The 72089-nt window shown below is 32.7% G+C and overlaps 1 pseudogene; it reads right to left on the reverse strand.

The window, feature by feature from the left end:
- Nucleotides 1–21226: 21226 nt before the first annotated feature.
- LOC149548314 (peptidyl-prolyl cis-trans isomerase FKBP42-like) lies at nucleotides 21227–43491 on the reverse strand (annotated as a pseudogene).
- Between the last annotated feature and the right edge of the window lie 28598 nt (nucleotides 43492–72089).

The raw sequence follows: 72089 nt of genomic DNA on the forward strand, positions 1-72089 counted from the left end.
AATTTATGCCAAATGGCATATTCTAAAATGTATTCATAACCCTTAACCTAATTTAGGGTACTTAAGGTCATTTCTAGCATTATAAAAGTAGTTCTTCAATGGAGTTTGGGAGAACCTAAGGAGTTTTTTTTCTCTAGAATCAAACAACATTATAAGCCCATAGGGCACGTCATTAACTCTATTTTCATTGTATTGAATGTATATCACTTCTAATAATAGTATTACCCTTTTCCTATTGTGCTAATTTTTTCTTGGGTTGTGCTCTCATCATATATATTGATCTATTGTTATCATATAATGTTTACAAGATTTTTAGTTATATTTCACTAACAATATAAAGATAAATGTGTGTGAACAATGACACTGATCTATATTGAAATATAACTCTACAACTTTAGTTGAAGTACCATAGTTAACTTCTTTCTTTATAAGTTCATAGTTTTTGATAGGTTTCTTGTCACTTAATCAAATTGTCACTTAGCTTGTACAAAGTATTTAGAGTTATATGGAAGATGTTATGTGATAAATTTAATATGATACACTATTTCTCAAATGATATAATATCAAAGTGAATTTCTTTATCTAGTAACTTATGAAGATTTCGATCACTTCTAACTAGAAAGTGTATAGAGGATAGTTGGTTTGTTGTTAGAGGAAGATGACATGGATGATCTCCCTCTAATAGTTGAAAACCACCAATGTCTTGACCATACATAAACACTTTTTATTACTAGTGTCATATTCTAAAATCTATAAAATTATATGTTTTGATTTGTATTCTTATTTATTTTCAATTTTCTTATATAACTAGTTGAATAATTAAATTGAAACTGAGAGAATGTATGAGACACTATACACCCATTCATTAGTAAGTTGTCTTAATATAAAGCCATACAAAAATGATCAATTTGTATAGATGCCACAATACATGTCTACACACATTGAGCTAACATTATGTCATTAGAAGAGTCTCAAGTCTTCTATTTCATCCTATATTCCTCTACATCATCTCTTTCTTCAACTAGCTTATTCTCTTATTTATAATTGGATTCGTCAAATGGTAGGATATTGATAATCACGATCTATGATCCTTTGTTCTTAACCCTTCTCTATATATCTATTATATATGACAATCCAAGAATTATTTATAATTTATTATGAAATCTTGAAAGAGGTCACATTAAGCACCACAAAGTGTCACAATTTCCTCCAAGAGGAAATGTAATCAAGATATTTCATTGAGATGTGTACATTGAAATCCTAAATTCTAATATTACCAAATCTAAGAGAAAATATCTAATCTCAATAATATATGATGAATACTACAACTTATTGGAAAGATTGTGTCTCCTAGAACAATTCATGCTATAAGAAGGTACTTCTACAACAAGATCCATAATTATGTAAAATTCTAAGATATTTCAAAGCAACAAGTAGAAAAATAAAAGAAAAATATTTTTGGATATTAGATTATCCAACCCAAAAAATACTCTACCATTAATAAATATTTTTAATAAATATTTTATGTTATTTATTAACATTTTATTTTACTTTAACATTAAATAAATATCAAATTTTGCATTAAATTTATTATCTTTCAATCTATAACTGGTGTATAATTAAGACAATTTTTTTAAAACATACCTTAATAGATACAAAAGGGTGCCTTTATTCACGAAATAATTTATAAAATAACTTCAAATAATTTACAAAATAACCTTATACATAATAAATATATAAAAATTATTTGAAATAAAAATTTTATAACACACAAAATAAAATGTCCCTAAGTGGAACTAAGATCCTAATACAATATTAAACATGCATCAAGTTTCCCCCATGATGTTTAGGAAATCCATAATAGTTTCTCATCTTGAGCCTAATAACCTATAGTTAGTACTTTCATAATGAACCATTTGGCCAAGGAACCTCATAAGTTAGATAAAATTTCTAAAAAATAAAACTCAAAACTCTATAAAAGGTAGTCATCATCCTTAATAGATAGCATAAATCCTTAAAAGCTAGAGATCAGTATGAGAAATCTAAAAATATTACATCTTAATGATGAAAAATGACCTCTATTTTTGTGTGTGATATAATAAATAGGCAAGATAATTCACTAGGTTATCATTTGATAAAACATATAAAGTCATACAATAAAACACATAAAGGTGATATAAGATTGTAATGGGCATAATAAAGTAGTGAACTATGTGTGATAAAGTAAATTTAACTATTTTTCTATAAACCTTGAGTAATTCTATCACATGCAACTCTATGTTGTGTCACATGAAAATTTGTACCTATGCATCAAAAACAAAATAGAAAACATGAAAATGTAAAGCTATAAACTAGTTTTCGCTCCATGGTGCATGCCAAAAATGTTATAATAAAATTATGAATTACATTGTACTTTTTTATATCAATAAATCTAGGATTAAACTACTTAAGTCCCAAGAAATTTACATAGAACCTCCTATCTAAAGTGTGTGAAAACTATGCTTGTTATCTCTTAGAATCTAGCAATGATACTTCACAAGGTGCACTATAGAATGTAGGATTTAGATGCTCAAATAATGCAATAGGCATACAAAAACCCTAAAGATATTAAAACTATAAAATGAAAATTAATTTAAAATGAGAGAGAAAGGTATGAAATGAGATTTATTTTTAGATGTTGTGATTAATCTAGATGTGATTTAAGCTATGCTTTAAATTAACTAGATCAAATCAATCTAAATACTAGATGCTAGAATTCTCAAAATCCAAAGTAACAATACAATGATAATATGAAGACAAAGATTCTTTGAACTAAGGAATATGTTTCATTATATAGAATTCAAAAAATTAGACATATGGTTGAGACACAAAGCTTAGCAATGGTGGAGATGTTTCCATTCTTGATCTATGTGCTCGCAATTTTAGAAGTTTCTAAAAGGTATGTGCACTTTGAGTGTAGTTCCTTTTTTTATTTTTCAATATATAAAATTCAAGTTATTTGTACACAATAAAATTAGAACTTTATTTAATAAAAAAAGGTGGGTTTCTTTATAATAAAAAGAGATATAAACTTAGATCATCAAACTTAAGATATAATATAATTTTAGATTGAGAAATGATTTAACTATGCAGAGTGGGTTTTATGCATAATTGGGTATATCATTAATGTAATTTAATTATTTCATAACAATGGCACATAGTTTACTAGAAAAAATTTAGATGAATACAACTCCCACACCAATGCTTCCACTAGATTAGGTTTTAGCAAAAGAGTTGGGACAAAACCCACTATTTTAACCATACATTTAGAAAGAAAGACCAAACATCTCTAGAAAAGGTACATCCAAATAGAATATGGAAGGCATCCTCAACATAATTCATGTAAAAATATGATTAAATAAAATCCTAGGGTAGCTATAATTCCTATATGTTGGAGTGCATTTTACCTTGGAGTGGGTGTACTCAATTGAAAGATGGTGATGCTCTATTATTATTGTAGTAGTTCTAGGTTGTAGTTTAACCTGAGACACTTGATGAATGAAGGGCTTGGTGGTGCAAAGAACCTCCATTTTTGGTTTAATCTTTGGTTAGATGGTATTTAGGTTTGTTAAGAGTCTTTATGTGAGTAAAATAAGGTCTAATGGTCATTGGTTCCAAATTGGTCCTAATATGCTTGTAAGGGCAAAATTTGCTCATAGGGACAAAATATTGTCAAGAATGTTGTCAAGTGGGTAAAAATTTGTTAATTTTGAGAAAATATCATACATGGTATCCTATGGGGTTCTAAATAAGGTCCTAGGATAGATCTAGGAGCACCCACTTGCCTAAAACATTCAAAATGCAAGAAATGCTCAAAAGTTGCTCAAGCAAATTTTGCAACTTTTGCAAGAAGTTGCAAATGAAAGAATGGATGGTTGTAACCACCCATGCTTGGTAATTTGAGCATGTGATTAATATTTTTGGAGGTTTAAATGAACTATAGTTGCATACCACATGTGTGAACAATCATACAAATGTTTTCTTGAGTTTTTCCTTGCATTCACAGTGTTTTTGCACTCTTGTATGCTTGTGTATAGATTGGATTGCATAATATGAATTCATAAAAATGTAGAGTCTTGGTTTAGTTTTATTTTTCATATTCAAGTTAGTTTCCAAGTTGAGGGATTGAAGATATTTATTGTATTTTAGGAGATTATGCCTGCAACTTCCATTTACAAAGTTGTATGAACTAATATGGCACTAGCTAGATCATCCATGGTTGAAAATGCATGAAACCCTATGGAATAATAGATTAGGACTTGTACATATTTATTTTTTCTGTTTTTCTTTTTTTATTGCAACTAAAATCCTAATTTTGGAGTGATGACTACTTGGAGTAGGTGGGCCTGGATAGTGTGCAGAACTTATTGGAGAGCATACCCATGATTTGGTACGACCAACTCAATGGTATGGATGGAAGCCCTAGAGTTTTCTCTTGAAGTAACAAATGGTTGTAGGGGTGAGTATCAAACTTTAAGGCATATGAGATTCCTTTTTTTGTGTTTGGTCCAAAGGCCTAAGTGATTTCCTAGGGCTATGGGCAACCTGAAGCTTTGAAAATTTGGGTTCTTGAAGTTATATCTTTTAGAATCACATCATCTTCCATAGGTTCTTGGAAGTGAAGTTTGGTAGAGAGGAGATAGAAGTAAGGAACCAATTGATGGTTCAAAGGATGAACCCTAACTAGGAGAAGATAAGCACTAGAATCCTACACCCTCTATATTAGAGTGGTATGATAGCCTTAACTAAAGTAAGTTTAGTGTATATCAAAAGAGGAGGAGAGCCAAGAGGTTGACAACATGCTACCCAAGGAAATGAGATATGGTTCCATAGTGGACATGGTCCAAGACCTAATGGAAAAGGCCAATTTGGTAGAATGTAAGAGCAAGAGGAGAGTCACTAAATGGTGAGATGAAGTGAGGAAGACTATGAAAGTAAAATAGGAGATACATCTGGCAAAAGAAAAGAAGTGGAGATGGTAAAGCAATAGAAAGTTTTCTTGGATGCCTTCAAATCTATTAATAAAGATAGTTTGGAATACATTCCTTACTATAGTGGAAGTTTGATTGGAGAAGATTTGCTAGATTAGCTAGAGGCTAGAGATAATCAATTTGATTATAAAAAGGTGCCACAGGAGAAGAGAGTCAGTTATGTAAAGGCTAGGCTCAAGGGGTCAACATAGATTTGGTGGAATATGATGCAATATGATAGGGTAATAGCTAGGAAGAAGAAAATAGTTTCTTGGGATAGGATGAAAATTAGATTGAGGGCATAATTTTTGCCCACTAATTATGAGATACAAGTGTATCAAAATTTACAAAACCTAAGGAAAAGGGAGCTGATAGTAAGTGGATATACTAAGGATTTCAACAACATGAGTCTAAGGGCAAGGTGACAAGAGGAGGAAGTAGAAAGGGTAGCAAGGTATCTCAGTGGATTAAGGAAAAGAATCAAAGACGAGATTAGTATGATGGCCCCTAATAGCATGCACATATTCTTTCAATTAGAATTAAGAGTAGAGGAGAAGGCTAGGAGGAAACATGATTCCCAACAAAAAGGGAGAGGCGATAGGGTATTCAGAGGCAAGAGTAACTTAGGAAGAGGGCAAATTCCAAATAGGCCAAAGGAAGATCATTCTATGGATAACAATGGAGGAAATTAGAGTAAATATTTACTTAAGAGGGGGGGATATAGAGTAAGAGGACAAATTAGGGGTAGGTTTCAGTCACCAGGTGGGGGTAATTCATAGGTAGATAATATAATTGCAACCAAGTAGGCCATACCATGGGTAGATGTCCTCAAAACGGTGGGACCTCATCCATGGGAGAAAGGAGAAACTAGTTAGTACAAGAAGAGGACACACAAAGTATCACCTCACCAATCTCCAAGAAAGGGCCAAAATTAGATGGAGAAAATTTTATGTTGAGAAGGAAATTATTGAAAATTCCTAGCGTTGCAAAACCACCCCAAAGGAAGAGTTTTTCCAAAACTACTTTTAGGTCACATGGGAAGATCTATAGAATAATATTGGATTCTAGTTCTATAGAGAACATAGTTACAAAATAGATGGTGGAAAAATTAAAGCTTAGAAGGATAGCCTGCACCACACACTATAAGGCGTCATGGCTAAGAAAGGTTCAATAAATAGTGGTGGATGAAAAAACTTTAGTGGAGTTTGAAATAGGAGAGTACAAAGACAACATGTTATGTGACATAATGCTTATGGATGCCTATGACCTCCTATTAGAATTTCCATGGCAATATGATGTAAAGGCCATTCATGATGGGGAAAAGAGAAATTATGTAATCACCAAGAAAGATAAGAAGTTTCAAATGGATCCTTTGACAGAACCTAATGAAGAGAAGTATGTGGGATCTAGTGTGATGCTTTAGAGTGGAAAGGAGTTCCTTAAAGTCATGAAGAAGGAAATAGGGGTTTGTTGTGCAATGACAGTGAAGCAAAGAGAAGAGGCAATGAAGAAAGTAAATATGCCTCAAGAAGTGAAATAATTATTGGAGAAGTATCATGAGATAGTAGATAATGGATTGCTTAGTGCTTTGCTACGTATGAGGGATGTGATTCATCAGATAGACCAAATACCAGGGGCTAATTTGTCCAACAAGGCAACATATAAAATGACTCCATGTCAAAATACAAAAATTGCTAAATAGATACAGGACTTGCTAGAGAAAGGGCTTATAAGGAAGAGCTTAAGTACTTGTGTTGTGAACATTTTCATTGCACCTAAGAAGGATGAAAAATGGAGGATGTGTACTAATTCTAGGGATATTAACAAGATAACAATCAGGTACAAAATTATTATGCCCCGGATTGAGGATTTGTTGGAAAACTTGGGGGTTTCTTGTTATTTCTCCAAGGTGGACTTGAAATTAGGGTACCATAAAATCAAAGTTAGGACTAGTGATGAATGGAAGACAACCTTCAAGACAAATGAAGGGCTTTATGAGTGGCTTGTAATGCCCTTTTCCTTGACAAATTCACCTAGCACATTCATGAGGCTCATGAAGTGCTAGCAGACTTTATAGGTAAATTTGTAATTGTTTATCTGGAAGACATTTTTTTTAGCATTTCTAAGGAGGAGCACATGAAGCATTTGGAGATGTTCTTAAGAAGACTACACCAAGAAAATTTGATGATCAACCAAGAAAAATGTGAGTTTTTTAAAAATGAACTAGTATATATTTGATTTTTCTTTTATTAATGGATGCATAAAGATGGATCGTGATATGGTGAAGACTATATTAGAATGGCCAACACTTAAATCCTTAGGGGATGTTAAGAGATTTCATGGATTGGCCTCTTACTATAGGAATTTTGTGATAAATTTTAGTCATGTATGTGCACCAATCCTAAACATCATTAAAGGGGGAACTAAATTTTTGTTTGAGTGGATAGAAGCAATAGGTAAAAGCTTTGAAATATTAAAGAAAAAAATAGAAGAACTATTTACTCTTATATTCCTTAACTTTAATTAGTTATTTTTGATGGAGTGTGATGCTAGTAAGTTATCCATTGGGGTAGTGTTAAGTCAAGAGAGACACCCTATGGAATTCTTCTTGAAGAAGTTGAATGAAGCCAAGAGAAATTACTCCACCTATGATTAGGATTTGTATGCAATGGTACATGCACTCAAAAAGTGGAGACATTATCTCCTACCAAGGGAATTCATAGTTTACATAGATAATCATGCCCTTAGCTTCTTGAATGGGCAAGATAAGTTGACCTAAAGACACCTAAAGTTGGTAGAATACTTGAAAGCATATACCTTTTTCATAAAACACAATAAAGCTATTAGAAACAAATTTTAAGATACTCTAAGAAGGGGAGTGTTATCTATTCAGGAAATATGATTACAAAGTGTGGGAATGAGTGATGTTAAAGATCTCTACAAGGAAGACAAATGTTTCAAAGATGTTTATAAAGCATGTGAGAAGCTCAAATAGGGCTTTAGAGTGGAGTTTACTAATTATATTTTGTAGGAATGACTATTGTTTAAGGGAAACTTGTTTTGTATACCTTGAAGCTTAAGGAGGGAGAACATGATCAAAGAAAAATACCAAGGAAGTTTGTGATGACACTTTGGAGTGGACAAGACACTAGAGCAAGTGACCACAAATTATTATTGGCCTAAATTATAGTCAAATGTTAGGATATTTGTGGAGCACTATTAGATTTTCCAAAGAGCCAAGGGACATGGTAGAAACATTGGATTGTACTAGCCTCTATCCATACCATAGAAACCTTGGGAGTGCCTAAGCATGGTTTTTGTTTTGGGATTACCTAAAACATGAAGAGCACATGGCAATGTTTTTGTAGTGGTGGATTGGTTTAGCAAGATGACACACTTCATTCCCTATAGAAAAATCAATGATGCTTCACACATTGCATGCTTTTCTTCAAAGATGTAGTAAGAATCTGTGGATTTCCACTCAACATAACAAGTGATAGGGATGATAATTTTTTGGGCCACTTCTAGAGAACCCTTTTGAAAATGTTAGGAACAAACTTATCTTTCTCTTTATCCTATTGCCCTCAATCAGATGGAAAAACTAAGGTAGTAAATAGATCTCTATGTAACCTATTAAGATGCTTGACCAAACAACATGGACAATCATGGGATCACACTACAGCATAGGAAGAATATTCCTATGATGACTCCATCAATAGGAGCACTAACAAGAGCCCATTTGAAATAGTTTATGGGGTTACTATTAGAGAAAAAGTTTAATTTCATTTCATTAATTAAATTACATTTTCTCCCTTCTTAAGACTTTTCTTTATGCATTTTTTTATTTCGCTATTTAATAATTAATTAGTAATTATTAAATAGCTTTTCCCCTTTAAGTTACCCTTTGCAACTTTTTAGGTTACCCTTTAGGGTTTTGGTCTCCTTTTATAAGGATTGATCTCTTTGTATTTTAATCATCTTTTCTTTATCTAAGAATATAATTTTGCACGTTTTCAGAGAAAACTCTTGCTACCTCTTGTATTTTTCTTCTTTATGAAAGGTTTTCTACATCCATGTATTCAAGGGCTTTGTGGATTTGATTTGTGTATTTTCTCAAATCCTTCATGGTATTAGAGCTAGATTTTTTGTAGCTTGTTTGGTATTTGGAGAAAATGGGAGAACAAGGGTTTAATAGATTAGATTTGGAGTTTTTTGGGTATTTCCTAAAAAAGGGGGTCACTAATTTTTGGAGTAGCTTGAGGCCAAACAAACCTCACAGATGGATTTAGAAGGTGCCAAAATCTCTATTTCCATATAAAGTTCATCTATTTTAGACAACATTTATCCAACAGGCAAAAAAAAATTCCATGTAGGGCTGTACGACCTCTACATGCACTTTGATGCAATATTTTTTTAAAAAAATTGCAAAAAAAATCATTTTTGTAGATTAAACACCTACTGTGATTAACTAACTATAGTGGCACTACTATAGTTACCACTGCAGTCATCGCTAGTAGTCACTGCTTAGCAACCCACTTAGCGGTTCCACTAGCAGCTCTGCAGTGGCTCCAACCGACCTTAAATCCGCCATCGTGGTCCCACTCCATAGTAGACCTACCTCCCACTATTGCCACTATGGCTCCACCACCCATTGTTGGCTGGATTTTTTTTAAGTTATTATTATTATTTTTATTAAAAAATAATTTTTTTAATGCATTTCTAGGGGTCCTGTTGGTTTTTTCACTATAACTTGAGAACAAAGATAGTGGTGCAAGTGTTTTCTAGTTTTGATATGGCATGGATTCATGTTTGGGTAGTCAAAACTGGGTGTTCAATTTTTCACTCCAGAGGGAATATCTTAGGCATCCCAACTTTGTTTTTAAAAAACATTATATTTTTTGAAAGTTGGTTTAGTTCTCTTTTTAGAAACGCTAGTTTTTTTCCAAATTCTACTCCATGATCTTTCTATCATGTTTTTTACTTTATTACACTATGGTGGATATCTTAGATGTTTCAAGTCTAAGGATCATTTTTGTGGCATGAGATCTCTTCTTTTGGATTGTACTATATATTGAATTAGCTCTTTTCCCTTTTTGATCATTGTTGATATAATTTGTAAGCATTTTTATGCAAATGCACTAAGATAAAGTGCCACTCCTTGCATTTTTGGGATCTTTTTCATCATTGTGACTTACTGTACTCACACTGGGTAAAAGTACAGATCTATGTCACTGTTTATGATACCAAAACTTATTTTGGTCAAATCTCATTTCTCTATCAAAACTCAATTTTTTTCAAAAACTAAAAATACCCTTTTATAGATCTAAGATTCAATATCATCATTATATAATTTTTTGAGTGTTTTGATTAGTTATAATATGTTATAATTTCAAAATATTATAAGTTGATATTTCAACATTTTAGAAGATGCTCCTTCAAAAAAGGAAAAAAATAGTAAATCATATCAGAAAAAAATAAAATTTATATTTATCTCTAGAGGAGAGAATCCTCTTCATGAATATGTAAATTTTTTTCGAGAAAGTATAGATTTGATAGGGAAGTTTTGACGGAAGGAAAACATTGTTGGATTCTAATAAGGTCGAATTTGAGTACTTATAACAAAAGAAAATATACATCAAAAATAATTATTTCTTTTTTTGTTCACTAGCTATACATGTCATCTATAAGATATTTTCAAATTAGAACAAAATAAGATGATTTTCATAGACTTGTTTGATGGGAACTACACCCTATATTTTTTACAATTAAAAAAGGGACTTCAAAATAAAATAAAATGAATAAATTCTTACTAAAAAAAATTATAAAAATTATAGCCATAAAATTCATCCAATTCTACACATTTCATTAGTTTACATCATCTTCATATTTTAAACACAAATTCCATCTTTTTGTCATTAACATTGAATTGTCACATTCTGATATCTCATTTCTTTATAAAAGGTGACACAAGTTTGTGGTTTTACCTCACTACATTATAAAGTGCCATGAGGGGATAGTTTACATTTTAGAGCCCTTTTCCTTTATCAAGTGAGTGTCCCTTTCATGACACTAGCCCCATGACATGTCAATGATACTTGCCTTTATAAGTGTTTATACCTCTTCCTCACTCTCAATGATCTTGGTTCTTTCTATTTTGGAGGAGATATTGGCCCACTTTCTTAGTTTCCTATCACCTAGCCCTTGTCTATAGTAGGGGGGTTCTTCTATTGTTTCCCACGATTCCTTGGTTTGATGGAGTGAGCTATGTATTTAGTATTTGATCATATGTACTAGGTGATTGCAGTGGTTGGATACTTATTCATTTTGGTTCAAGATGGATCATTTACCATATAGACACTCTTCTTTTCATTCCTACTTTGGTTGTAGCCTTCCTTGGTTTGATTGATCAACTCTTTAGGCTTTGGTGTTTTATCTTGTCTATATTTTCAAGTTCAATTGTTTGTCTTTTTCTGCCTCCTAATTCAATGCAGATTGCAGTCTACTTGACCTAGTCAAGTTCTATTTCAGAGAAGGTTCTATAGATCAACATTTTTTTTTTTGGCAAAGTTTGTAGCTTCTACATGCTTCAATGGTTTTCTTCATGATCACTCTTTGTTCCTATTTTTTGGAACATTTCTCCAATTGGAGGCTTTTGTAGTCCTTCATTAAGCTTTCAACTATCTCTTTTTGGAGTAGATTTTTTACCATTGGGTTTTCTCCATTTTATATAGATTTTTTTGTGATTGGGTACCTCATTTAGCCTTTTTGTTAGGACCCAAGTTTTCTTTTAGCATTGCATTGTTGTAGTGCCTGCCCTAGTTCGCATTTTTGTTATCATTGTCAAACTCTTTTAGGGCTAGTTTTATGTTGATGGTTAGTAGTATTGTTTTGAGACTATCAAATATTGTGCTAAGGATTCAATTGATATGTGATGAGATCACTTAGACTTTACATTTCATGTATGCATGATGATTATTTTTCAGTGATTTCAGCTATTGATGATAATTAGTTAGATGGTTTATTATCACATGTGTTTTCTTATGGATACTTACCCCATACTTGCATGTGTATGGTGTGCATTTTTGTTCTTATGTATGGCGTGTCTGATGTGGTTAAGGAAGGGAGTCATGTTGGATACAATTGATAATTGCATGATTGTCTTTGATGTTACACAAATGTCATATCAGTCATCAGACAGAGTCTACCGAGCTCAGAAGGTAAGTACAGCTATTGACAGTGTTTACCGAGCTCACTCGGTAAACAAAGGATATGAGATAGGTTGTCAGTATTTACCGAGTTGACTCGGTCATCGAAGAAAAAAAGCAGACAGTGTTAACCGAGATCACTCGGTCATCGAAGAAAAGAAGCAGACAGTGTTAACCAAGATCACTCGGTCATCGAAGAAAAGAAGCAGACAGTGTTAACCGAGCTCACTCGGTCATCAAAGGAAAGTCGGAGAAATCGATGTTTACCGAGTTCACTCGGTGACTGAAGGATTTCATGAAATTCTCTATATTAACCGAGCTCAGTCGGTTAACACAGGAATTATTTTCTGTGCAGTATTTACCGAGTTAAGTCGGCCAGCGAAGGATTTCTCGAAGGTTAAGTAATTAAAGATTAATTACTTTATGTAATGTATAAAGCCGACTCATAGCACAATTATTTATAATTGTAACTTGTACTTGAGCCGACTCAATAATCTGAAAGGTATATATGAAGGATCAAGTTGCAAATTCAAAATGTATGAATATGAAAAAGCGAGCAGATATGATTGAATATCTAATATGCGAATTATAAGGAAGGTCAGAGCAAGTTTTTGAAGGATCAGAGATGCAGAGTTGCATTTGATCAGAGAGGAACAGAATAGAGATCTGTATCAGCAAAAGATAAGTTGTATTTATTTCAGATCACTCATTGTTACTTTCTAACAATTGTAACAGTGTTTTCAAATCTCTTAACAGAGTGGGTTTAACAGCCTTTTATAAAATCCTCTAACAAGGTGGCAATTCAGTTGAATTGATCTAAAGACCTCTAGCAAGGCCACTCCTAGCAGGGTGATTAAATCCTCTAACAAGGTCGCACCTAATAGTGTGTTTTGTAACCTTTAACAAGGTTGGCTCCTAACAGGGCTCACTTCAGAAGAGTGAAAAACAGTAACTAGTTACATTGGTGGTTTTTCTCATATTGGGTTTCCATGTTAAAACTGGTGTCTCTTGTCTCTTGTTTCTTGTGTTTTCAGTTTGATTATATGAGTATCAGCAATGAGTATTTCCTTTGACATCTTAAGGGACTTGTGGGAAAAGTTTTTGTAGTAACTGATTCACCCCTCCCCTCTCAGTTACTCCATTCTCATTTCCAACAATTGGTATCAGAGCTTATTGGTGCTTGCAGGAAAAGATTTCAAGGATCTAAGCCAAAGATCAAGATGTCTTACAAGAGAGAAATTCCAAGACTCAACAAAAATAACTTCTTTGCATGGCAAGGATTGATGAAACTTCATTTGGCTACTATTGGTGATACAGGACTGAAATATCTTGATGAAAAATACAAAGAACCTTCCGGCACATTATCTGTCAATGATATTGCTGAAAAGAAGACTCATAACAATATGATGATAGACATTGCATCTGCACTAAGCTATGAAGAATTTGATGATATCAAGGATTGCCAAACCGCTTTTGACATGTGGAACAAGCTAAAAGAAATCTATGGAGGAGATGACAATGTGAAAAGAGCAAAAGCAGAAAGTCTAAGAGGACAATTTGACCAAATGAGAATGAGAGAGGATGAAAACATTGCCAAATATGTTGATAGAATCAAAGCATGTGTCAGTGCAATCAGGGCATCTGGAGGTGATATCAAAGAAGAGACGGTTATAAGCAAAGTTCTCAGAACCTTGCTTCCCATCTATGCAATCAGAGTTTCTGCAATTCAAGAAAGAAGGTGTGAAGCAAATCATAATATCAATTTGGAGGCTATAGTTGGAAGACTAACCACATTTGAACTAGACAATTTTGACAACTATGTTCTAGCTTCCAAAAACACTGAATCAGCATTTGAGGCAAAACTTTCATTCAAAGATAAAGGCAAAAAGAAATCAGAGTCAGAAAGTGATGATGAATCAAACCAAAGTTCAGACAGTGATCTTGAAGTAATTGAAGCTCTACTGGCAAAGAAATACTCCAAAGGCAGAGGAAAATATAAAGGTAAAGTTCCTCTAATCTATTTTTCATGTGAAGAAATTGGTCATATTGCAGCTAGGTGCCCAAACAAGCAGAACAATGATGAAAAGAAGGGTCATAAATGGAATAGAAAGAAAGATTACAAATCATTCAAGAACAAAGGTAAGAAATCATGTTTCATGGCTGAAAATTCTAAGGATTCTGATAATAGTGAAGATGAAATTGTTTATATTGCTGTGAAAGATGATTCTGATAGTGATGAGGAAGATAAAATGGCTCTTATCTCTCATATAAGTATGAATGATACATGGATTATTGACAGTGGTTGCTCTCATCATATGACTGGTGATAAAACTAAGTTTGATCAGTTTGAAGATTATGATGGTGGCAGTGTAAGGTTTGGTAATAATGAACCTCGTTTCATAAAAGGAAGAGGAAGAATCTCTCTAACCAAAGAACTTATATGCAACAATGCCTATTGGGTTGAAGGTCTTAAACATAACTTGCTAAGTGTGGCACAGTTACTCAATACTGGATTTAAGGTAGAATTCATGCATGGAAAGGCAAGACTGTTAAATGAGCAAGGAAAGCTGATAGGATCTGGCACACAAACTAAAGGTAACTTGTTCTACCTAGAACTTGGTGAATGTTCATGTTTTATTGCTCAAATTGAAGAAAGTTGGTTATGGCATAAGAGGTTGTGTCATGTCAATTTTGATAATCTGGTGAAGATAAGCAAATTCAAAAAGGTAAGAGGCATTCTTAATATAAAGAAACCTGAGGTCGGTTTATGCAAGAATTGTCAGATTGGTAAAATGGGAAAGACTAGTTTTAAAAGTAAAAGCTATCAGCCTGAAAATATATTAGAAATTGTGCATACTGATTTATGTGGACCCATTGGAATTGAAAGTTATACTGGAGAAAAGTTCTTCATTCTTTTTGTTGATGATTACTCAAGAATGATGACTGTTATGTATCTAAGGAATAAATCAGAAGCTTTTGAGAAATTTAAATGGTACTTGGCAAGAGTAGAAAAAGAAACAGGGAAAAGATTGAAATGCTTAAGGTCAGACAGAGGTGGTGAATTCATTTCACATGAGTTCAATAACTTCTGCATTGAAAGAGGAATTAAAAGACAAGTTTCAGCACCAGGAACTCCAGAACAAAATGGGATAGCTGAAAGAAGAAATAGATCCATTATGGATTGTGCAAGGACCCTAATGATTGAAAAGAACATTGCTATCAAATACTGGAAGGAAGCTATCAGCACTGCAGTTCATACCTTGAACCGAGTACAACTGAAAAAGGACTCATTCAAAACTCCCTATGAATTATGGTATGGCTACAAACCCAATGTAAGTTATCTGAAAGTATTTGGAAGCAAATGTTATATTCTGAAAGAATCTAGAAAAGGTAAATTTGATGTAAAAGGAGATGAAGGAATATTTCTAGGTTACTCTTGTAAAAGCAAAGCATATAGATGTTTAAATCTATCTACTCACAAGGTCATAGAAAGTGCACATGTGAAAGTTGATGAGTTTGCAGAGAAATCAGAAGAAGAAAGCAAGAAGGTTCCTGAAGACTACAGAAGATTTATTTACATTGAACCTGATACTATACCAAGTACTCCAGTTAATCAGGAATCCTCAACTCCCGAGTCATCAATGACCGAGTTGCAGGAAGTTCAAACTGAGATACAGGATGTTTTTACCGAGCTAAAAGAATCCGAGTCACTTTCAGACTCTACCAAGCAAGTATCTACCGAGTCTGAATCTACCGAGCCAGAACAGCAAGAATCTGAAGTACAAAGGGACAACAATGAAACTCATTCAAGAAGTAAAGAACCTGTGTTAGCTAAATATGTCAGAAGGCATCATGCTCCAGATCAGATCATTGGAGACAAATCTGAAGGAACTCTGACAAGAAGTAAGTTAAAAGGCACTTGTTTACTTGCTGATTTTGAACCTAGAAATATCAAAGATGCATTGGCAAATGATAGTTGGATTGAGGCTATGAATGAAGAAATAGAATAGATAGAGAAAAACAAAACATGGACTCTTGTATCTAGACCCAAAGATAAGAATGTGATTGGAACAAAATGGGTATTCAGAAATAAACTAAATGAAGATGGCAAGGTATCAAGAAACAAAGCTAGACTAGTATGCAAAAGATATGCTCAAGAAGAAGGTATAGACTATGGAGAAACCTTTGCTCCTGTTGCAAGATTGGAAGGTGTAAGAACCTTACTTGCATATGCTGCTCACAAAGGATTCAAAGTTTATCAGATGGATGTCAAGTCAGCATTTCTCAATGGAATACTGGATGAAGAAGTTTACATTGAACAACCTGAAGGTTTTATTGATCCAGATAAGAAGAACATGGTCTGCAAATTACACAAGGTGTTGTATGGTCTAAAACAAGCTCCTAGAGCATGGTATGAAAGATTGCATAACTATCTTATTCAGATTGGTTTTCAAAGGACTAATGTTAACAGTAGCTTGTATATAAAAGAAGGTCCAGATAATAAGATTGTTTTGGCAGAAATATTTGTAGATGACACTGTTTTCACAGGCAATGATGATCTATGCAAAGAATTTTCAGAAAAAATGAACAAGGAGTTTGAGATGTCTATGTTTGGTGAGATTAAATTCTTTATAGGTCTTCAAATCCAACAAAGTAAGAATGGCATCTTCATCACACAGTCAAAATACATCAAGGATATATTAAAAAATTTTGGTATGGAGGATTGTAAACCAGTTGGAACCCCTATGTGTACTGGATTGAAACTTACCAAGGAAGATGAATCCAAAGAAGTGGATCAAACACTGTATAGATCTATGATTGGAAAGTTGCAGTATGTAGTACATACTAGGCCAGATATTGCCCTTGCAGTCGGTATTGTAGCAAGATTTTCAGCAAAACCAAGAGAAACTCATATAATGGCAATCAAAAGAATAATGAGATATTTGAAAGGAACTGAAGATTATGGGCTATGGTATAAATTTGGAGGTAATTTGGATTTGAAAGTATTTACTAATGCTGATTGGGCAAGAAACCTTGATGATAGGAAAAGCACAAGTGGAGGAGCATTCTTTCTTGGAAAGAGATTGGTTTCTTGGACAAGCAAAAAGCAGAATTGTACATCCCAATCTACAGCAGAGGCCGAGTATGTTGCTGCAGCAGTAAATTGCTCAAATATTGTTTGGTTTAAGCAGTTATTGCAAGGAATGAGGATGGAAATCAAAGAACCAGTTGTTATGTTCTGTGACAATACTAGTGCAATCAATATATCAAAGAATCCAGTGATGCACTCTAAGACCAAGCATATTGCAATCAAATATCATTTTGTCAGAGAATTAGTACAAGACAAGGAGATCAGATTGGAATATGTCAATTCAAAGGAACAAATTGCTGACATATTCACAAAGCCACTACCTAAGGATGCATTCTTGTATCTCAGAGGTAAGTTAGGGGTTACACCCCTATCCGAAATTCACTAAAAACAAGTTTTAGTGGTGCATCAACGCATACCAAAATGAAAATCTATCTGTTGATGCAATCAAATCTGAAAGCTTTGCATATGAATCAGTACTAAAGGTACATTACAATTCATTTTAGTTCTATTGTCTTTGGCATTTGTTGTCAAAGAGGGAGAGATTTACTTTACTGTCATATCTTTCTGAAATTTGTGTGAAAAAGAAAGTTCTTATGTAATTCCTTCACAGAGGGAGATTACTGAAAGAGGGAGAGTCTATCATCTTAGAGGGAGAATTGTTTTGATGACACATTATGTTGATAAGGACTTGTTTTCAAATTTCATTTTGCTATGACATGTTGTGTTGCCATCAATGCCAAAGAGGGAGATTGTTGGATACAATTGATAATTGCATGATTGTCTTTGATGTTACACAAATGTCATATTAGTCATCAGACAGAGTCTACCGAGCTCAGAAGGTAAGTACAGCTATTGACAGTGTTTACCGAGCTCACTCGATAAACAAAGGATATGAGATAGGTTGTCAGTATTTACCGAGTTGACTCGGTCATCGAAGAAAAGAAGCAGACAGTGTTAACCGAGATCACTCGATCATCGAAGAAAAGAAGCAGACAGTGTTAACCGAGATCACTCGGTCATCGAAGAAAAGAAGCAAACAGTGTTAACCGAGCTCACTCGGTCATCAAAGGAAAGTCGGAGAAATCGGTGTTTACCGAGTTCACTCGGCGACTGAAGGATTTCACGAAATTCTCTGTATTAACCGAGCTCAGTCGGTTAACACAGAAATTATTTTTTGTGCAGTATTTACCGAGTTAAGTCGGCCAGCGAAGGATTTCTTGAAGGTTAAGTAATTAAAGATTAATTACTTTATGTAATGTATAAAGCCGACTCATAGCACAATTATTTATAATTGTAACTTGTACTTGAGCCGACTCAATAATCTGAAAGGTATATATGAAGGATCAAGTTGCGAAATCAAAATGTATGAATATGAAAAAGCGAGCAGATATGATTGAATATCTAATATGCGAATTATAAGGAAGGTCAGAGAAAGTTTTTGAAGGATCAGAGATGCAGAGTTGCATTTGATCAGAGAGGAACAGAACAGAGATCTGTATCAGCAAAAGATAAGTTGTATTTATTTCAGATCACTCATTGTTACCTTCTAACAATTGTAACAGTGTTTTCAAATCTCTTAACAGAGTGGGTTTAACAGCCTTTTATAAAATCCTCTAACAAGGTGGAAATTCAGTTGAATTGATCTAAAGACCTCTAGCAAGGCCACTCCTAGCAGGGTGATTAAATCCTCTAACAAGGTCGCACCTAACAGTGTGTTTTGTAACCTTTAACAGGGTTGGCTCCTAATAGGGCTCACTTCAGAAGAGTGAAAAATAGTAACTAGTTACATTGGTGGTTTTTCCCATATTGGGTTTCCACGTTAAAACTGGTGTCTCTTGTCTCTTGTTTCTTGTGTTTTCAGTTTAATTATATGAGTATCAGCAATGAGTATTTCCTTTGACATCTTAAGGGACTTGTGGGAAAAGTTTTTGTAGTAACTAATTCACCCCTCCCCTCTCAGTTACTCCATTCTAATTTCCAACAAGTCGTAGTCACCTGCTAGTCGAGATCTACACAATGCACCACTTCCTGCCATTGCCTGTTTAGTTTAGTATATATTGTGCTTGTACATGCATCATTTTTATGCAGGTTGCAGGTACTGGGTATCGACTTCCCTGAATTTCCAGGATGAGCGTACCCTATCACATTATCTCAATGGTAAGAGAGGGGAGATAAATTCTCAAGTCCAAATCCCAACCCTTTAAGCCATTTGTCCCAATAAAAAATTAAGACAAGTATCTGAGTTGAGTACCCTTCGAATAGGGCGGATGACGTAATTCGTGATATTAACCCTTTTGGTTTGATTTTGTATGTATTTTGGCTATGATGGGTTTCCGTGTTTTATTTTATGAGTCTTTGATGTATTTTCTATTAATTAAGCTTAAATTAAAAGATTTAATTAATGGTTTAATTTAATGGAAAATAAAAATGATATTTTAATATTTATGTTATTTAATTAATTGGAAAATTAATTAAATAAAATAATTAAATTTGAAGATAAAAGTTATAATTTTAGAAAGTTGGAATGTGATAATATTTATTTAAATTAATAAATATTTTATCAATTAAGTTTCAAAAATGAATTTAAAAGTGGAAAATGTATTAAAATTATTAAAAAATTAAAGGTTGCATGATGTGTGCACATGATTAAAATATAAATATATTAAGATAAGAATAAGTGGAATTATTAAAGTTAGTGCATAAGATTAAATAATAAATAAATTAAATTGAAAAGAGTAAAGTAAATATTATATTAATGATTGTGCATTATTTTAATATTTTCTCACTTAGGAGTTTGAAAATTCTCGAGAGTTGTCATGTAGACAACATAGAAGTTTGCACTCTAAGAATACATAAGTTGTCTACACTTAGGAGTTAGCATTTTATTTGAGCACATGGAATCTACAACCTTATGACTCATCTAGAAGGTTGGAGAAGATTCATGCTTAGTTGTCATGTTTATCTTCTAGTTGTTTCTAGAGACATTCTAGATGCATCTTAGAGGCCTTTAAATAGAGGCTCTCCTAGTGTGTTTGAACAAGCTTCAAAAGCTTACATGCATTTGAGAAGCTCATATGCCTCTACATTCTCATATGTTTCTACATGCTCTTATGCTTCTATAAGCATTTCTAGTCACGTGGAAATTTCGGTTGGCTTGGATCTTGGAGGAATTGCGAATGTTAGAGAAGGAAGGGATTTTCTATGGACTTCTGAGGCATGGCAAATTAGCATTAGTGTCCAGGTGCACTCGTGATAATCACATAATTTATTTGCACTCTTTCTTTTTCTGTCTTCATTGTGTCTATTATATGTGTCTGAATATTCTCTATGATTAAATCTACAATTTGAATTGGAATCTAGATATGTAAGTTATTTGGTTGCACAGAAAATAATAGAAAAACCCTAAATCCAATTAAGAAAAAAATTAAATCTAAATCGGGTTTGGGTTCGAATTAGAATCAAATTGAAATAGATTTGAAAATAGTTTCAAAAATTATAGCCAAATCCATTAGAGGAATTATTGGATAAATTTAGAGAACAAATATTTTATAAGAAATTATTAAAGTTTTGAAGTCTTTTTGTGTATATGTTCCTTATGGAAAACATACATGTTTATATATTTTCAAACCTCCATACATATATATATATATGTTTATACGGTAGTATAAAACTCTGTGCACACACACACACACACACACACACACACACACACACACACCCACAGATATATATACATATATACATTTATATATATACATACATATGTATATATATATATATATGCATATATATTTAATTGAAAAGTCATATGTTATAATGCAGGGAAGAGATTGTTTATTAAAAATTCAAATCGCGCATGAGAAAGCGTTTTATGAAAAATATTTTAAAAAATAATAATATGTATTGGGAGGGGCGGGCAGTCACATCCCACCCCATGCCCCGGAGGTCACTGTCCATGATAGTGGACGCCCCGACAGTCCTTTGTGACTGTCTGGCAGCCACTGTCGTGGCAGTGCCGTGGTAGCCCTCTCGTACGGGACAACGCTGCAACCACGACAGTCTGCGGTTTATTTTAATCATAGTGATATATTCGCTTGTGTATGTTTAAAAATGTTATAATGATATTATTATTATTGGCATATTTGTTGGTTGAAATTGGATTTGTAATTGGATTTTTATATTATGAAGTTATCAAATATTATTATTTGTATATATATATGTGTATAAATGTATGCATATATATATATATATATATATATATATATATATATATATATATATATATATATATATATATATATATATATATATATATATATATATATATATATATAATTTTATTTAAGTAATTAATCAAGTCAATTAAATTTTCAAATAAGTGATATAGCTAGAATTTAATGAGTTTAAATGCTATAAGTTATTCTCATATAAGATTTTGTTGATTATTGTTAATCAAAAAGAAATTTTTGAATTATTAATTTGTATATTGAGGGATTAGAGAATAGATGACTTCTTATATTAATTATTTAATGTATATTAAATATTATTTAATATATATTAAATAATTAGAAGATGGTAATTTTATATTACAATAATATTGGTTGTTTAATGCAGATGATTTTAAATTAAGAGTCATTGTTACATTATAACATTGTTATAACATAGCCACGATTTCAATTATTAATACATTATGTATTATTGATATACCTTAATGGTATTAAGAGTTAGCTAATGAAGCTTATGTAAAAGTCTCTCTAAATCAATTATTTATAGATGGGTTTATTATTTATTAATGTTTGTTGGGTCTAACAAATTATTAATAAATAATGGTATAAATGGTTTAAATAGTTATTAATTAACAGGATTAAAGTTAATGATTGAAGTTCTATAAATGATATTAATCAATTTGAATTGGTTAATAATTTAGAGGAGTATTAATTAATTGAATTTTTAAATCAACATACATAGGAAAAAACTATTTGAGGATATTAATATTGGGGTTTTTATTACAACTTGTTATTATTAAAGTATTAATGGGAACATTGTTGAAGAGTGATGAATTTGATTATTATAGAATTATTAATAAGATTTCCAATATAGCTTGTTATTAAATTATGAATATGAATATTTGTGTATTGGATTATGGCTGACTTTTAACGTACAAATTATAGTTAGTTATTAGTCAATTGATAGTAATTGGAACATTGCCATGGATATGTAATTATTAATTAAATTAATTAGAGTTAATTATATTTAATTAATAATTAAGTTATGTAATAAATTTTTAAATGGTATGCTAATATCGATTCCTCTAGCAAAGTTGTGAAGTATGTATATCGAAGTTGACAAGTCGTACTCTCATGACTTGAATAAAGACCTTAGATATTTTAATAGTGAGACTTAGTAATATTTAATTGAGAACTATTAGAATGTTAATAGGTCATGGATGGTGTACCTATGTTAATTGATTGATTAAATTGATCATTTTTAATAAAGTAATAATCTTCTTAATCGAAGACTAGTAATTAGCTCTCTTATAATATAATGAATAATGATACTTGATTTATGTTGAAAGTTGAAGTAACATTAAAGAAGAGTTAATCAATTAGAATATGGATCATAGTTAAATAAAGAGAACAAGTTAATTTAAGGTCAATAATGATCAGTTTAAGGAGTAAAGTATTTACCCTTAAGTTATTTTAAATTAATGGAAGGATAATGCTATCGGGGAACAAACGAGTTGACTTGTAGGTCAAATGATAAAATACACTTGATGTATACTGGTAAACTAAAACTGAAACTTCTACACTTAATTCAACTATGTAATTTTAGTAAAGAAAAACATGTGTTTGCATTGTGTATTCTCTATGCTTCTTGTTTTGGGTTTTTGGGTTGACTAGTGTTGACCAGTCTTAGGTTGTTACCAAAGGCTCGGGGGCTATGAGATGTGATGGCATGTTGATCTTATTTGGTCTTGATCTTTATAAACCCAATCATGGTTATGTGATGGAATGCTCTATGAGATGTTTTTAATTGCTGATTGTTATTGTTCAACAATCTTCTTGAGTGAAGCTGAATTATATGTATCTGAGACGCTTGACTTAACCATTTTTGAGTCATTGATTAGTTATCCTTGGATTACTTTCTAGTCACCATGATGGGACTGAAATGTTGATTTATATCTTGATGATGTCATGTTGTGACATGTTTGACTCAACCATTTTGGAGTCTTCGATCAGTATGATTTTGAGATATTCTTGGTTGCTTGTTGAGAACCAATGGATATTGTGATTTATTTTGAGATATATTTTGGTTATTGAGAACCAATGGATATTGTAATTTATTTTGAGATATATTTTGGTTATTGAGAACCAGTGGATACTTATGATTATCAGTGATGCTTTCAGTTGCTAATAAAGAGTTGTTGTGGTCATGATTTTCTATGGATGCTTTTCAGATGCTCATGGTGATTTGATGATTCTTATCATGGATATTTGATTCTTTTATCATGGATATTTGATGATTCTTTTTATGGATTATCTTTTGGATTTTCTTTCCAGTCGCTTGTATAGGACTGGGGTGATTTTATGATTCCATGAGCTTAGGGTAGGTTATCTACTTGTAGTGTCAGGAAGTGGCTTGCAATGGGGGTCGGGGCCCTAAGTGGTTGCCAGGGTAACTCATTGTAAGTTTGGTCAATAAGTGATAACATTTACACACTAAATGGGGATTAAATGAACCTAAAAAGATTATTTTTTTGGTTCTCGCCCATGCCTCGAGTGCTTGTATAGACTAGGATGGGAGTAGAGAGAACGCATGGTTGTGACCTTGCATTCAATAGTATGCCTCATTAGTATGAGAGGATACTACTGGCCACATAAGGATCAATATGGACCCATGGAGTTTAGCTAACTGCCAAGATAACTTGTACATGATATATGCAATGACACTTTCCCGCTTGCATAGTAGGTTTCCTACATGTCATTGTGTGCCTCTGGGAATTAGATGTCAGTTTTGTGATTGGAACCTTTGAGTTAGTATACTTTTAGGATTTCTGGACTTAGAGAGTATCTTTACTATGTGATTTTGATAGCCTGTTTGGGACTTGAGATTAAATCCTCAACACGGTGGGAGTGAACCACTTAGGTTCCACGCGGTTGGGTGGTAGTGTTTTTCCACTCTTATCATTTGAGATCTGTCCAAGACACCGTGGCTAGAGAATTCTTGGTTGATATTTATCTTCATTCTGTTATTGGATCATTATGATAGATAATATACCTTATGATGGATGTATTTACTGGTATGTTTCTTATGTAGGTGTTTAGCATATATTAGATGATGTTATCTTATGCTTTGCTTGACATGATTAGATTTCATATGTACATGCTATAGCATATTAGATTACTTTATGCATGTGATGTAGTATGATTTAGGTGTGACATTCCTACTATGTTAATACCGATGATCTCTTCAATGCTTTGGAATGTTATGCACAAAGGGATGGCTAGTATCCACGATGGTATAATGATGGTTGGGAGGAATCATGCACTTAGTTATTTATGTTTGTAATATATGGTTATCCTTTGTGATGATGTATCATGTATGACATGTGGTTTCATTTACCTTAATTGCATCATGGATTAATATTAGATGATGATGTACTTTATTTACACAGATGTTTATTCTTTTAAGCTTTTCATACCTTGTAACATGTACAGTGGATGATTGAGCAATCTAAAATGTAATTACAAAAAAGGAAACTTGTAATATTGTTTAAGAACATTGGATGTATCATTGCTAAGGATGTGATGTTAGATGAATAGTTTATTTAGATGTGATTCAATGTTAAGGGATTCTTAAAGAATGTAATCTATTATGTTATGTATGTTATGTTTACTTTCATTTGAAATGTTGCTATTGCTTCTGCTATCATGTGAATGATGTAAATAGTTTATCTTTCATAGTTGAAAAAAAAAAAAAAAAAAAATTGTTTGGCAAACTTAGTGAAATTTTAGATTAATTCTTTGGATCCCTTGGTGGGGCATTACAATTGTAGTTTTCTTACTCTTTTTACATTGTTTGTAATTGCATTTTTGCTCATCTTAAGGGGAGGTATTAGAGAAAAAAGGTTAATTTAATTTCATTAATCAAATTACCTTTTCTCTCCTCTTAAGATTTTTTTTATGCATTTTTTTCTTTCCTTATTTAATAACTAATTAGTAATTATTAAATAGCATTCCCCTTTAGGTTACCCTTTGTAACTATTGAGTTGTCATTTTGAACAATTTTTAACAACAAGAATCCTTTTGAACTCCTCTCTTGAAAAGATGATTTGGGATCAACTCAAAGTTTCAAGTGATCTTGTGACCTATTGAAATCTGCTAAGTTGAAGATGAATGTACTTGTTCATAGGGAGGTATTTGCTAGTTCTAACCAATTTAGATAAGATTTTGAATTTTCTTGCTATCTTAGAAGGAAAAATCACACAAAAAGAAATATATTTTTGTATTTTTATTTTTTTTTAATGAATGCAATTTAACAATGCAACTATATGAATTCCTAAATTAACCAAGTATTTGTAAAATAAAATAACAAAGATAGGGTAACAAGAAGTTTAAAAAAATAACTTGAAAAGTAAATTCCTAATGGACATAAGCTACATAAACAACATATCTACAAGTTAAGCCTTTGAGAAGATCAGTAGGTAACTAATGAAAATAGGTTACCTACAGATGTTTCACTTTTCATTAGATCGCAACACCATGGAAAGTGTTCTCATGTGAGACAAAAATCTATGCAGGAACAATATAGATGATTTCTTCTTGAACTAAGTACATCAACAAAATTTGTATATTGATAAAAAACACCAAAATTAAAAGATTGCACAATCAAAATAACACAATAAAATTATTGGCTCAATTACATTCCATGAACATACATTCATAAAATATAGCGCACCTAGGATAGAATCATTACACTCCAAATGTCAGCACCAAAAGCATATATTATAGCATCAAAATAATAGCCTAGACTACATATTACATTCCTAAATTTACAAGAAATCTTTTCCTCAATTTGTGTTGAGAGTGAGAGATATCTTTATTCAAACATTTGCTTCTAAAATAATAATAAAAATCTATATATGTACAAACTGACTCTCTAACTAGTGCTAAATAGGATTCCATCTTTACTAGGTGTTTGGAGGAGTTAAACTACTATTAGAATGCATTTTTGATGCATGGAAAGCTCTAAATTTAGAATTGGCAGTTAACTATCGATGCATCTCTGACTTCTTCAAAAACCTTTTGACACACCTTGGAACAAGCACACCTTGAAAGAAGTGCACCTAGCACACTTGGTGCACCTATACACCTTGCACACCTTGGAAGCTTGGAAATTAGGAAGCTCAATTCACCAAAAAATCAGAATTCTCAATTTTGAAAATGATTTTTGAATTTTTCTCAGACAATGTCTATGAGCAATCTAATATACTTATTTTTCCCCTTTTTGATGATTTCTACACTGTTTACAGCCAAACAGTTTTATACATTTGAACTCATCCTTCTTCTTCTATTTGAAACCCCAAGGCACGTGTGACTCCTTTGAAGGTGAAGGTTACCAGCTTAGGTGACATCTCTATTGTTGTCGATAATGAAGATGCTATGAAACTATGTGCACTTGTGCATTATGTGCCACACCTTCATGTTATGCACATCTTTGTCTATTCCTTGACCTTTTCTTTTTCTTTGACTGCTGGATCCTTCCTAGTTAGAGAGCAGGTGATCCAGATTATCCAAAATGATCAAATGTTTGAAACTTTTTCATATTTTTAAGAAATATTTTTTTGATCCTTCTAATTGGATTTTTCAGAGATCTTTTGCACAAAATTTCAAATTGAAAATTTTATCAATTCCTAAATCTAGGTAGTTGATGGATCGCTATTTTAGGGACTAAAATTAGATTTTTAGTTCTTCTTTCCAACAATGTAAACAATTTTGATTTCCAAGCTCTAGGTCAAAAGTTATAACCCTGAAAAGTTGAGGATGCCTTTTCATTTGCACAAAGAAGAAAAAATTAGTCCAAAGAGTTGAAAATAATTAATAAAAGAAAACCCTAATTATGACAAAAAGATAACCCAAAAACCCAAAATCCTAAATCTAAAACAAAACACTTGAAAATCCCTTAAACACCTCTAGAAGACAATAAAAAGAACACAACTTGTGCATCTTGAAGGTGTACCAAGTGTGCCTTTCTAAACCAAAGGCTAAATACTAAGGGTGCACACTTAGCACACCTCATGGGGTGTGTTAGGTGTGCACCCTTATAATACAAAGGTAAGACAATAAAAATTAAAGGGTGCACACTTAGAGCACCTAACGGGGTATCCTAAGTGTGCACCCTTTACTATTCTTAGGAATTTTTTAGCATTATAAAGGTGCATAGTTGCACACCTTGGATGGGTGTTCACCTATGCACCTTTATCTTGGGTTAGTAAGGAGGAGGAGGGGAGCGCACCTTTTGGTGGTATGCACCTGTGCATGAGTGTAGGTGTGCACTTCTAAAGAGAAGCACTCTACACTAGTGGACTTAGCACACTTGTGCACCTTTGGAGTTGTACTAGGTGCACTAGTGTGCACCTTGGCCTATAAAACTAACTTTCTTTTGAAATCTCCAATTTTTGGCAAAGAGTCAAGCTAAGCCAAAACACTAGGTGAAATCCTAAAAAAGACTCAGAACCAAAACTAGGGATTTGGAAAGCTAAAAATTATACTAGGGCGTCCCCATTTCTGAGCAAAATGGGATGTCCATTATGAAACCAAAAAAAATGACCCTAAAAAATTAGAGAAAATGAAAAATACATTTCATCATTAGCAAATATTCTTCTAACATGTGTCAAATAACAACTAAATTTTGAACACTTCAAATACCTTTCAAGTTCCTTGATAGTCAAAACTTTAGAATCTTGAATCTTCAAGCTTAATGTGTGCATAGTGTATTCATTTCCTTTAACATTTCAAGATGTAATCTATCATGAGTCTATGTCAACATGAAAACAATCTTCCACTCCACTAGTCGATTCATTAGGAATCCTCATAGATCATGTGTAGTAATCACTATTTAACCATATGAGAGAATCTGTATAGAGGGCTCTTGATAGGTTATCATATTTTTCTTTTCAGGTCCTAAGAAATCTTTGAATCCTACTTCATAGAGTTCAAATGTTTCCATTTGATTCTTCCATGAAGCAATTTGTATAAGTACTAGATAACCATTTTGGAGGGCATATTCCTATTTTCAAATTATCTTTCTTGGACCTTTTGGAATCTTTCATTCTTAACACCATCATTCCCTTTGTTTTCTTTCTATACCTTGACCATGCTTAGACTATGTGTCCAAGGCATTGGTGTTTTTTCTCATATTCCTTCCTTAGCTAATAACCTTTGCATTCCTATTTTAAAAACTTTATGGAAACTCTCATGCCAAACAGTGACCTTAACAGTTCATTGAAAGGACCTTTTTTTGAACTAGCAGGCTTTAGACTATCCCTCGCTACCTTCAACCTTGATTTGAAAACACCAAGATAGTCAATATTTAGATTTGTAAAGTGTTGAGAACTATTGATCTACAACTCTAATTTTAAGACTCTAAGTCTTCTACAACTATAAGTAATGTTTGTTCTCCATTTGGTACAAGAACATAATAATCTGAATGCTTTGACAAAGAAATACCTCTTCCTAAAAGTTGAAACCGCAAGGAGTGATTTATGAAATGCATCAAGAATGAGTCATGATTACACCTAGCCCCTAGACTAACATGACTAAAAAATAGAAAATAAACAAAAAGAAATGAAACCCAAACAAAAATGCTCGACTCAACAAAAACTAACACATAACTAGAAAGACTAAAAAAGAGTAACAAAAAAATATATATTCAAAAATGTATATACAAAAAACCTTGAACAATAACGATGTGGGGTGGTTATCAGTAGATTTCTCATTATGTGCAATAGTAATGAACCACCCCATAATTTTCTAAAAAATGTTGACTTTTCTTTATCCTCAGAAACATAAAATTTGGGTAATCTTGGTTCAAATTTCAGGCACAAATCACACAAAATCAAAATCTATGGTAACTCTCCATGATCATGATTAATCTAGAAACAAGTTCTCTCACCTTTAGTATCATATTCAAATTGAAAATCATCAAACTAAGAGGGATGATTGAAATATATCACCTGATCTAGTGAGTCTCTCATCATAGAGCTACACTCACACATTGTAATCTCTCCTTTTGGCGGTCTTATCTCATGGTACACAAAAACACATGTACATGGAAAAACTTTAGGTTCCTTTGGACTAGAAAAATAAATCACTAACCTTCCTTTTGAATTATATGATTCATTGCTAACATTGATCATGATATTTTTTGCCTCATATCCTAAAGAAGAATGTTCAAAATCATACTTTCCCTCCATTGCGATCTCCCAAGCTAACAAGAAATCAAGACAACTTTTCTCTGAATGGAACCCAAATGGATGGATCCTACAAGACCTAGTTATTTCATGGTATGATATATGTTTAGAATACTCACAAATAAACATTTCCTTAGTCAAGCTTGAGACCAAATTGAGCACTCTATCCATCTCTTCTAATGACAAGTCTTGTCTTGAGGGAGGTATCTTATCATTATCCAATGGGGAATCAACACCATAGTAGGAAAAATTGGTATTTTCATCTTGATGACTTTTTGATTCAAAAATCTCATCAACCTTAGGATTTTTTGCATTTCTATCACTTTTTGCAACCTCATGGAGTTTTTGAACTTCAAAAATTTCCTCATCCTTAAAATTTCTTGGCATGTCCACACTTATTGAAACATCAAAACTTGTAATAATTTCTTCATTGAATGGGAACACAAACTCCTCTTGATCATCTTCATCATTTTGTCCTCTAGTAGATTTATCACATGATTCAAACACAATTGCACTAAACTACAAAGGTTGTTCATCCATGATTCGGGGAGGCCAATCTAAAACATCATTGTACCCATATCCACTTTCACTTAGACTCATACATGTAATACCATCATTCTCATTGTTGATATTACTATAAAGGCCAAAATTTCTACTTTGATTTTGACAATAATTATTCTAGGCAACAAGTTGTCTTGGATGATCACCTTGATCTCTTGAGGAATTCAACTTTATTTTGATGATTTAATTAGATAAAAGAGACATCATCTGCTTCATGGCCTTAACTTCTCTAGCCATATTGTTCTCAAGTTTAGTAGATGGAGAAGTCTTTTGGTCAAATAACATAGTCTTTTGGGGCTTATACCTTGAATATGTAATTGTTGGCATTGGAGCAACTATAGCCTACTCTATGAATGTAACAGCCTCTTTGAAGACCTTTTCAATGGTATCAATGTCTCTAGGTGGAAGCCTTCTTAGAAAAATAGAAGTTAATGAATCGATTGTTCCAAAATAGATTTGGATGGTAGCGTCTTGTAGTATAGTGTATGGGAACTCCATTCTTTGATGCATCCTATAGAAGTGATGATTAAACTGCAAAATAGTCTCATAGGGATTCCTCTTAATTTAGATGAACTGATGATCTCAGATACTTGGATAAATATAGATCTTGAATTTTTCCTAAAACTTGCTCTCAAAAGAGTTCCAATTGTTTATTGATGCTAGTGGAAAATTAAGGTACCAATTGAATGTTGTTTCCCCCAAAGTGTAAGGGAAAAGAAGATATACCATGTCCATATGCTAAATTTAGTTTTGATTACAAATTTATTTGAAATTTTTTAATATGATCTTTTTTTGTTCATGATTTTCCATAGGTGAACCATGGGAATTTTTTTTGGATTTTTAGGCAAGTCATGGAATGGACTAGCTAGATTCAAAGGTGAACTTTGGGCATTAAAGAAAGACATGGTGCATAATGATGGGAATGTGTGAAGTAGAATGTACAGTGGATGGAGATTATGGAATATGTTATGGAAATGGGTGGAGTTCTTGGTATCCCTTTATTACTGTGATGCTTGTGAATGTGACTAACTTTTAGGAACTTATGCTTATTCTAGAAAAGTGCACCTCTAAAGAAGTACACTTTCTCAAAATAGCACACCTACGTACCTACGAACCTTATGAAAATTCATAGACTTATAATTTTTTTCTAAAAATTATAGAATTTTCCTATAATGAATTTAGTTTTTTGAGCCAAATAATTTTTAGGCCCTCCTTTTAGTGCCACTTCTATTGAGTTGTCATTTTGCACAATGCTTAACAATAGGAATCATTTCAAACTCCTCTCTTAAAAAGTTGATCTGGTATCAACTCCAAGGTTCCAAGGAATCTTACGACCTACTAGTATCCACTTAGTTGCAGATAAATTTGTTTGTTTGCAAAGAGGTCTTTTTTGGTTCAAACTAATTTTGAATAAGATGATCAATCTGCTTGCTATTTCAAAATTAACCAACAAAAAAATTTAAAAAATTGATATTTTCTATTTTTAAATAAATGTAATCTAACAATGCAACTATATGAATTCCTAAATTAGCTAAGGGTTAGTAAAGAAAATAACAAAGATTTGATAATAAGAGATTTAAGAAAATGACTTGAAAAGTAAATTCAAAATGGACACAAGTCACGAAAACAAAATGTCTATGAGTTAAGCCTTTGAAAAGATTAGTAGGTAACCAATGAAAATAAGAGTAGTTATTCTTTAATTCCACTGATGCAATTGTCAAGGAGAATTTAGTAACCATAAGATGTTTCGCTTTTCATCAGATCACCAAGCCATGGGAAGTGCACTGATGCAAGACAAAAAAAATTATTGGCTCCTTTACACTCCATGAACATTCATTCACAAAATATAACACATAGGAAATAATAACTACACTTCAAATGAAATCACTAATAACATATATTATTGCATCAAAATAATGAGCCAAAATACATATTATATTCCTAAATTTATAATAAATCTTCTCCTTAATTTTTGTTAAGAGTGAGAGATATCTTATGCAAACATATGATTCTAAACTAATAAAACAAATCTATTTATGTAAAAACTAACTCTCTAACTAGTACTTAGTAGGACTCCTTCCATATTTATATCATTAAATAGATGCATGAGCCTTTACATGTCTTAAAATAAATAAAGCATGAGAAAATAAGAAAAAGAAAGCTAATAGTTGATGTAGGAGTCTCTGGAGGTGCCAAAAATAGAAGCTCAACCTTCACCGAATGTCAAGTAGGAGTTAAAATGTCATTAGAATGCATTTTTTGCATGGAAAGCTCTAATTTATAACTAGTAGTTAACTATTGGTTCTTCTCTGACTTATTCAAAAACTTCTAATGCACCTCAGGAGCAATGCACCTGTACACCTCAGAAGCTCAGAAGCTCAATTTGCCAAAAAATCAAAGTTCTTAGTTTTGAAAATAGTTTCTTGGTTTTTTTCAAATGAGATCTAGGAGCACTCTAGTGTACTTAATTTTCCCCTTTTTGATGATTTATACCTTCTTTATAGCCAAACACTTTCAAAAGGAGTGCACCTCAAAAGATGGAAACTTAGAAGCTCAATTCGCCAAAAAATCAAAGTTCTCAGTTTTGAAAACAGTTTTTGGGTTTTTAGACAAGGTCTAGGAGCACTCTAGTGTACTTATTTTTCCCCTTTTTGATGATTTATACCATCTTTATAGCAAAACAATTTCATACATTTGAACTCCTTCTACTTCTATCTAAAATCCCAAGGCACTCGTGACTCCTTGAAGATAAAAGGTTACCATCTTAGATGAGATCTTTATTCTTGTTGATAATGAAGATGCTATGAAACTTTATGCACTTTCACATTATACGCCACACCTTCATGTTATTCACATATTCATCTATTCCTTGACTTTTCTTCTCTCTAACTACCCTATCCTTCTTGGTCAGAGACCACATGATCTAGATTATCCAAAATGATCAAATTTTTGGAATGTTTTCATATTTTTTAACAAGATTTTATAGGTCCTTTTAATTGGCTTTTTTCGAGGTATTCTGCTCAAAATTTCAAGTTGAAACTTTCATTGTTCTCAAAAATTGGGGAGCCAAAGGCTCATTATTTTAGGGACTAAAATTATATTTTTAGTTCTTCATTCCAATGGTGTAAACAATTTTGAATTCTTAGCTCTAGGTCAAAAGTTATGACGCTAACAAGTTAAGGATGCCTTTTTATTTGTACAAAGAAGGAAACATTGGTCCAAAGAGTTGAAAAATAAAACCCTAAACAAACCCTAGTTATAAAAAAAATTAGACTGAGAACACAAAAACATCACAAGACACTCAAAAACCTCATTTTAGCCTTTGATATGTAGCTTTTAGTGCACCTTGAGGGTGTGCTAGGTGTGCTTAACTAGCTTAACAAAATAAAAAAATCTAAGGGTGCACACATGCACACCTTGTGCTTTAACTTTGTACAAAGTGTTCTTATGTATTTAAAATAGGGTGTGCACTTGCACACCTTGTGGTGTGTGCATGTGCACACCCTAACTATGAAAATGAGTTAGTTTTAAGTTCTTGAAAGGTGTGCATGTGTGCACCTTGGATAAGTGTGCACATTCACACCTTTCACTTAGGTGAAAGCTTTTAGTTTTATTATATTTTTTCAGAAAAGGTAAGTGCACACCCTTTGGGGGTGTTGCACACTTTCAAAGGGAAGTGTTCATGCAGTAAGGCACTTAGTGCATGAGTGCACCTTGTGGGGTGCACATGTTCACTAGGTGCACTAGTGCACACCTTGCCTTTCTCAAATCACTTTTAAACTTAAAATCCTTAGTTTTTGACAACTGGGTTTTTAAGGAAAAGGGCTAGGCTAGACTCAAAGAACATAGGAAGCCCTAAAAAGACTCACACCCTAGACTAGGGTTTATAAAGTAAAATATTATACTAGGGGGTCCCTATTTATAGGAAAAATGGGGCATGCATTGTGAAACCACAACAAATAAGTTGTGCTAGGTGTGCACCCATATAACACAAAGGTAAGACAATAAAAATTAAAGGGTGCACACTTAGTGCACCTAATGTGGTGTGCTAAGTGCACACCCTATACTATCCTTAGGAATGTTTGAGCCTTGTAAACATGCATAGGTGCACACCTTGGATAGGTGCATACCTGCATACCTTTATCTCAGGTTAGTGCAAAGAAGGTGCACACCTTACACACCTTGGGAGGTGGACTAGGTGTGCACATTTACCTTGGATGTTTTTTAATGTGTTTCCTTTGTTTGAAGGAAATGGAGATCTAGTGCACCTCTAGAGGTGTAGAGGTGTGCTTGCTGGAGGATAGAGGGAGAAAATGAGTAAGGAGGAGGGGAGCACACCCTTTCATTGTGTGCACTTGTGCATGTGCACAGGTGAACACTTCCAAAGGGAAGTTCTCTGCACTAGTGGACTTAGTGCTAAATGTGCTAATACACACCTTGGCCTATAAAACTCACTTTCTTTTAAAATCTCCAATTTTTGGCAAATAGATTTTTTAGTAGAGAGCTAGGATAAGCCAAAACACTAGGTGAAACCCTAAAAAAGACTCAAACCCTAGAATAAGGAACCAGAAAGCTAAAACTTATACTAGGGGTCCCTATTTCTAGGAAAAGTGGTGCGTGCATTATGAAACCACAATAATAACTTTTTAGGTTACCCTTTTAGGTTTCGATCTCCTTTTATAAGTATTGATCTCTTTGTATTTTAATGATCTTTTCTTTATCTGAGAATATAATTTTGCATATTTTTAGAGAAAACTCTTTCCTCCTCTTGTCTTTTTCTTCTCTATGATAGGTTTTCTACTTGCAATTATTTGAGGGCTTCATGGATTTGAATTACATATTTTCTCAAATCCTTTAGTTACTCCAAGAGGGATCATAGAGTTGAGAGACCTTAGCTTGCAAGATAGAAGTTCTTAAGGAGAATCCTTTGCAGATAAGATGAAGGAACTTCATGACCAAGTTAGGAAGAATTTAAAACACCAGGTTGAAAAGTACAGAACCAAGGTAGATAAGAAAAGGAAGGATTTCCAATTTAGGGTTGGAGATTTGGTACTTTCCTACCTTAGGAAGGTACCATTGCCAAAAGGGAAGAAAACCAAGCTATTGATGATGAAGATAAGACCATTAAAGGTCTCAAATAAGTTTGGTAATAATCGATATGAGGTGGAGCTACCTCCTAATTTGAGCATCTCACCCATTTTCAATGTGTGTGATCTGTTCCCCTATAAGGGTCTTCCTTTTGATACTGGTCAACATACTCTTTCAGATTTAGGAGAAGATAATTAGATCAAAGATTTTCCACTCCTTAGCCTTTACAATTGGACAATATATTAGACTTGAAGGTGCTCCAAAAAACCAAGAAGGGTACCTACAAAACATATTTGGTAAAATGAAAAGGATTTCCTGATGTTGAAGCCACTTGGATGGCTGAGGCATAGATATTGAAAAATGGACGCATCATTGAAAACCTTCTTACTCAAGGGACTTGAGTTATTTGTCCCAAGGGAGTATGGTGCAGAGCACATCCCTTTTTGGTTTAATGTTGGGTTAGATTTTGTTTAGGTTTAGTTAAGAGTCTTTGTGTGAGTATAATAAGATCTAATGCTCATGGGGTCCAAACTGGTCCTAATGTGCTTATAAGGGAAAAGTTGTTCATAGTGACAAAATTTTGTCAAAATTTTGTCAAGTGGGTCAAAGGTTGGTAAGCTTGAGAAACTATGGTATGTGGTCTCCTATAGGGACCTAAGAGTCCTAACTAGGGTCCTAGGATAGATCTAGGTGAACACACTTGCTAGAAAATACTCAAAAAGTAATAAATGCTCAAAAGTTGCTCAAGCAACTTTTGCACGAAGTTGAAAATGAAGGAATGGATGGCTATGATCACCCGTGATTGGGTATTTGAGCATGGGATGAATATTTTTGGAGGTTAGAGTGAAGTACAGTTGCAGAACACATGTGTGAACAATCTATACCCTTGTTTTCTTAACTTTTTCCTTGTATTCATAGTGCTTTTGCACTCTTGTATTGTTATGTAAAGTTTGGATTGCATAATATGACTATATGCAAATAAACTTATTTTCCTTTGATCTTAGACTATTTTATAGATAAGATATATAGCTAGAACAATCAAAAATAAAAATAATCTTTAGACCTATATTTTCTCTTTTATAATTATTCAAATTTCAACTTACCTAAAATTGATAATTTTCATCTCCCACCACATTTTTCAAAACAAATTTATTCTAAATACATGAAAAATTATACATTCTAGAAGAGGACTCTCTCCTCTAGAATGTCATATCATTTAACAAATTTTTTGATATGATTTAATATTTTTTTCTTTCTCAAAGCTGATGTCTTTTTGAGTGTTAAAATATGTGCTTCTAAAATTTTTAATTACAATATATTATATCTAATTAAAACATTATAAACTATATATGAGAATATTCTTGACTCTAAGATCTATACAATGGTGTTTATATGTTATTAATAAAATGTCATAAAAAATAGTTAGAGTTATTGAAATGTCACTTTTCTAAAATAATTTTATTTCTTTAGTAATTGGATATAAACTAGTATAAAACATGCATTTAATAGACATTCCAAATGAAAAAGTGTGATACCATATATAACTTAGCTAGAATGAATTTATCTAGATCATATGTTTGAAAAAAATTTATTTTTAGATAGAAGTACTCAAATTTAGTCATTCTTATAAGTCAACGTGAAAGGTGACATAGCTTTGTACTTTTACCCATTGGTGTACCAAGGAATGTGGGTATGGAAGATGGTTATGAGGAGATTGTTGAAGACTGATGTTGGCAAGGATAGAACCAATCACATGGGCATATTTATGGAATATAGAGCTTGTAGGTTGCATATATTTGAAGCTTTGTTGAAGTTGAAGCATAAGAAGGATTTTTCTAATTTCTCAAGTACTTTGGATACTAAAGACCTGATTGATTGGATTGGTGAGTTGGAAGACTACTTTGAGTTATAGGATATTGGTGATTTTGTTATAGTGAAGCTAGTGCAAACTAATATGAAAGGACATGCTTCTTTATGGTGGGAATAATTTCAAAGAGATAGAGAAGAGAAAGGTGAAATATAGATCACTCATTGGAGATTGATGGTGACAAGGCTAAGTTCATTCCTGTTGATTATGACCATGAGTTTTTAAGAGGTTAAAAAATATAAAATAGAAGGATTCATCTTTAAAATATTAAATTGAGGATTTTTACAAGTTAAGTATTTAGTATCAACATAGGGAACTTTCTAAGGAAAAGATGGATTAATACACGAATGGTTTTAGATTCAATATCCAGCATGAGATTGGTATCTTGAAGATTGATTCAATTGGAAATGGTTACAGTATGCTCTAAAGGAACTAGATAAGTTGAAAATAAGACATCAAGGTAGTTCCCAAGGGAAGGAGAAACAAGGTCATTCAGTGAAGGATGAACAAAATGCTAAGGATGAACCAAAATTATTGATCAAAGAAGAAGGAAAGGTATTTTTGCATTTAAGGGTACTTGTTTTCATTGTAGAGATGAAGAACATCAATATTTTAAATGGTCCTTGAAAGCTAGTGATCAAATAACTACTATGGTGAATGAGGTTGATCACTTGATGAATGAACCTGTATGAGAGGAGGATAAATTTCTAGTTCATTGAGTGTTTCTAGGTAAGAAGTTGTTGGAACCTTTTCAAAAGAAGAATTTTTTTTAAAATTGTTGTATATCTAGAGCTAAATGTTCGAATGTGATTGTGGATGGTGGTAGTATTAATGACCTAATTGCTAAGGAGATGGTTCAAAAACTTGGGTTTAAGAGAGTGAGAGATCATTTTCCTTATAGGATTAGTTGGTTACAAGATGAACATGCTCTAGAAGTGAGGGAGTGGTGTCTTGTTGATTTTCAAATTGGACAATTTAGGTATAGTGTGGTATTGTGGACATGATTAGTTTTCACATATTACTTGGTAGACATTGGCAATATGATTGTAGTATGGTGTGGGAGAACCTAGTCAAAGCCCTCTCATTTTGATTTCCAGTTGGATTTTTTGAATGTGCTAACTCTATCCAAGTCATAAGTGTGAGTTTGGACATTTCAAGGTCATCTTTTTGTTTGACATTTGTTCCTAGGTGAAGTTTCCATTTTAGGAGTCTTTGGGTTTGTTTGTTGAGTATTATTTGTGTTAGAGTTTATGGGTCTAGAACCATGAAATAATAAGGGAGGTATTTTTTTTTAATTTATCTTTTCCTCCATGATGTTTTCACATCATATTGCATGGATTAGAGACCCCACTTTTCATTTGGAGCAAGGGAAATAATGTCAAATATTCACAAAGTTGCCAAACAAAGGAAAGTAGGATAAAACTTGTGGATTGGTGTTCTAAAGTTCAAATCATTCCTAGAAATCATGAAGGGACTATGTTATACCTACTTTAAAGGTTGCAAGTGATAGAGATTTGAAATTGGCAAAAGTGCAAAAATTGTCAAAAACTTTTCAAAAGTTGCTTGACAACATACATTTCATGGTTTTTAGATTTATGGTTTCCATAACTATCTAAACCTCTTAGGAAACATATAATACTATGAAATGCATTCATTCTAGAGGTTGGAGGTTGTAAAGAATAAATTTTTCAATTGAAAGCTATGAATTCAATCGATGTTGACACCTTTTGCATGTTTCAGTTGGGTTCTTTACATTAATGGATTGAGTTCAAATTTTTTATTTGGATTGGTGTATCTTATGTTTGTATAGTCCCTTTTTTTAGTTTATTTGATTGTGGGAATTCATTTAGTTAAGTTTTAAAAATCTTTTATGAGCAAGTTGTGTGATGGTCCAATTTTGACCATTTCTACAAGAATGGCTCCCCCATGAGTTCATGTCATGAGTTCTTCATGATTTTAAGAGAAATAGGAGTGGAGAAAATGAACATAATATGAATATTTTTGGGGGATTTGGAAATCTTGATAAGAATTTTAAGATTGATTTCCTAGGTGAGTCCTGAGCACCTGACTAAGCAACATCATTGTTTCAAAGTAACTAAAGAGTGTTTGAAAGTGAAAGATACTTCAAACCAAGAGTTTCAAAAGGATGAGGGGTGAGTAATGTCATCATATTCCAAAGGGGTGGGTTTCATGACAATTTATGTTGAGAGAAAGATCAGACCCTAGTCAAACATGTCATCCTTAAAGTGAAACCCTTAAATATAGACACATACAAATTTATTTTGGGTGTACAGATGGTCTAGAGGCTTGAAATCTACAAAGTCCTTGAGGTTTTCCAAAAGGTTACTTGAATATAAAGTTTTTTTGCTAGCTTATTTGGAGGAAACTAGAGTTAAGACCCAAAAACCTAAGCAAGAGGGCTAATTCAATTAGGCCTAATTGGTGCAATTTGGGTAGTTTTGCAAGAATTAGTAGGAAGCCCTATTGGTTTTGAGTCCATAAGGTTTGGTGAATTTTAACACCTCCTAAGGGAACCCCTTATTCCTAATAGTGGAAAGAATGTTGAAGAAAGAACAAAAATGTAAAATAGAACACTAGTAAATTTGGACTCAATTTTTGATGAATTTTGGTCCAAATTTTGACATAGGTTGGTCAAAATTTTGACCAAGTAGTTTGTGGTAATTTTTCTTGTCAAAATTTTGACCAACCTACACATTGGCCAAAATTTTGACCAATACATTTGTCAAAAAATTTTGATTTTTGCTAGCTCTGACTTGTCATTATTTGTCGAAATTTCCACCAATGTTTGGTCGAATATTTTTTAGAACTGGTAGAAAACTATCAAGAATTGATTGAAATTTTTTCCCATGTTTGATCAAATCTTTTTTTATAATTTTTGGAAATTTCAACCAAGTCTTGGTAGAAAACTATCAAGAATTGGTCAAAATTTCCACCAATGTTTGGTTGAAATATTTTTAGAATTGGTGGAAATTTTGACCAATTCTTGTTAAAAAACTATCAAGAATTGGTCAAAATTTCCACCAATCTTTGGTTGAATTTTTTTAATATGTTGTATCAAGCAATTGTTTCTTATCCAAGCCATTTAATTTGCAACCTTTTAAATATCTGCAAAGATAAAGTTGGAGCAAGAGAATTTTTCTTCTCAAAGGTGTCCTCTAATTGTAAAGCATCCATTCCATTATTTGTTGAACTAGATACGTCTTGTTTGTTGAATAGATAATGGAATTGATGCTTTACAATCAGAGGAACCTTTGAGAAGAAAAATTCTCTTGCTCCAACTTTATCTTTCCAAAGATTTAAAAGGTTGCAAATTAAATGGCTTGGATAATAAAAAATTTCTTGATACAACATGGAACAAATAAGAACATAAACATATAACATGGACATGTATTCTTTGAAATGAAAGCATCCAAGAATGTAAGAAAAAGCAGAACTATTAAAGTGTAACATGCCTCATTATGCACTCTTGATATTGCCAAAGTTGATAGAAATTTTTTCAATTATGAATAATGATATATTATATAATCAAAGTAACAAAGGAATTTCATATTCATGAGAGTAGATTTTCAAAGTATAGTATAGTACAATACACAAGTTGAAGAAGAAAAGTATCCTAAATTGAACACCACTAAATGAAAATTATGCATTATATCCCACAAGAACTTCAACACTACAACAACTACTTTTGAAGTTTACTAAAAAAAAATAGGGAATAACATTTATATAGAAAAGAGATAACAAAATTTCATTAAAATAGTTATAACAATAGTTATAAGAAAGATCTCTTTTCCATTATTCTATGAAATTTTTCTTTCAATGATACAAAGTTTATGGGTACCAACATTAAGACAATATAAATTAGTTTGTAATAGGAAGAACAATGCTTACAGTATGCTAAAACCATCAAGGTAATTACATATAATCAGCACCAAATGATAGAAATTGATTAGGAACCTAATGATAATGATTCCATTCTTGTAGCAGCAAAAGATATAAGCTCTAAAAACTCAACACCACAAAAATGGAATAGATATTTAGTATCTGAAATACTAAGAGTAATTTGAATTACACATATGCAGCATTCTAATTCATTCATATATACAACCATTTCTATATGGCATACTAGTTCGATCTCTTAGGCTTTGGCTCTGGCCTTGGGCTAAATAGGCCCTTATAGAGCTCCTTCTATTTCACATACATCTCCTTGTCATGTTGTGCAAGGAGATGCAACTCTCGTACCACTAACTTATCTTTAGGAGAAAGTTTCTTAACATTTTTGAAATCCTCTCTTGCATCATTTATCTTCCCAAGAGCATATTTTTCTTTCCCATGTCTAAATAAAGCCTTCACATTGTTCTCATCTTCAATTAACAGCTGTAGGTAAGGAAATTGAACATCAGAGAGTTGAGACCCATTTCCTGATCTTTTCTACATATAGAGGTAAAAGGAGACCCACACTTTCAATTTATGGAATCCTTGGCCTCAAATTAGATTGGGTACAAAAGTATCACAAGTTTTATAAAAAAAAAATAACTCAATACACCATTGCACAATGCATACCATGTTACATTGGCCAATGACATCTTCGTAATGGTTCAATTTCAACAAACATGTAGCCATGTTGAGATGGCATGGATTCTTAATAGCATTTTCCATGTCCTTATATTTTCCAAATAACTAGAACATAAAATCATCTTCCATGTACACTAGGGCTTGCACAAAACCACATCTCGAAAAAGTCTACTAGGTAGGAAAACTGCCTAAACCTAGGTAATTTGGAATATAGTAAATAGAAGAATCAGTAAAGGAACAAATATGTCACTATTTCATATTGTTGCATTACCTCTACTAGTTTTCCCTCTTTAAAAATGGATTACCCTTTATACATCTCATATCAAATACTTCAATTTGTTCCTCTACTGTCATGTTACTCCATGCCTTACCCTAACCAATTTATAATAAATGAAAATAAAATTATAATTTACGAATTGCAATGTAACTACATGACAAGACAATTGGTTCTACAACTATAGGTTGCCAAGTTTCCTGGAATAAGTATCTAGTCTAATTTGCATTTGTTGAAGGGGAAGACTAGTAGGAATTTGACCTAGGTCTATTGTGAAGCAAGCACTCAAAATTAACACTAGACAGAGCTTGCCTGTCATCTTATCGAAAGACATTAAAATTTAAAAATGATACAAAATAAAATTAGCATTGACATACAACTGCATCCTTCACCCTTTCTATCCTTAATATTAGCCATTCCAATGTAAATTGGATCACACAATGTGTAGCATTTAACATTTGAGCCTCTGTTACTCTTACACATTTAGTGCCTACATATATAGCTTGACCAATTAGTGTGAGAAGAGAAGAATTAGACTTACCTCCTTTGCTTCCTAAAAACCAATAAGCTCAACCTCATATATGAGCTCAACCTTAGGCAAAAAATTTGGAAAAGAAAAATTTCCTTCTTCCCCATATCCCAGTTGCCATCCCACATGAAGCAATGCACATTCACCAGCTTGCATGCTTGCTACACCAATTGCCAAGTCACTTAAGACCTTTTTCTCTGTAGGAATAGTAAAATTTACATCAAACTTAAACCATGTTCATACATAGATACATTATGAATAAGAAATTTATTACATTCTAGACCATATAAGAGTTCATCAATCTCATAATAAAATATATTTGTTTTAATATAGCATATCAATAAAAACTACCCAAACAAGGCCAACCACAAATTTTGACAATAAATTATTCCTAGAGCTATTTTTCATTCTAAAGAGTACAAGATTTCAACTAGAGATAGAATACACCATTCTTTTTTTTTAAATGTCACACTTGTAAATTTTATTGATAATTTGAGGATTATAATGGGGCCCCAACCCATTAAAGCTATTTAAAAGCTATATGAAATACAAGAGCCAGATAAATTTGGACACCTATAAGCCTCTGAGAATAACTGTAGATAAAATAAAAACTCATGTACCAAAATGAACAAGGTCTAAACTGCCTAATAACTAACCCTACAAATGGAAAAAAAATGGCATTATACCAAAATCCACCATTCTCAAGCTGGCATGCAAACATATGTGTTTATGTAGTGGAAACAGTGGCCTAGCCATATCTGCAATAAGCTGACAACCTTGAGATTTGCCCAGTGAACACATATTTCACACAACACCCAATTTCCTCCCCTACTCCCTTACCATTAGAACCAGTAGCAACTTAAACACTAGGCTCTTTAAAAGAGTGTTTTTAAAGTGCAAATCAAACCATCTTTTGAAATAATAGGAAGAATTAAGAAAATTGGAAATTTCCAAAACTCATTACAAAGAATTACTAGCAATCTATCTACATCTATTGCAAGATCTCAACCCAAAAAAACTAGTTCTATTTCATAATAAGCTAGTTAAATCTCCCTGCACAAGGTTATGAGTTAGGAGCTTTTAGTTGGTTACTCTGCCATGCCTATACAATCTTCATTTGAGCTATCAAATAATAATTACTTTGTCATTCCCATACTACCTTCATTTGAACTATAATATAAAATAATATTTTCTATAGAAAGAAAAACTACTTTTAAGACCCACTCTGGATAGCTAAACAATGAATGTAAGCATTAATTTTATCCTTGAAATCAACAAAAATGAAAGCACTAGTCCTGAGAATGTCCATACTCCCACTACCATCCTACCCTAGTATTACTATAAGCTTAATAATGATGCATTCCAGCTATGTGTTGGAGGAAGAGGAAAAAAAATCTGTCAACAGCGGCTACTTCATTTTGTGAATCCATATTCAGAAAAATTTTCCTACCATGGGAGTCGGATGCAGGAGCATCATGCATCAGCAAAAAAAAAAAAAATGTGGAAGATTTGCATGTTGGTTTTTCTTGTCCCTATTGAGGTTGTAGCTTGTGGTGAAGATGAAGATGGATGTATATCTTTCTTTTGGCATCAAAGTATGGGACACACTTTTCTATCTACCAAGGGAGTCTGATGCAGGAGCATCTTGCATGGGAAAATTAAATTATTAGAAAGAAAAAAAAAAAAAAAAAAAAAAGAGGAAAAAAAAAAAAAGGAAAAAAAAAAAAAAAAAAAAAAAAAAAAATTGTGGAGGAGAGAGAAAGTGACGAAAATGGAAGGAAAATAATTTAAAATAGAAAATAGGAAAAGTGGAGAAAAGAGGAATCTCTATTTTCAAGGTGCATGGGTGGCATAAATAGAAAATAATAAAAATAGTTGTCATTCCATTAATCGAGGTGTATAGGTGGCAATTTAGAATTTTGTGGAAAGATCCTTAAATCATGTATTTAATATTTGTTGGGTGCTTAGTTGTATTTGGGTGGGAATTTAATATTTATTTAAAAGTAGTTGTATTTACCTTTTATCCCACATTGCTTGTGTTTCTAATGTCTTGGGTTAGAAGTGCCTATTTAAGCAAGGCTTATAATCGTTTGTAATCAAGTTGAAGAAGTTCGAAGAAATGGAAGCTCTTCTAATGGAAGTTGGAGAAATGGAAGTTCTTCTAATGGAAGTTCGAGAAATAGAAGTTCTTGAATTGTAAGCTCTTCAAATGTAATCTCTTCTAGTGGATTTCAAGTATTAATGGATGCTTTATGAAGCATTTTTTTTGTCATCTCTCTATCTCCATCTTGTTGCATTTTTGGTTGTGAGTTGGTACGGGTGGTGTGGCCCTCTATCAAATAATCTTTTAGGCATCAACTTCAAGAATCATAATGGTATTTTGGAGCTTGTCAATCTAAAACATCTCCACAAATGGGAGAATCCCAAGATGAAGATGTAATGCCCCGCCAAGGGATCCAAAGAATTTTACTAGGTTTGCTAAACAATTTTTTTTTTAAACATGAAAGATAAAACCATTCATAACATTTGCAGAAGCAATAGCAACAATTCAAATGAAAATAAACATAACATATATACATAACAGGCTTCATTCTTTAAAGATCCCTTAACGTTGTATCACATCTAAATTAACTATTCATCTAACATCCCATCCTTATGAAATAAAAATGATACATCCAATGTACTTAAACAATATACAAGTGTCCTTTTGTAATTATATTTTAGTTTAGCTCAATCATCCACTGTACATACCACAGGGTATGAAAAGCTTAAAAGAATAAACATCCAAGTAAATAAAGTACATCATCATCATCTAATATTAATCCATGATGCAATAACATAAATGAAACCACATATCATACATGATACATCATCACAAAAGATATAAACATCCATCACAAAAGATAACCATATATCTCAAACATAAATAACTAAGTGCACGGTTCCTTCCAACCGTAAATAGCATCATTAGACCATCATGGATCCTAGCCATCCCTCTATGTGTAACATTCCAAAGCACCGAAGAGATCATCGGTATTAACATAGTAGGAATGTCACTCCTAAAACATCCTACTAACATGCAAAGTAAAGCATAATAAATCATCAACTAACATATGTAAAGTAAAGCAAATCATCAATATAAGAGACATACCAGTAAATAAATCCATCATAAGGTATATTATTTATCATAATGCTCCAAGAACATAATGAAGAATAAATACCAACCAAGGATACTCCAGCTATGGAGTCTCGGATCGATCTCAAATGATAAGAGTGAAAATACACTACCACCCGACCGCGTGGAACCTAAGTGGTCCACTCCCACTGTGCTGAGGAGATAATCTCAAGTCCCAAATAGGATATCAATACACATAACATAAAAAGTTTAGAAATCCTAAAAGTATACTAACTCAAAGGTTCCAACACACACAAAATCGACATGTAATTCCCAAAGGCACACAAAGACATGTAGGAAACCTACTCTGCAAGTTGGAAAGTGTCATCGCATTTATCACATACAAGTTACCCTAGCAGTTAGCTAAACTCCATGGGTCCATACTGATCTCATGCGGCCACTAGTATCCTCTCATACTGACAAGGCATACTACGGAATGCACGATCGCAACCATGCATTCTCACTACTCCCATCCTAGCCTGTACAAGCACTCAAGGCATGGTCAAGAACATCAAAACAATTATCTTTTTAGGTTCATTTAATCCCCATTTAGTGTGTAAATGTTATCACTTATTAACCAAACTTACAATGAGTTACCCTGGCAGCCACTTAGGGCCCCAGCCCCCATTGCAAGCCACTTCCCGACACTACAAGTAGATTACCTACCCTAAGCTCATGGAATCATAAATCTCAAAATCATAAAAGATAATCCATAATAAAATCATCAAATATGCATAAAAGCATCAAATATCCATAATAAAAATCATCAAATCTCCAAGATAAGAATCATCAAATCTCCATGAGCATCTGAAAAAGCATCCATAGAAAATCATGACCACAATAGTTTTCTATTGGCAACTGAAGGCATCACTGATAATCATAAGTATCAATTGGTTCTCAATAACCAAAATATATCTCAAGATAAATGGTTCTCGACAAGCAACCAAGAATATCTCAAAATCATATTGATCGAAGACTCCAAAATAGTTGAGTCAAACATGTCACAACATGACATCATCAAGAAATAAATCCATATTTCAGTCCCATCATGGCGACTAGAAAATAATCCAAGGATAACTGATCGATGACTCAAAAATTATTAGCTCAAGTGTCTCATACACATACCTCTCAGCTTCACACATGAAGACTGATGAACAATAACAATCAGTAAATACAAACATTTCATAGAGCATATGATCACATTACCATGGTTGGGCTTATAAAGATCGAGACCAAATAAGATCAACATGCCATCATATCTCATAACCCCCAAGCCTCTGATAACATCCTAGGACTGGTCAACACTAGTCAACCCAAAACCCAAAACAAGAAGCATATAGAATACACGATGCAAACACATGTTTTGGTTTACTATATTCACATAGTTGAATAATGTGTAGGGGTTTTCTATTTTCTGTTTGCAAGTATAATTTCAAGTGTATAAAGTTATCATTTGACCTACAAGTCAACCCATTTGTTCCCCGATAGCATTATTCTAAGAATAACTTAAGGATAATTATTTACTCATTAAACTGATCATCACTGACCTTTAATTAAATGTCTTTCTTTATTTAACTAAGATCCATATTCTAATTGATTAACTCTCCTTCATAAATCAAGGATCATTATTCATTTATAAAAGAATCAATTATCAAACTAATAAGAATTATAACTTTATTAAAATGATCAATTAAATCAAACAATTAACATAGGTAAACCATCCATGACCTATTAACATCTAATAGTTTCCAATTCAATAATACTAAGTCTCACCATTAAAACATCTAAGGTCGTTATTCAAGTCATGAGAGTATGACTTATCAACTTCGATGTAAATACTTCACAACTTTGCTAAAGGAATCAATATTAGCATATCAATTAAAACACTATTACATAACTTGATTATTAATTAAATCTAATTAACTCTAATTAATTTAATTAATAATTACATATCCAAGGCAACATTTCAATTAATATCAGTTGACTAATAACTAACTATAATTTTGTAAGTTAAAATTCATCTATAATTTAGTACACAAATATTCATATTCATAGTTCAATAATAATAACTTGTTAATATTTAATAACAAGCTATATTGGAAATCTTATTAATAAATCTATAATGACCACATTCGCCATTCTATCAATGAAAACTAACTTTTCTTTGACAAACCCTTATTATTGATAATCATTCAGTTAAACCCCATTTGATTCAAGTAATTATCAATCAACTATATTCCATTTCATTAATATTAGGATTAGTAATAGTTTAATAACTAATAACAAGTTAAAATAAATCTACGATAACAGATTCTTCATTATTTTTGCTAACAACGATGTCACTAGTAAATTAAATATAACTTCCTTAAGAATCTTTTCTCCGGATCAATAGGTAATCATTTGTCCAAAATAATCTTTGATGATTCTAAGTATAATGATCACCAACTTCTTTAATCACAATTTCATTCATGATAACATGAATTTATTTCCATTGTATTTTTCCCCCCTTAATTTGATCTCAACTAAATTCTTAATACTATATTCCAATTATTAACTAATCTCAATTAGATTGAACTTAATTGAATCAATTAATAATTATATAAGCTTATCTATACTATCTTTCATTAATAATTTGTTAAACTTAACAATTATTAATAAATAATAACTCACTAATAATTTTAATATTCAATTATAATGATTGATATTCGAACCAATCAATTAATAACAACTAAATCATTAATATCTCTTTTCTTTTAATTTTTCCTCACTTAAAAATCTATTTACTTAAATTGACTAATAATTAATTACACTTTTTCTATTATTAACTAATCTTAATTAAATTTGATTTAATTAGATTAGATAATAAACCATATAAAACTAATGCATATTAATAAGATTCTAATAAGGGAAGATTGCAATAATATCTTAATTCATTCGATGCTTTCATATATAATTTTTGTGAAGTTTAAGCATAAAGAACTCTTGGTTATGGGAAATAAAGAAATATTTGTCCTTGAATAAAACAATCTCAGTAGAACGGCCATATCTCCCTAATGAACTGTTGGATCGAGCTAAAATTGAAATATGTTGGAGAGGGCCAAGTTGCACCAATTCTGACTGGAGCGATCGAATAAATTCGATTCCAATAAAAAGTTATGAATAACTGAGTTCGGGTCTATCCAAGGGGCAGCGATAGGACAATTAAAAATTTCTTCTTAAAAGGTAATTGTTCTCTAAATTTATCCAATAATTTCACTAATGGATTTGGCCATAAATCTTGAAACCATTTTCAAATCTATTTCAATTTGATTCTAATTCGAACCCAAACCCGTTTTCTCTTTTTTTTTTTAAATCCATGCATATAAGATTCTCAAATAACTTTAATTACCCAAATTGAAAATGCATACAATAAAAATATGAAATTCCTCAGAAGACATATGGAAGACATGAAGAAGACAAGAATGCATGATGCGGAAATAGCATAAGAAAAATCACAAGAATCTACTCGGATTCTGATGCTAATTCGCTCTTCCTCAGAAAACCCGCAGAGCAAGCTCCCTTCTTCAGAGTTCTTGAGTCCTCCAATCCTCCAATTGCTCTCCACCCCCTTTCTAAGCTTCTATGAATTCCTAAATATGAAGAGCTCTCAAGAAATCTTTGGATTGCTTCTTGAAACTGCTGAAAGGTGTCACCAACTAAGCATGGGTCTTTTCCAATTCTTTTTTGATGAGTCATAGAATTGTAGACACCTTGTGCTTAATTGATGCACTAACCCCCATGTTGTTGACACATGTTAATTCCCATGCAAGCTTATAACTCCAATTTACTTTTTAAATAATTTCTATTTAAATTTTATAACTTTTATTATTATTATTTTATTTATTACTTTATTATTATTTTATAATTATTATTAATTTTAATTTCTAGTTTTCTTTTATTTAATTTTTTTCCCCAATAATTTACATTTAATTAATTACAATCAAAATATCAAAGATCATGATATTTTATTAATTTTTTCAAATAAATAATTTATTAATTAAATCTATTTATTAAGACTTAATTAGTGGAAAATTCACCATAGACCTCCAAGATAAAATATGAAAACCCATCATAGAACAAATCATACAAAATAAATCTAAAGGGTTAAAAATCATGAAATATGTCATCCGACACATTCGGTGGGTATTCAACTTAGATACTTGTCCTAATTTTCCAATTAGGACAAATGGCTCAAAGGGTTGGGATTTGGACTTGAGAATTTATATCCGCTCTCTTATCATTGAGATAATGTGATAGGGTACGCTCATCCTGACAATTCAGGAAAGTCGATACCTGGTACCTGCAACTTGCATAAAAACCATGCATGTACAAACACACTATATACTAAACTAAATAGACAATTATAGGAAGTGGTGTATCGTGTAGATCTCGACTAGCAAGTGACTACGACTCCCTTCCTTAACCACATCAGACACGCCATACAAAAGCAAACACACAAGGCAAACACGCACACCATATACATGCAAGTATGGGGTAAGTATCCATAAGAAAGCACATATGATAATAAATCATCTTACTAATCATCATTAATAATTGAAAGCAATGTAATAATCATCATCAATAATTGTGAACACTAAAAATAATCATCATACATACATGAAATGTAGAGTCTAAGTAATATCATCACATATCAACTGAATCCATAGCACAATATTTGATAATCTCAAAAGAATGCTGCTAACCAACAACATAAAACTAGCTCTAAAAGAGTTTAGCAATGATAACAAAATGTGAACTAGGGGCAAGCACTACAGAAGAGCTATTGTCATGCCCAAACTACGTGGGCAAAAACACACAATTTTTTTTTTAAATTATTAATTAAAGTTCTCTAAGTTTGAAATGATTTTGATAACAGTTTAAGTACAATTTCTCTACATTACATCTTAAGTTGCATATCATGTGAAGGCATACATCATTAAAATTTGATGCTCTCGCTACTAGGTTGATATCGACAAAATTTATGTTCTTACATTTCTTATATAACATTATAGTTAAAATCATTTAAATTAAAAAGTGTAGATAACTACGAGTTAGTTGGGTCGAAATATCTAAGCAATTAGAATCTAATTTTAAACTTGTTTTAATTAGCCAATAACCTTTAAATTAAACTACTTTAACTAATCAAATTTAAAACTTAATCAATTAACATTTAACTATATAACCATTTAATTACTAATACATAAATCAAATTTCTAACAAATTTAAACTAATTAAAAGAAAACTTTACATATATAAAAGGGAAAACTACCAAACTAACATTATACCTAAAACTTTTACTTTACTAAAATTTAAAATATTTAAATTATAACTAGACTAACAAAACATAATTATTACTTAGCAATAAAATTAACTAAAACATAATTAAACTAGAACTAACTAAATTAAGTAACTTATGTTCAACAAGACATGCTACAACTAATTAAAACAAACAATAATATTAACAACATACATAACATTGTAACTAACATAATTAATACTAATCTAAATTTAACAACATAATATTTAAACTGACCTCAACTTATAATTATCTAAATAACATCAAACTAACTCTTATTAAACTAAAACTAATTGAAAACTTCTAACATTTGATATAAACTAACTATTAGCCAACATCAAAGAGAATAACCATAACATCATACCATTCAATACTAATTCTAAAATTAAAATTAACTAATAATTACAAACCTAATTTATAAAATATAAATATACTAAAACCAAACTAATTTAACTAAACCTAAACTAAAAGTAATACTAACTAAAAATAATAATAAAATCATAAACTAAACCTATACTAACCACCTACTAACTACCCTTAACTCTACCTATCACACAAGTCAAATAGATCCTTCTTCCCACAACCTCCATCACATCTAGCCTGCACTTCCCAAGTGCTCCACTTGGGACAATGCGTTGCCCATGTGGGGGATGTGCTGGCAGAGAGTTACAATGGGGACAGAAGGAAAACATATGGTTTGAAACATAAGAACTTTGCTTCCTTCAAAACCCAACGCCTCTTAAGAGATTTATTCCATGCACAAGTCAGGGTAGTACAGGTGACATCATCTTATATGATGATATTTGACTTGCACAAAAACTTAAAACATTTTTAATTCTTCCCTCCATACTGACATCCAAGGAAGCAGATAAGGCATTAATGTTATAAAGTTTTATGGGTAGCAAATTAGATATTTAAGATATTAGAGATCATTATTAAGTTACTTTAGTTATTCATATTTAATTTATTGATTATTTATTTTGAATTTAAATTTGAAACAGGGAATCAACAGAGAATATTCTCTATTCCACAAATAATTTAATTTCCTTCCTCCATGTAAAATCTAGAGAGCATTTTGCTCTTGGGGAAAAAAAATTTTGAAGCTTTATTTTTCCTAAGTATGGATTTTAAAGCAATGTATTTTTTTGAAGGATTTAAAACATAAATTATTCATTGTGACACATTCATACAAGATTTATTGATATCATAAACAACTTAAATTGAATCATCAACCATAATCATTTGTTCTCCTATATAACTTGGATTGAAATAATTCGACCTTTGTCATAATTTCCTTTTAAAGCAAATCTATAAGGACTTTTAATAACCTTAATATACCAAGGATATTGAATTATCTGTTTAATTCAATAATGCAATTTATCGTCTGATTCTAATAATCATAAAAACTGAATCTACATGCATGATCATAATTTTTGTTTTCAACACATAAGAAAACTTGAAATTTTGTCAAATTGAACATCATCAATTCCATCCTAATTTTGATGTGCATCCATCTAATTTAAAACTATGATTGAATCACATGCTCAGCTGGGAAAGAATCAGGAAGAAAACTCAACTTTTTTGCCGATCCAACAAAGTTTGAAATACCAATTTACATAGGATATCAATCCCAAATTTCAACTATATAATTGAATTTTATTCATGACCCTCATCAAGGGATTCATAACAATTTCTAGAACCATGGATGGAACAAAATTTTGATCAGGTGACAACAAGCATGACCAAGAACAATTCAACCATGCATATTCACACAAGGTTATCACTATATGATTCACAATGAATCAACACTAGGGAAAGGTGGATTCTTCCAACTAGGAGAAGTCAAGCACAACACCAAACAGATGCCCAATCTAGGCTATAAACCAAGAACTTCCATTTTTCCATTTCAACATACCATAATCATACAAGGTTTGTGCTGACAGGTAGGGGCCCATAACACCCTACCCTTTCTCCCTCTTCTCATCCTGAGAAGAGACTCTACACTAGTTGGAGTCCAACTAACTAGACCTTTCCCAAAATTGGTCACATTTTCCCTATCCAAGGGTGAGTAATACCAAAACACCCATGCAAGAAAATCTCAAAATTTCAAACATAAACATGAAAAGAAATCATCCAAAATAACATGGTTTTCAAATCTTCCCAACATACCCACAAACATACAAACATTCAAACAACAACAAGGTAGCATAAGCATGAAACAAGAATGAAATCTGAACAAGGAAGATGAGAATTCCAAACTTCACAAAGAGGTAATGGAAATGAACAAGTTTGAGTAGAGCTTTCCCCTTCCTTGCTCCAATCTTCCAAGACTCCTCTCTAAATGTAGAGATTGGGTAACAACTTCAACTACTCCAAGAAGGGCCTCTAAAGAAGCCTCAAACTCAACCACCAAAAGGATTAATAACTTCTCCCACCCACTTACAATTCTAGAAACTCCTAACTCAACCCACACTATGGTTAAACACTAAGTGGAGGTAAGGTGAGACAACTCATGGTAGCCATAGTCAATTTTCGCACAAAAGCAAAAAGAGACTTTTTGAGCGGCCTCAAAAGTCAATAAAAGGGGCTTAGAGGTTGGAAAAGACCCCTAACCCATACCTATACCCCTTGGGTATAAAAATTTCATGTTTTAAAGCTTTAGGAATAGGTTTAGAGCCAAACAAAGGCTAGAAAAAAATTACGACCAACTAACAACTCTAAAATGCAGATTAAACACTAATCCAGATTAAGGATGACTAAACTTGATTACGAACCCAATTAGAAAACTAACACTAACTTAAATCTGACCTAGGTCCAAAGGTTACACAACTAACCCTAACTAGCATGTTGAAGAACATAAACAATTCATGAGTGTCAAGCGACACTAAAAGAACATAGTTACGAATACTAACATTCACTGAACACAGAGAGATGCATACATACATCACACAATACAATACTTGAATTACAAACAACAAGGTTTCCAAAATTAACACATAGAGATTAGTTCTGCTCCTCCATTGGTTTCCTCAGCTAAAATATCTGCACACTCATTGCACACATCAGTAGTCCCAAAAATCAAATGTACATATGTATATATACGTATCAGGAATCACATAAATTAAAACATCCATCTATAACAAAAATTAGGGTTCCTCTCATCCTATTCAATTCTTAACCATTTAAAATATCTTAAACCAAAATGTTAATCCTACCTTTTACTTAATTCATCAACATACATATACATAAAACATTTAAATGTCGGGCATCAAATATCTAAAAATAACATCACACAACATGTAATAATATGATATGTTCTAAGCATCAGACAATGTCTTGACATCTCAAGTCATGAGTATCAAAATGATAAAGTAACAACTAAAGCTACGAAGGGTCGGGGTGAGGCCTCATAGCCATGTTCCATCATTTCTAAGAGAGCCTAAGCTTGAGAGCACACCAGAAAAATCTCAACATAACATATCCTATAAAGCACAACATGACATAAGAAAAAATTATTTTCCACCATAGATATCCCATCTACACATGCCAATCAATAGGAGCACATACCATGCACTATGCTCATTGGCACATATTAAATAGAGCCATGTGGGACAAATTAAACCTTACTAAATAGTGATGATCCATAGATTTACCTAATACACTCCTTGAGCTCAGGAGAAATGCATTGGGAAAGGTAATGTGAATGAGAATAAAAAGAGGAAAAAATAGGGAATTCAATATGTTTTTTGCCTCTACAAAATTTTTAAAAACCACATGATGCAAGAGCATCTTTGGTTTTCTTGATGACTACTTTGGAGTTCATGAGAGGAGGCTTAGTAGTTGCCTTGGTGGGTGCTTGGTCTATGTAGCTTGGCATGGTCTTGGAGCTCAGCATGGTCTATGGAACTTGACATGGTCTATGGAGCTTGGCATGGTATTGGAGCTTGACATGGTCTTGGAGCTTGACATGTTCTATGAACCTTGGCATGGTCTATGGGACGTGGCATGGTCTTTGGAGCTTAGCATGGTTTGAGAACTTGGCATGGTCTTTGGTTTCTTGACCTTGCATAGGAACTTGGTGCTTGTTGTAGGTCATGTAACTAATTTTTATAATGATTTAGAGGATGAAAATTTTAGGGATTGAAGAGAGCCTAGAGTGATAACTATGGTTCAAAGCATGATTTCTAATTCATTCAGAGCTAGGAGATATCATAATTTTACTCAGACATCCATTTTGGGCATTTAATTGTTGTTGTTGGCTAACTTGTGGCATTTAATTTAGGTATTTTTATTTAATTTCTATTCTGTACCAACTTGTGGCTTGGATTGGTATAATTAGGGGTTGTGGGGAAATCTTTAGTCATTATTCATCCATCATGGAGAAGAGCTAGTAGTTGCGGCTTGGTAAACAAGGGAATTACTTGGTGGACTTGCAAGCACAAGTTGAGATCTTCCTTGGAGGTTTCTACCAGAGTGTGGATTTGTACTAGCTAGAGTTTGGATTGGATCTTAAGGGATCTTACAAAACTATTACTTTCTTTGTATTTGGCCATAACTAGGAAGGCCTTACAGCCTAGCACATTGCATGTAACAGTTATTTTATAAATAAAAAGTTGTAATTTGGTATTAGATCTTGCATTATTGCTTCATATTGTTTTGTTTCCACTACATGGTTATTTGTTGGGGGCTAGGACATCTCCTTTGAGAATACTCTTGCATTGCACTGTGTCAGGTGGTATCAAAGCGAAGGTTGTTCTTGAACATGTAGATAGATCACCGAAGTTGTGGTAGATTGTACTAAGACTTGAGTGGAGAAGTAGATATAATTTGATCTTGATCTAGTGGTGGATTTTCTTTCTGGAGTCCAAGATCTCTTGGTTGTGAGATGGCAGGTCATTGTTTTGACTTACAATTGTAGAGGGCTTACAAATGGATCTATAGATGTGAAGATGGAAGACTAATCTTGTTGAGGCATGATCGTAGAGAGTTTTTTTATATTGCAGATCTATGGTCCTAAACTTATGATTTGGTTCCTAATTGTTTATGGGAGGTGGCAGGTTATGATCTAACTTGCAAACAATTCAAGGTTGTTAGAAGGAGCATGGAAAATATTTGTTGTAGAGGGTTTACAAAGATCTTAGGAGATGGCTCCAAGAGGGTTGGACCTTGAGATGATTGTGAATCTCTATGATGTGGTGGAGAGAAGGTTTTCTAAAATGACTAGTTGATTTGAAGCTATCTTGGATGATCAAGTTAAAGATAGGATGAGGAAGGAATTTTGTAGTTATTTTCGGAGTTGAAGTCTACCGATTCAGAACAAAGTTGTTTGGTCAGTTAAGAGACTTGTTTGTTAAAGAAGATGGCATACCAAGGTCAAGATGGAAGAGGTTGGTTTTGTTGATCAGATTGTGGAGTCTAATATAGAACTTATAGAGTAGCAAGAGGTTGTTGTTGAAGATATTCCTAACCTTGTTGATGCTAGGAAAGAGGTTGATTTTCATAATTAGTTGGTTGTGTCTAACATGGAAATTATAGATCTCTTGGTCATGGAGGATCTGGTTGCTATTGGTGGTGAGTTTTATATTATATAGCATCTTGTTGTGAGCAATGAGATTGTTGGTGTTGAGATTTTGGCATGTGTTGATGGAGATCTTCATATTGCTGCTGTTGTGGACTTGGCTGCTGCTGGTGTAGATTCACTAGTTGTTGATGTGGATGAGGATTTTTTGATGAAGCATTATGTTCAATTTGTTCCTAGGAGTGAGCATGTTGATTGGGTGGTTGAGATTTTGGTATTTGACATAATGATGCAGATGTGGATGATGTGCAGATTGGTTTCCTTGTCCCTATTGAAGTGGAAGCCTTTGGTAAAGATGAAGATGGTTGTTAATTTTTCTTTGGGCATAAAAGTGTGGGACACACTTTTCTATTTACCTAGGGATTCTAATGTAGGAGCATCTTGGGTTCTTGGTCACTACTTTGGAGTTCATGGGACGAGGCTCGGTAGTTGCCTTGTTGGGTGCTTGGTCTATGGAACTCAACATTGTCTATGGAGCTTGACATGGTCTTGGAGCTCAACATGGTCTATGGAACTTGGAATGAGCTATGGAGCTCAGCATGGTATTGGAGCTTGACATGGTTGATGGAGCTCAACATGGTCTATGGGACTTGGCATGGTCTAAGAACTTGGCATGGTCTTTGGTTGCTTGGCCTTGCTTAGGAACTTGGTGCCTATTGCAGGTAGTGTAACTAATTTTCTATAATGAGTTAGAGGATAAAAATTTCAAGGATTGAAGAGAGCCTAGAGAAATAACTATGGTTCAAAGAACAAGTTCTAATTCATTCAAAGCTAGGAGATATCATAATTTTACTCACACATCAATTTCGGGCATTTAATTGTTGTTGTTGGCCAACTTGTGGCATTTAATTTATGTAATTGTATTTAATTTGTATTCTAGGCCAAATTGTAGATTGGATTGGTATAAGTAGGGGTTTTGGGGAAGTCTTTAGTCATCATTCATCCATTGTGGAGATAAGGAGGAGCTTGAAGAGTGAATTTGGAGAAGAGATAGTAGAGGCTACTCAAAAAATAAGAGAATTACTTGGTGGGCTTGCGAGCACAAGTTGAGATCTTCCTTGAAGGTTTCTATCAGAGTATGGATCTAGACTAGATAGGGTTTGGATTGAATCTTGAGGAATCTTGTAGAACTATTACTTGCTTTGTATTTTTCCATAACCGGGAAGGCCTTACAACCTGACACATTGCATGTAATAGTTATTTTATAAATAAAGAGTTGTAATTTGGTACTAGATCTTTCATTATTGCTTCTTATTTTTGTGTTTCTATTGCATGGTTATTTTTTGGGGGCTAGGACATCTCCTTTGGGGATACTCCTGCCTTGCACTGTATCAAGTGGTATCAAAGCAAAGGTTGTTCCTGAGCGTGTAGATAGATCGCCAAAGTTGTGGCAGTTTGCACTAGGACTTGGGTGGAGAAGTACATATAATTTGATCTTGATCTAGTGGTAGATTTTATTTCTAGAGTCTAAGATCTCTTGGTTGTGAGGTGGCATATTATGGTTCTAACTTACAATTGCATAGGGCTTATAGATGGATTGATGGATGCAAAGATGGAAGACTGATCTTGTTAAGGCATGATCATAGAGAGCCTTTTTTTATTACAGATCCCTAGTCCTAGACTTGTGATTTGGTTCTTGATTATTTATGCAAGGTGGTAGGTTGCAATATAACTTGCAAAAAATTCAAGGTTTTCACAAGGAGCATGGGAAGGATTTTTTGCAAAGGGTTTACGAAGATCTTGGGAGATGGCTCCAAGAGGATTGGACCCTGAGATGATTATGAATCTCTATGATGTGGTGGAGAGAAGGTTTTTTGAGATGACTGCTTGATTTGAAGCTAGCTTGGCTGATCGAGTTAAGGACAGGGTGAGGAAGGAATTCTATAGTTTTTTGTGTAGTTGGAGTCTACCAATTTAGAAGAGAGTTGTTTGGCTCATTCAAGGACTTGTTCATGAAAGAAGATGGCATACCAAGGTCAAGGTGGAAGAGGTTGGTTTTGTTGATCAAATTGTGGAGTCTAATATAGAACTTACAGAGTAGCAAGAGGTTGTTGCTAAAGATATTCCCAACCTTGTTGATGCTAGGATAGATGTCAGTTTTCATGATCAGTTGGTTGTATTTGACATGGAAATTGCAAAGCACTTGGTCATGGTTGATCTAGTTACTATTGGTGGTGAGTTGTATATTGCAGAGCATCTTGTTGTGAGAAATGAGATTGTTGGTGTTGGGAGTTTGGCATGTGTTGATGGAGATCTTCTTATTACTGCTAATGTGGAGTTGGTTGCTATTGGTGTGGACTCACTAGTTGTTAATTTGAATGATGATTTTTCTAATTAAGCATTATGTTTAGTTTCTTCCTACGAGTGAGCATGTTGATTGGGTAATTGAGATTCTGGTATTTGACATAATGATGTAGATGTGGATGATATGCAGATTGGTTTTCTTGTCCCTATTGGAGTGGAAGCCTTTGGTGAAGATGAAGATGGTTGTTAATCTTTCTTTGGGCATTAAAGTGTGGGACACACTTTTCTATTTACATAGGGAGTTTGATGTAGGAGCATCTTGGGTTTGCTTGGTGACTACTTTGGAGTTCATGGGAGGAGGCTCGGTAGTTTCCTTGGTGGGTGCTTGGTCTATGGAACTTGACATGCTCTATGGAGCTTGACATGGTCTTGGAGCTTGGCATGGTCTATGGACATGGTCTATGGAGCTTGGCATGGTATTGGAGCTCGACATGGTCTTAGAGCTCAACACGGTCTATGGAGCTCACCATGGTCTATGGGACTTAGCATGGTCTTTGGAGCTTGGCATGGTCTGAGAACTCAACATGGTCTTTGGTTGCTCATCCTTTCTTAGGAACTTGGTACCTATTGTAGGCCATGTATCTAATTTTCTATAATGGATTAGAGGATAAAAATTTTGGCAATTGAAGAGGGCCTAAAGTAATAACTACAGTTTAAAGCTTGAGTTCTAATTCATTTAGAGCTAGGAGATATCACAATTTTACTTAGACATCAATTTTGGGCATTTAATTGTTGTTGTTGGTAGACTTGTGGCATTTAATAGATGTATTTGTATTTAATTTGTGTTTTAGGCCGACTTGTGGCTTGGATTGGTATAAGTAGGGGTTGTGGGGAAGTCTTTAGTCATTATTCATCCATCGTAGAAAAGCTATTAGCTATGGCTTGAAAAAAAAGGGAATTACTTGGTGGGCTTGTGAGCACAAGTTGAGATTTTCCTTGGAGGTTTCTACCAGAGTGTCTATCTAGACTAGCTAGTGTTTGGATTCGATCTTGAGAGATCTTATAGAACTATTACTTGATTTGTATTTAGAAATAACTAGGAAGGCCTTATAGCCTGACACATTGCATGTAATAGTTATTTTATAAATAAAGAGTTGTAATTTGGTATCAGATCTTGCATTATTACTTCTGGGTATGTGTAGGATCATGGTCAACCAAACTATGCTCTTAAGTGGCAATTAAAAAAAAATCAAGGTTATGTCAACTTGATGTACAAGTTTCTACTTGTTATTAACTTTATATCAAAATGTTGAGAGAAAAGAATATCTAGAAAATTTAATTTAGTTTCTAAATTTCTAGGACTTATCTGAAAAAAATAAAAATTGATTGGTCAAAATTTTGAATTTTAGTGCAATATTTCAAAAATTTCAAAACAAAAATAAGAAGTAGACATATGTCTGACCACCTTAATCAAAATCAAATGATAATATTTTTAAATAATATTTTAGATATAAGTAGTAGACTCATGTTTGGATATGACACATATTTTTGGGTATTTTTATTCTAAATAAATAATAATTAGTTAATTTTTAACTTTAGTATTTTTGGAATTAAAAAAATTTCATGTCTAACCACCTTAACTAATTCAAAACTCTACAAAATTCAATTTTTCATTTTTTTCCTTATAGTAGAAGAAATATAGAATGTGATGCATCTTTTAGATTTAAAAAATGTTGTACCATTTGAAAGTTATAGTTGTTTTTCAAGTAGTGTGTCAGTCAACACTTTATACATAACTCCATTAGAAAATAAGTAATAATTACTTACTAAAATCATAAGTTGACAAACCTTACATTTATGGAAAGATAAGAACATTCTTAATAAACCCTTTTCATTTCATCAAATTTTGGTGAAAAAAAGTCGTCAGCTACATGTTTGAAGTAAAAATCACATTAAAATAGGCCAAAAGCACATTTTCAAGATGTTTTTAAAGTTGACCATATAGGTTTGGTATCAAAAGATATAGTAGACCTTATAAAGATATTAAGTGTTTTCATTTAGTATCAGGGTGGGTGGGAAAAAAGTTGGAATAGATTTTGAAATGGTTTGATATATTTTAGAACTATAGATTTTTCAAATCACCACTTTTTGGCACACCATGATCCTACACATACCCTTCTTGTTGTTGTATTTTCACCACATGGTCATTTTTTGGGGGCTAGGACATATCTTTTGGGGATACTTCTACCTTGCACTGTGTCACCACATCTTAGGAACAAGCTTATGTGCATACACAATTTAGTAACTTCAAAATTTATAATATGTGGACATTATAAAAAAGTTAAAATAGTAGTCTGATGAAAGCCAATGTGAATTAAAAATCAATGAGTGAGTTTGAAAGTGTAGGAAAATCAAGATACCATTTTGATTTATATTAGGATACAAGAATAAAATACAATTTTAAATTTTAATGCAATTTCAAGGGTTACTGACAAGATCATTATATAGAGAAAAGATATAAATATAGATTAGATGGTGTAAATACATAACAACAATAAAAGGAATCAATGGACTTGGCAAATCATCATCTGATCTCTATAACCCACACAAAATGTCAGATATAAGTACCTCACTCTCAATAGTATCATTTTTTTTCCTAGGTTACAGATGCCACACATATAACTATGGAGGAAGCAAGAGATTGTATAATCCAAGTTGAGCATGCATTCACAAGAGCAAAAGTGGGGTTAAATAAAATGTATGAAGAAATGAGGAATAAGTTGACAAAGAGATCTCAATAGAAAACTATGAAAGGAGAATGTGGAGTCTAAATTTATGGTGTTTCCATAGAAAAATAGAAATATATTTCATGAGATCAGTATCCTAATCAAGCCTCTTAAAATGCTTCCTTGTTCTCTCAAGACTCTAATGCTGGGCACCCTGTCTGACCTATTACAAAAAGCTAATTAACAGTTAAAGAATTCGTATAACATTGCTCATTCTTTTTAGTCATTGTGTTAATGAAGTGAAAATAATTCTCATATCATTAGTACCTTAATGTCAAGAATGGATGCTATGAAAGTCTTGAATCCTTGACTTTGGAAGGAATTGAAGAACAATGGTCTGAGAAGGATTAGAGAATTCCATCACTCTACAGATATCGAAGAATACACTATAGATTGGCAAAATAAACTTATATATTTGTACATATGACATGTAGATAATTTATAATAATATTATAAATCACATTATAAGAATTTTGTTTAAAAATATCAAATTTTTTAATTGTTATAGTAAAAAATTCGTTTACTAGTGCTTCCCATTAGTAGACAATATTTGCCTATATGGGCAATTAAAAAAAACATTTATGCCTCATCAAAGTACTTAATAGATATATTACTACTAAACAAAATGTTTGGATCTTATATTAAGGTGCGAACGATAGCTTTAAAAAAATGGAAGTCCTTGTCAAACTGAAATGAGATTTTGAAAAGTGATTTTGGTATGTGCCAACACATTCCTATTATAAATGACAAAGATAGATGCAATGCTACCTTTTAGAAAATTATTCGATAACAATGATATTTAAAAATGACTAATTGGGCATTGGTTGTTCGCCCAGTTCTATAAATAATTTATATGATCAGTGATTGTTAACATTCAAAAACTCACAAAAAAATTTCATCAAATGGCATTTAATTATAGCCTGAGGGCAGATGAAGTTCACAAGTTGTAACAAATTATTACCATTCTACCTTGATAAATTATTTTTCCTTTCATTTTGTAGGCATTTGCATCAACCATAGATGCCATAGTTTCTTGAGATCATAGTCAAACTACTTCTTGCCCCAAATACTTTTATTACAAAAAGGAATTGAGATGCATAAACTGAAGCAACCAAAATCTAGTTGACAGGAAGCAACACCATATGCCAAAATAAGAAACAATAGGAAAGATGAACATATATCTGCAATGGCAAAAATTATTTCCTTAATTAACAATAATTATACCATGAATCAAAAGTCACAAGCTTCACTTCCATTGACACTATACAAGAATAGGTAAAGATATTTGTTGATGAATTTGTACCATGGGAAAGACATCAATGTTCTGTGAGCTTCTATGTTGTAGCCTTTGATGTAATCATGGATATAATAAGTATTTCAAGGCTATAGGGATCTTATGAGGTGGTGTTCCTTAACTACCTTGCCACAATAACCATAAGATAACAATGTTGCACAAGTCATCTTTTATACAGGTAAAGTACTTGAGAAACCTAGCGGTAGAAGTCTTAATACTTAAGACCTTGTAAAAATCTTAAACTAAAGACCTCTCTATGGTCAAAAATAGGGGCATATCCTGTGGGTGTTGAAATTTGACCTCCTTATAATAATGTATCCAAACCTATCAATTCAAATGAGCGCTGTCATTTTTTGAGTGTAAATCTCTTTTCCATAGACCCCAACTTCATCACTCTATTAAACACATGTATTGAGGTAATCTTTTAGGTAGCAGCACACTCAACATTCAACCAGAATATACTAGATTCTCATTGTAGGAAGAATATTTTCTCACTAAACCATCTGTACCTTTTGAATTTCCATCCAAAAAAATTTAATCAAGCTCGGGAAGTTACACGCCCTTGCTAATCCATTTAAGATTCAAAACCCCCAAGTATTTCTAGGTATGAAATAAATGGGTCTTTAGACTAATCATGTTTAACCAAAAATCTTCATGAAATAGGAAAACTTATCAATTATAGTTGCTATAAATCTAATAGAAGAGTTTTAAAGAAATTTTACTCACATAAATAAGAAAACTAAAAGCCTAACTTAAACTTTGATGGTTCTAAAAGGCCACATAATAATTTTGCTTCAAAAATGCTACAAAGCTTGTGCAATAGTTATTGTGCCTGAGTTGTAGAAAAGTCAAACGTGTGCTTTGTGGAATGCTTATTTGTTGCCAAAAAGCTATGGTGGCATCCTGCCTTAGATCCATTGATTTTTGTCTTCATTGAAATTACATTCTAAAACACATGTAGTGGAGATTAATTTTGAGTTTACTTTCACTGTATAACATTCTCACTATGATTTTACATTGATTTTAATTAAGAAATGCTCCAACATATAAATTGAGATCGCATCTAGGTGATAACAAGTGCAAAAAGTACTTCTAAAAGCATGTTACTTTGCTACTATCTCTATTAAAGATGAAAATAATATTTTAAGGTAAAAGTTATGTGTGCTTGCAAGCTTTATTTAATCTGAATGAACAAAACTCAAGATAATTGCACATAAGAGCTTCTTAATACCATAGTCAACTTTAAAGGCCAAATTTTGTGTTCACTGAGGTTGGCCTTTGAGATTATCTGTTGGATATTAAGGGTATCAAAGACTTGGGCTCAAGTTTAGGTAGGCTATCTGTGCAATTTTTCCTCATAAGAAAAACTCATTGCTTCCATAATTTTATCAAAGATAAGTGCACCTAAAATCTTTTTATTACTATAGTCCACTTTAAAGACCGAATTTTATGTTCATAGTGGTTGGTGTTTGAGACGATCTCTTGGATACCAAGGGTGTCAAAGAGTTAGCCTCAAGTTTAGGTAAGCTATGTATACAATTTGGTATCATAAGAAAATTTTATTGCCTCCACAAGTCTATAAGAAGATAAGATCATTTACCATCAAAATCAGAAACCAAAAACTTTGTTTTAGATTCCTATCAACCCTGTTGCCTTCATTCTTTGTGCTTTTATAGTTTTACACATGCATATCTTTAGTTAATTTGAACAAGCCCTAAAGAAAGCTCTTGGAAGTTGAAACCATTAATGGATGGAAGTAATTATCTAATGACATTTTATAGAGACATTTGTTGGAACTATATTGCATTTTCACTAAATGGCATTTTCAAGAGAGGCAATAGTTGGTGAATGGAAAACAAGTCATTATTACTCACACCACAAAATGAAATAGTTAGGCCTATGGAATATATCTTACTTTCATGTGAAATGATAAGGTGGCTTGAGAACATATCCTTGTCCCCTTAGCATTAATTTATCTTGCAGTATCACATTAGTCCATTCCTTAAACTTTTTTGATGATATGGAAGCCTGGAGGAAAACGTTTCTTCAAAGGGGGGTTGTAATTTGGAAAATTAAATGTGACAAGTAACATTCAATGGCACTTTCTGTTAATTATGTCAATTTTTTGCAATTTAGTATGGGAGTTATGCTTCAATTTTCAAAGAGATCAATTATCCTACCAGAGTTGTGGTGATGAGTACAGTAGCATTTTGACTTTAATAACATTTTCTATTCAGGGAATGGAGTTAGATTTTAACTATTGTGGAATTTGAGAGATGTTTAGATGTCAGAAGGGTCTCCCTTTTTTTAAAAAGTTTTCTACACTAGTGTTTTGAAGCTAATTTGAGAAAAAAATCCCTTGAATTTGAAACTAGAGGATGAAACTCTTTTGGCTCACTTGGCAGTTTCATCAAGAGCTGTAGTTGTGCTTAAGCTATTATCTTTCTTCATTCTTGGTGAACTACCACATATGTATGTAGGACAAAATTGTTGGGAATATTAGAGCATTCCCATCTCTTTAGGGATGCAATATATCTTTTTTAGTTTATTTTAAAGTTTGTTAGGACCTATGAACATTTATTGTGATTTGTTAGGAATCATTTTTAGACTAGAATGGGAGAGGCTATTGGAACTCTTCTATAACTAGGAGATGAATCTACCATGAAAAGGTAATGAATATGATTGAACAACGTAAAGAAAAGAAGCCTCTTATTCTGTGTGAAAATTATTCTTGCTTCTATATGCTCTTCCCAAATTCTGAAATTAATTACATGGTATCAGAGTGGATAAGGGCCAGATTTTTTTTCATGCACTAGGATCTAGAAAATTTTGATCTGCCAACCACATCACAACTATTGGACACAAAATTTCCATATGATGAAGGATTCAAAGTCACCTTTATGACTGGTTAAAATCAAAATGTTGATGGCTTGAACATGAGATTTGTTCGTCTAGTAATCTATCCTTGGTAGTGTCCTTAAATCCATCTTCACTAGGCTCTATCAGTGGTTTCAGAACACAACTAAGTATTGGCGATATGGTGCAACTATTTTCAAAGGGCTAAGTACTTTCTAAACATAAAGCTCAAGTTGGAAGCATTGATTGCAATTGAAGACATTGGAGAATGTGACATTGGTGAAGGTGGTGATGATGTTGAATGTATTGATCGATGGCTACACCTTAGCATAAAGTGTCCTCATTGTTGTCTCTCTATTTTTCCCAACCTGGACCTTAGTGCCTTGGAAAATGGCCAACGTTCTCAAACTAAAAACTCTAGTAGATCTTCTTAGGCATCTACAAATGCCCAATCTTCTCAAACTGGAGACTCTAGTAGATCCCCCTTGCTTTGCAAATGTGGTAATGTTTAGGTGACAATGCTTCTTGGAAAGAAAATATGTCATTATTGTATTGATGAAAAGTTTTGGATGGTTTGATTGTCAAGTATAGTACTATAAAGTTAAGAGACACCATTCTTATCAAACTAAATGTGGTATAGGTTTTAAAGTCATAAATTATGGAATGAGTTTCTAAAAGATGTTAATGCACAAGGAGTAGAAATAGATCTTGAAGACCTTAGAAGGTAAAATACAAAAAAATTAAAGGCTACAAGATTGTCATAATGAGGATAGTCACATATTATCTTTTATTGTTGCCATCAAATATAGTGCTTTAAAATGATGGAACATTAATTAGTAATCTAAAAGAAAGACATTGCTATTGAAATTAAGAGTAGTAGAATGGGATATGCAAGACAAAGTAGAGGTATCCATCAGTGCAGTCATGAAGGACACCATTATGAGGACTTGAAAAAATAGAGAGGTATATTATGTAATAGAAAAAGGATGCACTAAGAAGACTGAGGCCTCAAATCTTTCCATGAACTCAAAGGGAATTGTCATGATGCATGATGGACCTTTGAGGTCCTTCTAATAGTATTTAAGATTGGTATGGTGAGCATACAAAGGTTGTGAAAGGGATGTATAAATAACAATGATGAACAAATAATAACTACACTATTATGATAGTGTTGAAGGTATGTTAATTTTATGAATTAACTTCAATCCAAATCAACAATGTAGTAGAATGTAAAGGACAATGGTCAGTGAACAATGGTTTCCTGATATATATCTATATCAATTTGTTTTGTTGTGTCGGTTATGTCTACTGTAGCAAATGCTTTGAGACATCTAGACTTGAAACCTTCTCTCATGAAGGCCAACTGAATATGGTTTATGTAACATCGATTCCACTGGGATATGGTAAGTAATAGTCATTAATCTTATGCTCTCAACAAGATTTTAATTGCTACATCATTTTTTTTTTATGTTGTAGATTTTTGTGATTGTCAATGGTTAAAGTGCAAGAAGTTGGGTCTCACTTTTGGCCAAAAAGTGGAAGTGTTTTTCCTATTTTTGAAATATTTTGTCAATTGATGCCAAAATTTTAGCCATTTAGAGATTAAATATAAAAAAACTTCACAAATAAAAATTGTAGTGCCTGGAATCTTCTTTTTGAATATGTAATTTATTTGTATACCCATATGATAGATTATTTTTTTGGTATGGATCTTTTAAAACGACTTTTTCAAAATGCCTGTTTCAGGACCATACCACGCTCGTGTACGGACACCATAATTTGACACAAATGAATGAATTTTTGTGAATCATTTTAAATGGAGTTACCTGACACACCAAAGATTGATGAGAATATTTTTCTTGAATTTTTTAATGAATATTCTTTTATTTATTAATTTTTAATTGGCTATAAAAGAAAATTTTTAAACCTCTCATGTACGGACACCATAATTTGATCAAAATTTTAGTTTCTTCATTTTTTTTAACTTCAAAAGAATTGAATGTAGATTGATGACATATAAATTAATTTAAGAAAAAATAAAAAATAAAAAAGTTATTAAAGTTTTAGTGAACGTTGCTATTTTACATTTAGGTACCACCTTTGATTAAAAAAAAAAAAAATAGTAAATAAAAACATAAGTCTATAAAATTTATGTTTTTGAAATCAAGACAGTGAGAGCTCTAATGGGTTTTTGTTTCGTAAAAAAATTTGACTGGGAAGACCCTCTAAAAATTATGGCAAGGCATGAATTTGTCAGTTCAATGCCTTAGCCAAATCTTAAGAGGCCAAGGCATAGGCTTGGTCTCACCAAGCCTATCCCAAACCAAAATCTGAGGCAGGAAAAAAAAATCCTGCCTCATGTTGTAAGAAACGGGTGCCCATTATTTGAATTTCAAAAAACAGGTACCTATTTTGAAAAGCTAAAAGCGGCATGTAAAATCTGCCAAATACTTTAAAAATTTGAATTTTTAAGAAACGAGTACCCATTTTTTACTTTAAAAAAATGGGTACCCATTTTTTATTTTTTAAAAACGGTTGCCCGTTTCTTAAAAAATTTTATTTTTATTTTTTTGAGAAACGAGTACCCATTTTTTGAAAATAAAAAATGGGTACTCGATTTTTAAAAATAATGGGTGGTCATTTTTTAAATTTAGGGTCGGGCACCTGAACCAAAAACGGGTGCCTATTTTTTAAAATCGGGTACCCATTTCTAAGAAGTTTCATTTTGCGGATTTGACTTCCGCAGAATTGCGACCCAACTTTGTGCATTATTTATGTTCTTCTATGGCTTATTGTGCAAGACAAATCATAACTGTGGGACTATACTTTAAGAGTAATTATTAGGTAGTTTGTGTCATAGAAATAAAATGGGACAATCTTTTTGTTGTCTATTAACTATTATACTTTTCAGAGTACTTATAAGTCTTGTATTGTATGACACAGGACTTAAGAGGACTTGTGTTCTGGAATAAGATCACAATTTTAAATCTCATTAAGTGACTTTCCTAATACAAACTATCTGTAGATCCAAATTTACATCTCTTTACTAACCTAATAAGGGTGACAGTCATGGTCTTATATCTTTGTTTGGCCTTTTCCAAAGATTAATGATAGTGCAAAGAATATACTAAACCCAATAAACACTACAAACTAACTACAAGCTATGAGCTATTGTAGGGACCAGGATACATTTTTATGTGATATGTAGTGCTCTTGATGTACAATATAAAAGCAAGTTACTTTAGACATGGATATTGCTATTACTGTAGACTACAATAAAAGTGTATTCCATAGAATGAATAGCTTGTCTTATTCCTTGTCATGGAAGTGTTCTGAACAAAAATGTTTGTAATTTTCTATCGATATGAATGTTGGCTGAAGAGTTGGGAAGGAGATACTTGTGTATTTTTGCAACTAAGACACCAATTTTGAAGGATCTGCTAGACTTATTGAAAGAGTGTGCATTTACCAGAAAAATGTAGGTGCACATATGTTAAATTCATATTGGAAAGGTTAGGATTTTATTTGTGATCCTAATAGTAGTTTAAACAATGGAGTTCAAGAGATTGGACTACTCATTCTCTAAGTAGTATGCACTAAGGCACCAATTTTGAAGGAGTCTATTTGATTTATTGGAAGTGTGAATTTGCAAGAATAATGTAGGTGCACATATGTTAAATTCACATTGGAATGGTTAGGATTTGATTTGTGATCCTAATAGTAGTTTTTAACAATGGAGTTCAAGAGATTGGACTACTCATTCTCTATTTAGTATGCATTATTCTCAAGAACTGATCAAGTTATTTATCAAGGAAGCTTATGAAAAGTCCATTTCTTGTTCAATGTTCAAAGAATGACTATTGAGTGACCTTAATGGTTAATTGTTTTCATGTTTTCTAATTGCAGAAAGGGTGATTATCAATAGTATCACATGTTATAAGAGGGTCTAGAAGAACAATATGATAAGAATATGCTTGAAATGAGCTAGATATGTATTTGAAACATTGATAGAAGTAGCTGACAACTGTTTGGTATTATGCTAGTGTTTAGGAAAAGTATAAAAATGTATATTTACAAACTATGTTGTAGGATGGTATGTTCACTTGATTACATAGTTATAATTAATATGGATGACTGAAGGAAATCATACATTAGAAAGTATAAAAATAACTCCTTGTCTTCCAACTATGCATACCTTATCCAACAAGCCCACACCAAAGCCTCACTTGTTTTATGTTGAAAATGATCTTTGATGGCTCACGAATGCTTAATTAGGTCAGTAAGAGTCATGTGCCCTAAAAACACAAAATTTCTCTTTTAAGAAAATGGACCTACTTTTCAATATGGCCTGGTAAACCTTGTAATAATCAATTTACAAACACCCAAATCTTTAAATCAACTATGAACCAATCCTTCCCATTAAGTTATGCTCTATTCAACACCCAGATATCCCTCTAATGCAAGCTATGGTCAACCACTTGAATGCTATTCACTCTCACTGGTTAGTCATAGCTGGTATTGAAAGAATGGTTCCACATTGGACCAACTCAACATAGGGCACCTGCAAGAAAACTTGTTCATGGGCAAACCCTATGTGAAATGCCAATCTGACATCTGCACTCACCAAAGTTCAAAAAATGTGGGAAAACCTTATGTGAAATGCCAATCTGATATCTGCACTCCCCAAAGTTCAAAAAACATAGGCAAACATATTTGGCATGCACTCACCAAAGTTCAAAAAACATAGGCAAACATATTTGGCATTTCTAGTCTTTGCATTGACTTTATCCAAATTTGGTTAGTCAAAAATTTGTTATGACCCACTTTGGGTAATTTGATGTTGGTCAAAATTTTGACCAAAGGGGGAAAAAATTTTGTGACCAATGCGAAAATGAAAAAAATAAAATAAAGAGGATTCATAGCATTGTTAAAAAAATTTGGTAGAAAAATGGATGCAAATGTACTACTGGAAAAATGGTTTGAATAGACATTGGTGAGTTCAAGAATTAATCCCATTGATGTATCTAGGTAGGAAGTAGTTAGGGGATAGGGAAGAGCTCCCCTAGAGATTAGAGTATCAAGGGGAACCTTAATAGGCTAAGAGAAATCCTAACAAATTTTGTGAGGCAAAGGACGTCAGGACTAATCAAGTTACCTACCTTGTCTTACATCAGTATGATTGCAAGGAAGTGCATAATTGCACCAATAATATATTTACTATTGAGAAAGGTAGCAATAAATTTTCACTATTTCCTTTGTAGAATGCAGAACTTGGTAGGAGGAACTTGAGTTTTGGTAGGCAAGTTGAATGGAAGGATCCTAGAAGAGTTAGAACCAACATGGGAAATAGACATGTGGAACATTGAGGAAGGATGTGAAGAAGCAAGGTAAGCAATTATTTTTTCTTCAAAAGTAATTTTAGGCATGGGAAAAATGGAAGAGTGTGCAATTTGAAGGCTTGGAAGACATGTATGTGAAGAACCAAATTTGGGTTTATATGTTGAATCCTAGAAGATGTTCTTCTAGCTACTAAGAACATCTTTTCGCACTTGGAGTGTCTGATACAGGAGCAACCTAGGTTAGTTTACAATTTTATATGTTAGATTTTTTTACCTTGGAATGGGTGGACTTGATTGAAATATGCTGATGTTGGATTATTATTATGGTGATTCTTAGTTGTAGTTTAACCCATGGATTTTGTTAAATGAAGGGGCTCAATAAAGATTTGATGTAGGAGCATCTGAGGTCTTTTCTATTTACCTCAGTAGTCTGATGTAGGAGCATCTTGGTCGTTGCGTTATCCCACTGATTCTATTACAATAATTATTGAGTGCCAATAGTTTTTGTAGTTTAATTTGAGTTGAGGTTATCCCACATCATGTTAACACTCAAGTTTGCATGTTATCCCATCTCACTACTATAGTGTGTGCTAAGTTCCATAGTGTGTGTTGAGCTATTCTTCATGTGTCGAGCTATTCTTCATGTGCCAAGTTACCTAGTGTATGCAAAGTGACTCTTCAAGTGTTGAGTTGTCCTATTTATGCCAAGTGTCATCATTTTGGATGTGATTTCTAAATTTTTGGTGTGAGCCGACTTGCAAGATTTATTTCAATCATGTCATTTATGATGAG

This window comes from Cupressus sempervirens, chromosome 7, assembly GCF_028749045.1.
Source record: "Cupressus sempervirens isolate cs-2001-9-10 chromosome 7, ASM2874904v1, whole genome shotgun sequence".
NCBI lineage: Eukaryota > Viridiplantae > Streptophyta > Pinopsida > Cupressales > Cupressaceae > Cupressus > Cupressus sempervirens.